General features: G+C 42.6%; 2 protein-coding genes across 2 annotated transcripts; both read left to right on the forward strand.

The window, feature by feature from the left end:
* Positions 1–3,146: 3,146 nt before the first annotated feature.
* On the forward strand, positions 3,147–43,899 carry LOC111974608 (histone-lysine N-methyltransferase NSD3-like). The gene is given in 25 exon segments (XM_070447065.1): positions 3,147–3,475; positions 5,662–6,743; positions 6,977–7,136; positions 7,245–7,399; positions 7,711–8,334; positions 8,442–8,589; positions 8,701–8,801; positions 8,947–8,992; positions 9,127–9,257; positions 9,428–9,553; positions 10,942–11,068; positions 11,546–11,749; positions 11,882–12,061; positions 14,655–14,678; positions 16,657–16,813; positions 17,214–17,416; positions 17,577–17,689; positions 18,118–18,264; positions 18,358–18,480; positions 20,536–20,652; positions 22,297–22,359; positions 22,361–22,439; positions 22,543–22,649; positions 34,101–34,305; positions 34,468–43,899. Coding segments are annotated over 24 exon segments (4,659 nt in total). The 5' UTR covers positions 3,147–3,475; positions 5,662–5,705; the 3' UTR covers positions 34,749–43,899.
* Positions 43,900–44,295: 396 nt separating this feature from the next.
* On the forward strand, positions 44,296–47,252 carry LOC111973731 (phospholipid phosphatase 5). The gene is made up of 8 exons (XM_024001118.2): positions 44,296–44,468; positions 44,930–45,063; positions 45,173–45,281; positions 45,519–45,609; positions 45,726–45,789; positions 45,904–46,028; positions 46,299–46,469; positions 46,614–47,252. Exons 2-8 carry the CDS (start codon positions 44,993–44,995, stop codon positions 46,781–46,783), a joined length of 801 nt encoding a protein of 266 aa, XP_023856886.1. The 5' UTR covers positions 44,296–44,468; positions 44,930–44,992; the 3' UTR covers positions 46,784–47,252.
* The last annotated feature ends 24,837 nt before the right edge of the window (positions 47,253–72,089 follow it).

The raw sequence follows: 72,089 nt of genomic DNA on the forward strand, positions 1-72,089 counted from the left end.
ACCAACTTGAAATATATGTTGAATTTAGGTCTGTGCCCAGTGGAAAGCTACTATAGTTATACAGTATAGCTACCAGAGGCGCAACTTTCACTGGGGACGGGACATGCCTCCCCCTCATTCTGAAATTGCATTTTTGTCCCCACTAGTTTAATCATTGGAATGTGATACAAAATGAGGCAATTATGTGCTTTAGGACCATGCGGACGCCTCCGAGTGGTCGGGTCAGCTGTTTGGAGTGTTTATCCGACTGGATAAAAAAAWATATATATATCCTCCCTACTTCTGAAACTGAAGGTGCGCCACTGATAGTTACTATACTATGCTCTCACATTTCCAAGTGTTCAATGTTTGCCTATTGAGGTACTGTAACTAAAGATGGTTCAGTATGAAAAGTATGAAGATGGTTTAGAAACTCTGCCGTAGCCTATGTTTTGTTAGGTTTAGTCATAGAGTTAGTTGTACAACGATGAGACAGCCTATAGGGAGGAGGTCAGGTGCCAGGGAAACAACCTCTCCCTCAATGTGAGCAAGTGAAAGGAGCTAATCGTGGACTACAGGAAAAGGCAGGCCAAACTGGCCCCCATTGAAATCGACGGGGCTGTAGTGGAACGGGTCGAGAGTTTCAAGTTCCTTGGTGTTCACATCACCAACGAACTATCATGGTCCAAACACACCAAGACAGCCGTAAAGAGGACACGACAACACCTTTTCCCCCCTAGGAGACTGAAAGATTTGGCATGGGTCTCCAGATCCTCAAAAAGTTCTACAACTGCATCATCGAGAGCATCGTGACCGGTTGCATCACTGCCTGGTATGGCAACTGCTCGGCATCTGACCGTAAGGCACTACAGAGGATAGTGCGTACGGCCCAGTACCTCACTGGAGCCAAGCTTCCTACCATCCAGGACCTATATACCAGGTGGTGTCAGAGGAAGGCCCAAAAAATTGTCAGAGACTCCAGTCACCTAAGTTATAGACTGTTCTCTCTGCTACTGCACGGCAAGCGGTACAGGAGTGCCAAGTCTAGGACCAAAAGGCTCCTTAACAGCTTCTACCCCCAAGCCATAAGACTGCTTAACAATTAATCAAATGGCCACCGGACTATTACATTGACCCCCCCCCTCCAATTTTTTTGTACACTGCTGCTACTCGCTGTTTATTATCTATGCATAGTAACTTTACCCCTACCTACATGTACAAAATAACTCAACTAACCTGTACCCCGCACATTGACTCAGTACCGGTACCCTCTGTATATAGCCTCATTATTGTTATTTTTATTGTGTTACTTTTTATTTGACTATTTTTACTTTAGTTTACTTAGTAAATATTTTCTTATCTCTTTCTTGAACTGCATTGTTGTTTAAGAGCTTGTAAGTAAGGTCTACATCTGTTGTATTCAGAGCATGTGACAAATAACATTTTATTTTATTCCCACGGGGACTAGTACGAAAAAGTATGAAAATGAATGCACTCGTAAGTCGTTCTGGATAAGAGCGTCTGCTAAATTAGTCAAATGTAAACGTAATCCAGATCATCATAAGGGATCCACCAATTAATTATACTTGTGAGTAAACGTTCCATAACTGCAGGTGCCAGTACATCACCAGCATTGGCTTTATACCTGTTCAAACAACACACTCTAGGGGGCAGTATCCATCCTTTCAGTTTGTTTACCAACTCATTGAAGTAGTGATGGGCATTCCGGCTCTTTTCAGTGAGCCGGCTCGTTCGGCTCAGCTCACCAAATAGAGAAGGCTCTTTTGGCAAAATTAAACATTTGCATTTAATGTATAACTTTTTCATGTGCATATAAATCTAAACATTCAAAACGAATACAATCTGAACAGAATATTGCACCATATCAAAGAAAAATAAATAACAATTTGCAAAACTGCAGCATCCCACAAATTGAAATAAATGTAAAAAAGAAGGATGCTATTACACATGTGCATTTAAAATATTTTTAAATATAACTTTTTTAATGTATATAAACAAAGTGCATATAAATGTAACAATTCAAAACGAATACAATCTGAACAACATAATAATAGAATATACACCAGAAAAATAAATAACAATGTGCAAAACTCCAACATCCCACTTAAAACATTAAACTGGTCCCTATTTTCTCTCTCTTCTTTATTGCCATGATATAACCAGCAGCACACAACAATGCTGACCATATTTTGCTTTTATGAGAGAATTGCATTCAGAAATGCAAGCTGCATCACTTTCGAGGGGCTGATGCGGTTTCTTCTCTCAGTAATTATTTGTCCCGTTTTCGAGAAGACCCTCTCAGAGGGAACGGATGTGGCCACTATGCAGAGTCTCCCTGTCATGACTTAAGTAAGCCGTGGGTTGACAGAGGCCTTGTTCTTCCACCAGGATCTACAGATCTTTCAGAACGAATGTGTGTGCGCTTGAGCATTTAGGCCTATATTATTTTATTTATTTTTTTGTTCTTTGAATTAGTTAATTCTATTCATTTAAATCTTTTGATTATTCATATCTTAATTTTTGTAAATTTTTATAAATAGATTCGGCTCTTCTGATATGCGAGCTGGCTCCCAACGTTCATCTACAAGAGCCGGATCCATTTAGAGCCTACTCGTTCGCGAACGACCCATCACTACATAGAAGTTGTAGAAGAAGAAAATTGACTACTTCAAAATAGAGATGGCCTCAATAGAGCTGCCCGCGCGCTCACAGACACCATCATGGGACAGATACAATATTGCAATCTCTATACAACTCTATTGGTTTAGTAAACCACAGAGCTTCCTGTGCCCTTATAAGACCAATTATCCATTCACGCAATAATTGATAGGGGCTACCTGCCGCTACCATCTTATCATCAACCGACATCGGTTGTTAAATAAACATTTGTAGTCTCTTATAATTTATGTATTTTCACAATGAATTTTCACCAATAATTTGACATTATATGAATTGGCCTAATTAACCTAACCTAGGCTAGATTATAAAAATATTTGCTTATATTTCACAGCATTAAATTTTTTATTGTTTCTTTGTAGGCCTACATATATTTTTATGCTGCTGCTTTTCTCCATGGAATGGAACTACACATCCCGATGTGCGCCTGGTTGTGTGACCCCCCGCCAATCGAGAGCGTGTGATTTGGCGCTGAGCGAGACAGACAAGGCCCAAAGCAGGGTGATTTTGTTACAGCTAGAGGAAGAGGGAGCAAGTGAAATTAAAATACAGAAGGGGCGAGATTTATACATAATTCCCACCAAGGTTCCGCAAAAATACTAGGCCCCTTTAGGTTCTACAGCCAATAGACAAGACTTGGGGACCGAGCAGTGGCTGTACATTGCCCCTATTAATGAATTGCGTTAGAAACGGGAAGGCCTGCACTCTGTCCGAATATTTTTTATTTGATCTCTTTTTGTAAATTGCTCAAAGAAGCGCAGATATCTGGTGTATGTGTTTAGAATGGGACACGCTGAAGGTATTGGCATTTTTATTTTACTATATCTCGCGATTCAGCATTTCGTTCTACGTTCTCTCTTGTTGATAATCAGCTTGCTGTCATTATCGTAGCGGTACATTTAGTCGTGTAGATTTAGGGTATTGTTATATCCTCGGTTTCTTCACACGAATGATTGATGTGTTTAATCACGGTAGACAATTTTGTTTATAGGTGCAATGGCAGCCATATTGGTAACAATGTATAGCTTCGTTTGCCATCGTGTTTCTAGTCGTCTGCATTGTATTGAAATGGCAACAAATCAATGTGTTAACATTGCGGCCGTGTCAGAATACAAGAACATCATCTCGGCTTTTGATACGTGTTTTTATATTGACAAGCAACATTATATTTGATTTGCCAGTGTTCATGCAAGCTAGCCACGCTAGCTAACTTAACACATAGCATCAGAACGATGCACAGCACGGCTGATAATGATGCAGTTCAATCACTCAGTGAAACAATGTAACGATAATTCAGTCTTGTCTGTGCATCGTTTTCCTCAATAAAATGACCCCAGTGGTACGGTGTCTCAATTCATGTATGCAAAGCTGGACTGTGTGATCTACATAACTTTTAATATTTTCATCCAGCAGCTGTGATACATATTAATAAGTTGTTTTCCCGTATATCACCTTGTGAATGGCAGTAAAGGCTGCTTAATCTGAATCAAATCAAGGTTTAGTCTACACCAAAAAGGACATATCGATTCAAGGTTATTTTGTGCATATAACAAAGTTCTGACACTTTCTATTTCAATATGACACTGTTCAATTTCGGAATCCATATATTAATGCATTATCACTGTACTTCTTTCTGTCTTAGCCAGGGCATGGTCATCTTGGTCCTTAGGCTACCCTGTCACCCCTTTACACCCAGAGTAGTTTGACTTCTGGGTGAAATGCTTTAGTGCTTGCCTATACCGTAATAGTACATTGCATTGATTGGTGATGTTTAAGATCCAACAATAGGATTTCTTTAAAAGTGAATTGAAGGATTTTCCCTATTTTGGCAGAGGCAAAAACAAATGCATTTATTAGTCCACGCAGTCTATTTATACTGTGTGAACGGACCAGGGAAAAACTCTGACACTGTAGGCTGTCACTGTAGTGTACCCATATAGGCGATCATGAACTGGTTTTTCCTGATCGGGTCAGAATAACTACAACAGAGGTCAATTTTTTCATAGCCACAGCATTGCCTATTACCTAGCAATCCATTCCTTATGAGTTGTGCAGAGCTGCTAATTGTCTGCTGTTTGAGTAATGAGTTGAACTCTTTGGCTGTGTTTACACAGGCAGCCTATAATTTGGATTTTTTTCCCCCACAAATTGGTCTTTTGACCAATCAGATCAGCTCCTTTGCCAATAATTGGGCAAAAGATCAGAATTGGGCTACTTGTGTAAACACAGCCATTGGCACACTTGAGGTTGGCTCTACACCACTGGCAGGGATCTATACCATTATACAGACATTACACAGAGATACAGTGGCCCCAGAGATGTCCATGGCAGCCTAGCTCACTCAGTCAGTGTTTCCCAAAACTGGTCTCCCCGAGGGGTAGACAAGCTAGCTCAACAGGGGTTTTGAGACATGAATCTGTAATGACAGATGTTGTAGGCCTGTATGTCTTTAAGACATTTTTATCTCATAGCTAGCATGATGATCAACATTTTGGTCATCTGTACATGAACATTTACCAGTTGAGTATAAGCGCACGAATAACAACTATTAAATTAATGTGAATGAGAGATGACCAGCCTTAAAAAAAACATGGGCAATAGCGAAGCATTCAGCAGACCTGCTTTTAAATTCAGTGCACACTGTGCAGGGAACACTTAGGTCTTATTATGGGAAAGACTGGAGATTTCTAGTATGTAAAACTGGAGATCAGTTTCATTATTTAATGTAGGAAGGGGATATAGCACAAGCTCTCCTCAGAACAGTCTCTTCCTTACCAGTAGGATTAGATTAGAATAGACAGTTCAGTTATCATACTGTATGTCACTTTATTTCTCTGACTGTGATGATTGATTAAATGTTCTTACCTTATCAAAAAAGAGAGATGCACAGTTGTAGATCTGATTATGTTGTCTTTCAGTCACCATCCTCTCCATTTCCCCTTAACATCATATCAACCCCTGTCCTATATCTTGATCCTCCTCCAGGTCCAGCCAGAGAAAAGGACAGTTAAGGATGCAGGAGCACAACAATGGATTTCTCCTTCTCTTTCATGCAAGGGATCATGGGAAATACAATTCAGCAACCCCCTCAGCTCATTGACTCAGCCAACATCCGGCAGGAGGGCGCCTACGACACCGGCAGCGATGCGGGCGAGGACGGAGCCCCCTCCTACGACGCTGCCCTGGAGGCAGAGTTCTCCTACCCGCCCTCGGCCTCCGAAGACATGCCACCGGTCTCCAATGGTTACCCCCCTGGGCTGGGCCTGTACGAGCCCCAGGCCAAGTTCTCTATGTACCCCCAGTTCCCCAACGGCTCGGCCAATGGCTACGGGGCCACCCGGGGCTATGGCGAACACTGCCTCATGCCTGGGGAGGGAACGGTCCTGAGGGCTCCTGTCCTCCAGGAGAGATCCCCCTCCCCTATATCTCCTCCACCTTCACACCACCCCCACCTCCATCACCCTCACCACCACCATCCTCATCACTACCACCCTCAACTTCACCCACACCCCCACCCTCACCCACACAGCCCTCCACCCCTGCCCTCCCAACACCACCTCAGCCCGCCACCTCACCGCATGTCCCATGTGCTCCCTCCTCCCCCGTTACTCCTGCCCTCCACCAGCCCTCCCCCGTCCCTGCTGGACAGCACCCCCTCCTCCCACCCTTCTCACACACCCCCTGCTCCCTCCATCGGGGTCCTGAAGAAAACCAGCTCTCCAGAGATCAAGCTAAAGATCATAAAGACGTACCAGAACGGGAGGGAGCTGTTTGAGTCTGCGCTGTGTGGAGACCTGCTGCAGGAGTCCCAGGCCAGCGAGGCCTCCCAGAGCCACCGCAGACACGAGAGGAAGAAGGAGAAGAGGAAAAAGACCGTCAGGGAGCAAGAAGAAGGGCAGGACCAGGAGCAGCTACAGGAGGGCACTGTAGGGCTGGCCAGGGACATCCAGACCCAGCTACAGCTCCAAACCCACACCCCGGCCCAGACCCAACCACAGGAGCTGCCTGTGGGGCAGACAGAGAAGCCACAGAAGACCCCCATCAAAGCAGAGCCCGAGACACCTAAGGTATGTGTTGGTTTGCTGCTTGTTTGTCGGTTGAGGTCATCCAGTTAAATTGAGTCACTATTCAGTACTAAAAGAGTAACTGTTTCAACAGTTTCAGACATCAGACAAAGAAATGAATCAACCTATTGTTGCTTATGCCCATCTGATTCTTTTAGATCTACAGAAAGTGTCTTGGGGGTAGGGCATGACTCCTGTCACCTACTGAGTGTGCTTTTTCTCCCCCTGTACTGTAGGTCCAGAAGCAGTACCCTACAGTGATAACCGGTACAGGCTGCTGTAAGGACCACGAGGTGGGGGACCTGGTGTGGGCCAAGGTGGGAACCTACCCTTGGTGGCCCTGCATGGTCTCCTGTGACCCCCAGATGAACGTCCACACACGCATCAACACCCGGGGTAAAAAATCATTCGACTCATGTCTTCTTCCAGGTGTCCAGAACCTGTAAACATAACTGTTTAAAAGCCTCTAACTGCTGTCTGTCTGTGTTCTTCCTGGCCCTCCAGGTCACAGGGAGTACCATGTGCAGTTCTTTGGCAGCGTGGCCGAGCGGGCCTGGGTCCATGAGAAGAGGGTGGTCATGTACCAGGGAGAGCACCAGTTTGATGAGCTGCAGGCTGAGACGCTACGCAAGACCACCAACACCGCAGAGAGACACAAGGTAGAGACACAGCACTGCCTAGCCTGACAGTATACCCTCCTCACACTCTTGACACCGGTTTAATAGGCGAAGGGCTGGCCTGTTTTGAAGCTCACACCATGACTTTTCTCCAAACATGAGATTTATGTAGTTGTGTACATATGTACGGTATATGGGATTGTAGGTGACGTAATGGGTATGTATGGGATTAAGCTGGTGTAGTGATTATGTTTTGCTGTTTTCGGCTATCGAAGAAAGGGCCTACTAAACTTAGTTGAGTGCGCTGACTTGATAAGAGTGTCTTCAAAATGTTAATAAAATGTTTGTGTCAGCTGATGAAGCCCTTCCCCCAGAGAGAGCGTGCTCAGTGGGAGGTGGGCGTCGGCCATGCGGAGGACGCCTTCCTGATGACACAGCAGGAACGTATCGACAACTACACCTTCATCTACGTCGACCCCGACCCCAATGCTCCCCCCCCCGTCAAGAAGACCCCCACAAGGGCGGCCGGTCGCACCCACCGCTCTTCTATCGCAACAAGTAAGAAAGAAGAAGTAGCGGTGACATCACCGGACCGGGCGGAGCCGTCCAGAAGACAGCCTCGTAGGCAGTGTAGTGTTCCTAATGCAGACGACCCAGCCGACCCCCAGACCTCAGAGAAAGACCAGAGCCGGGACCCTGGCCAGCCCAGCCCCTCAGCCCGGGAGGCCCTGTCTAAGGCAGGGGGAACCCAGGAGTCCCCTGCCCCTGTACGGGCCTGGAAGACAGCCGCTGCCAGGAAGCTGCTGCCTCTCTCCATTACCATGAAGAAACTAAATGTGGAGATCACCAAGTGTGACCAAGTATGGCCTCTTCTGCAGAGGAAAGCCCTGCCCTCACCACGGCGAGAGAGGGAGAGAGAGGCGGAGAGGGAGGAGGGAGAAGGCCGACAGGCTGACCTGGGATACTGCTCACCAGAGGTGGGTGCTCTCTATTGGTCTAGACGCCCTAGTTGACAATGGTGGTGAATGTTGTTGCTCTAAACTGAATTGAAACATTATTTCTAAGTGGAGTTTTTTTTCTCCAGCAGGGCTGTGGAGTTAAACCAGAACCCAGTCCAGACGAGGAAGAGAAGAGGGATGAGGGAGAGGAGAAAGAGGACAGGGAAGAGAGAAGTGACCAGGAAGCAGCACAGCACACCTCCTGTCCTGGGTCTCAGCACAGCACCCCGCCAGGTATGTACGCACGTTTTCTGGGTCTTCTGGTGATAACTGGTGAATATTCTGTTGGTGGGAATGTGTTCCCCACAGAGCAGAGTTGTTTAACCAGGTGTCTCCTTCCGGTAGGTTCTCAGGAGCGTAAGCAGCAGCGCAGGTCAGTGAGGAGCAGATCAGAGTCAGAGAAAGGCTGTGAGCCCGTCCCCAAAAAGAAGACCAAAAAGGAACAGGTACCAACCTGCTACTACCACTTACTGTTCCCCTCTGTAATGTTTACCAAACTGGTGGTTCTGTCACTTGCTTCTCTAGAGTGGGAGCACAATACAACGGAGTGATCTGAAACATCCATCTCTCGCTTCCTCTCTCTCCCTGCAGGGTGAGATGGCTCCTGAGACCACTCTGAGAACAGGCTCACAGAAAGGTAGCGACTCCAGCTCTGTCCTATGACTCCCTCTTTCCCATCCTGCTCTAAGCATGGTAGCTTTGTTGAACGTGTTGGGTCATAAAAAGGGAAGCAGTGTGGAGGTGTGTGTTAACCTGTGGTGTGGTGTGTAGGAGCCAGTGAGATCTCAGATGCCTGTAAGCCTCTGAAGAAACGCAGTAGAGCCTCCACAGACGTAGAGATGGCCTCCTCTCAGTACAGAGACACATCCGACTCTGACTCTAGAGGCCTGAACGACCCGCAGGTAAACACACCTCAAACCCTGACTTTAGAAGGCTAAATGACCGCAAGGCACACACACACACACACACACNCACACACACACACACACACACACACACACACACACACACACACACACACACACACACACACACACACAAAGCCCACCCACTCATGCTCTCTCTTGTGTAGAGTCTGTTTGGGAAGAGTTTGGACAGTCCAGCGGCTGCAGATGCGGACGAGTCAGACAGCCAGTCAGTGGACTCCAGTCTTTCCAGACAAGGAAGCAGTACAGCCAAGACAGACACTGTCTGCCAGGTACACCACTGCACGCCTCCTCTCCTATCCCCTCATCTTTTCTCCTCTTCTGTCTTTTCACCTAATTTTCTCTCTGCTCTCTGTGATCATTTTAGAAGACAGCCGAATAAATATACACTGAACTAAAATTGAAATGCAACATGCAACAATTTCAAACATTTTACTGAGTTACAGTTCATATAAGGAAATCAGTCAATTGAAATAAATAAATTAGGCCCTAATGTAATCTATGGATTTCACATGACTGGGAATACAGATATGCATCTGTTGGTCACAGATTCCTTTAAAAATAAAAAGGTGGGGAAGTGGATCAGAAAACCGGTCAGTATCTGGTGTGACCACCATTTGCTTCATGCAGCGCAACTCATTTAGTTCTGATGGAGTTGATCAGGCTGTTGATTGTGGCCTGTGGAATGTTGTCCCAAAGTCCTCTTCAATGGCTGTGCGAAGATGCTGGGTATTGGCGGGAACTGGATCACACTGTCAATCAAGAGCATCCCAAACATGCTCATAGGGTGATGTCTGGTGAGTATGCAGGCCAGAAGAAGAACTGGGACATTTTCAGCTTTCTAGAATTGTGCACAGATCCTTGCGACATGGGGCCATTATTATGAGGCCACGCATTATCATACTGAAACATGGTGATGACGGCGGATGAATGGCACAAGAATGGGCCTCAGGATCTCATTACGGTATCTCTGCATTCAAATTGCCATCGATAAGATGCAGTTGTGTGTGTTGTCCGTAGCTTGTGCCTGCCCATACCTTAACCCCACCGCCACCATGGGGCACTCTGTTCACAACGTTGGCATCAGCAAACCGCTCTCCCACACAACGCCATACACGCTGTCTGCCATCTGCCCGATACAGTTCAAACCGGGATTCATCTGTGAAGAGCACATTTCTCCAGCGTGCCAGTGGCCATCGAAGGTGAGAATTTGCCCACTGAAATTGGTTACGACGCCGAACTGCAGTCAGGTCAAGACCCTGTTGAGGATGACAAGCATGCAGGAGAGCTTCCCTGAGACGGTTTCTGACAGTTTGTGCAGAAATTCTTCAGTTGTGCAAACCCACAGTTTCATCAACTGTCTGGGTGGCTGGTCCCAGACGATCCCGCAGGTGAAGAAGCCGGATGTGGAGGTCCTGGACTGGCATGGTTACATGTAGTCTGCGGTTTTGAGGCCGGTTGGACGTACTGCCAAATTCTCTGAAACAAAGTTGTAGGCGGCTTATGGTAGAGAAATTAACATGATGAATCCCTCAACACTTTACATGTTGCGTTCATATTTTTGTTCAGGGTATGTTATACTCCACTCTTCCTCTGTATAGAACTGTAAGGTGTATGTATGGAGAGGGTTGCGTGTTTCTATATCTTCCTTTATGTGTAGATCTGTGAGGTGTATGGAGAGGGTCTGGTGTCGTGTGAGGGAGACTGCTGTCGGCTGTTCCATCTGGAGTGCCTGGGTCTCGCCTCCGTACCTGAGGGCAAGTTTACCTGTCTGGAATGTAGAAACGGTGAGACATGGCATGATGTCGCAACACATACACGATGCATTTACATCCTAATCATTACTAGACCTACACTACCATTAGACAAGTTCTCTTTGATTGCTCCTTTCATCTTTACAGTATCATGTTGGCTGAAATGGTTGAAAGGATTATTTAAGTTATTCCAGGGCACGTCCTTCTACTTTGTGAATTCTGATGACGCTACGGGTGTGAACAGAGAAGACGGCTTAAACCCTGATTATGCAAATGACCCTACAGACAAATCTCTGATTTCAACCCGGCAGACATGAGAGATTTATCTGATGGAGGAATGAAGAGTAGACTGGCATTTGCCAATTTCTCACCCCTCTGTACACACACTCTCTCTCTCTGTCTGCCCCCTCCCGCTTTCTCGCTATGCCCCCTCCCGCTTTCTCGCTCTGCCCCCTCCCGCTTTCTCTCTCTGCCCCCTCCCGCTCGCTCTCTCGCTCTCTCTCTCTCTAGGCTCTCACTTGTGTTTCAGCTGTAAGGCAGGGGGAGGGGAGGTGTTGCGCTGCTCAGTGGTTGGCTGCGGGCGGTATTACCATGACGACTGCGTGCGTAAACTCCCTGGCACAGTGGGGGGTGGTGCGGGCGGGGGGTTCTGCTGCCCCCAGCATACCTGCGCCACCTGCTGTCTGGAGAGAGACCTGCACCAAGCCACCCAAGGTAGGGAGTCAGAACACTGGTCCAGATGAGGAATGGAAGCTACTTCTGGCTTTTGACATGGTCCCTCACATACTGTAGGTGTTAGTCTCTCTTTGTCTAACATTCATCTCTCTTTCCTCTCCCCATCCCCAGGACGTATGATGCGTTGTCTGCGCTGCCCTGTTGCGTACCACACAGGGGACAGCTGCGTGGCAGCGGGTAGCATGGTCCTCACCCACCACATCATGATCTGCAGCAGCCATGGCATTGCCAAGAGGAACGGCCTCCTCTCCTCACCCGTCAATGTGAACTGGTGTTTCCTCTGTGCCCGAGGTAAGCTCTATCTCCCACCTTAGACCTCCTGTAGGGACCCACCCTGACTCACTCACCCTTTCTGTGTCCCAAATAGCACCCTATTCCCTATATAGTGCACTACTTTTGACCAGGGCCCCTGAGCCACTGTCTCCTGAAGGGGAGCTTCCAGCTTCAGCCCCGTGGCTTCACAATGTTTGACTGGAGGACAGAAGGAGAAGCAGTAGAGAGGGATGTGGCTTTGTGTTGCCCCTGAGACTTCTGGACACAGTGTTTGAGTGAATAGAGCCCTAGCTCCAACTCCTTCTGTTCCCCTCAGGTGTAAGGGTTAGCCAGAGCCCCCCCCCTCTCGCTCTCTGAATCTGATCCCTTCTAATCCAGTCTTCTCTTATCATTCAAACTTTGTTTATCCCCCTAGTGGTAATTGATGTGTGTGGAGGCTTAGCTGAGGAGACTACTGGTGCTGGCTGATCTTTCTCAACTCGGTGCTCCTCAGTAGTCCTCAAAACCGCAGTCTCCTATCCCAGGGAAAGGCGGCTGTTAGCCCTGGGCTAAGTGTAGCGTGAACGTGGCTATGCGAAGAACTGGATGTCTAACTTTGTCTAGTTGTGTGATGGAGATTTATTCAACCTGCATGATAGTTACGATGCATTCTCCTGTTTGTACATGTATTTGTGACATTTGACCATTACTGTTGTCCCTGTTGTACCTGATATGGCAGTGCCTTTAGAAAGTATTCATACCCCTTGACTTATTCCACGTTGTGTTACAGCCTGAATTCAAAATGGATTAATTAGTTTTCTTCTTAACCCATCTACATACAATACCCCATAATGACAAAGTAAAAACATGTTTTCAGACATGTTTGCAAATGTACTGAAAATTAAATACAGAAATATCTAATTTACATAAGTATTCACACCCCGTCAACTTTGTCAAGTTGGTTGTTGATCATTGCTAGACAGCCATTTTCAAGTCTTGCCATAGATTTTCAAGTAGATTTAAGTCAAAACTAACTAGGCCACTCAGGAACATTCAATATCGTCTTGGTAAGCAACTTCAGAGTATATTTGTCCTTGTGTATTAGGTTATTGTTGAAAGGTGAAAAGTGAATTTGTTTCCCAGTGTCTGTTGGAAAGTAGACTGAACTAGGTTTTCCTCTCAGATGTTGCCTGCGCTTAGCTTTATTCCATGTATTTTTATCCTAAAAAACTCTGTAGTCCTTGCCAATGACAAGCATACCCATATCATGATGCAGCCATCATTACGCTTGAAAATATTGAGTGGTACTCCGTGATGTGTTGTGTTGGATTTTCCCCAAACATAACGCTTTGTATTCAGGACAAGTTTATTTCTTTGCCTATTTTTTTTCCAGTTTTATGTAAGTGCCTTTATTGCAAACAGGATGCATGTTTTGGAATATTTGTATTCTTTACAGGCTTCCTTATTTTCCCTCTGTCATTTAAGTTAGTATTGTGGAGTAACTACTATTTTGTTGATCCATCCTCAGTTTTCTCCTTTCACAGCCATCAAACTCTGTAACTGTTTTAAAGTCACCATTGGCCTCATGGTGAAATCCATGAGCGGTTCCCTTCCTCTCCATAAACTGAGTTAGGAAGGACAGCTGTGTCTTTGTAGTGCCTGGGTGTATTGATACACTATCCAAAGTGTAATTAATAACTTCATCATGCTCAAAGGGATATTCAATGTCAGATTTTTTTAAATCTACCAATAGGTGCCCTTCTTTGAGAAGCACTGGAAAACGTCCCTGTTCTTTGTGGTTGAATCTGTGTTTGAAATGATCCTTACAGATAATTGTATGTGTTGGGTACAGAGATCAAGTAGTCATTGAAAAATTTGTGTTAAACACTATTATTGCACACAGAGTGAGTCCATGCAACTTATTCTCTGACTTGTTAAGCAAATGTTTACTCCTGAGCTTATTTAGGCTTGCCATAACAAAGGGGTTGAATACTTAATGATTTAAGACATTTCAGCTTTTCATTTTGAACAAATTTGTAAAAATTTCTGAAAACATTATTCTACTTTGATATTATAGGGTATTGTGTCTAAGCCAGTGACACACAATTTCAACTTCATCCATTTTAATTTCAGGCTGTAATACAACAAAATGTGGAAAAAGTCAAGGGGGTTTCTGAAGACACTTTATATGTACTGATCTGTGCTTTTACAGTGCACTCCTCTTACAAGAAATACATCTGTTTTGGATGATTAGACTTTTCTAACTAATTTGATTGCAGAGTACATTGTAAGTGTAGAAATATGGTCCATGGTCTCCATGGTTACTAAAAGCAGTTGATTCTTATAACCGGAGTGTTTCTGTTGGACGACTCTTTAGTTTACTTTTACTCCTCTGTTTCTCTCTCGTTTATGTGTTCTAACAGTGTATGTGTTCTTTTTCTCCTGTGGAATCATGGGTACTGTAGTCTGATTACGGCTCACCCAGTCTCTTCCTGTGTGTCTTGTGTAGGACTGTTAGTGCAGGACCTTACTGACACCATATTAAGTTCATATGCCTATAAGTCCCACTACCTTCTGACTGAGTCAAATCGTGCTGAGTTGAAATTACCTATGATTCCCTCTTCTTCGTCAGCTACCAAAAAGAATATTGGGAAAGGTAACAGAACTGTTTTACTCTCTCTCCCTTTTCCCACTGGTGCGTGTGTATGTGTTTGAATGTGTCTAGACTCCCCACAGTTGATTTGATGTTCCTCCTTATTGCTTTGTTCTGCCTCTAGCGTGTCAACATACAATCTGCTGCCATTAACGCTACAGCAGGGCTTAAAATAAACTTTCAGGGACCCTAACATGCACTGGTTCAGCCGGGAACCACGTTGACAAAGTGTTAACGGCATTAAAAGTGAGCAAAGCTCATCTCTGAAGCTGTGGAATGTGACTCTCCTCTCCAATACAAACACAAAAGGGGATCTGTATACGTGGACCTCAGCACACTGTAACATAACACATCATTTGGTTTCGTCATCAGAATTGTGAAAGAGGGATGAAAAGAGTTTCACAGGGTTATTTTACGCCCTGTCTGTATGAGGGGGGGGGGGGGGGGGGTCTTGTTGCTGCTGGAGGAACACAGCTTCTCTGCTTCAGCACTTTGAGCTTGTCCGTAATCTGAAAAACAAAGTTACTTTTTCTAACTGCTCACTTCTGTTTTTGAATGAAAATAATTGTCCCTCGCTTCTCTGCTGCTCTCACTGTACCGCGATCAGCCTTTACCGTGATCCGATGTTTGCGGCGGTCCTGTTTTGCTGTGTTAAGGAGTTAATTGTTCCAAGAAATATTGATTCTGCGTTGAAATGCAGTTCATTCAAATAGGTTATTGTCCATGACCGGTATAATATTCCTCACAAGATCATCAATTTGATCAATAAGTCAAAACTGTCAATGTTTGAATAAGATGCTGACAATCGTCCTTCTAGTTGACATGCAATGGGAATTATTACTCATCAATGATGTTATTCATTTGACATTTAAAACATTTCCACAAACACATGTTTAAGTGAGATTCCATGAAGACTGTCTGGGGTATGTATAGTGTTGCAGAGAAGTGGAACAACCCCCTTTACAAGAAGGAGTGCATGTCAGCTTTGTGCCGTTCCTCTTATATATTATATATATATCTTTTTTGTGACTTATGGTTTATTTGCTGATTTGTATTATCATCGGTGCTATTGCATGTGTGGTGATTGTACAAGGGGCCTTGTACTCTAAACCTGCCTGTCAGACATTCCATTACACCATTGTTGACCGACTGCTAAGGAAAAAGCAGAGGACAGCAGTAATGTGAAGACTACTCTCTTTTATCAAAATGGTGTCCACAACAGCATAGTTTTCAATAGATAAAGGAAACGTTATTATGTTGTGGGAGTTACAAGTTATTCCACCTTTGTGAAACCTTTGGAAAAGGGTAACTTCAGGCCCATTTGATGGTCCAGTTCAAAATAAATATATATACTTAGACATATACCATACATATGAAAGGAGCTTATGAGTGTAAGCAATGTCACAATGGCTCCCTCCAACTCTCTGGAAGACAATATTACTTACTTGGCCCAAATAATTTCTATTGTATAGACGAGATGGTCGAGTGACCGCTCTAACAAAGCAAAGACATGTCCTCAAAGATGGAAGGCAGTCAGGAGGAGATGAGATCAGGTGGGACCATTCTAYCTGATGAGAGGGCAGATATGCGAGTGAACAACAGGCACAACTCCAATAGTCGTTTTTTGTTTGTTTGCCGAAATGCCACGTGTCCACTTATATCAGTGCATTCRTAGCGACCTAATCATTACGAAACTTGATCAAATAAGCCTCACGTAGAAAATGAGCAATTACATATTTTGTCGATCAAATTCGACACTCATTGGCCTCCATACAGTAAACCCTCTCGCTTCGCTTCTTCCTCTCTGCTTGGGCAAAGCATTACTCACAGTGTATAGTGAAGGGGTTGAATGACTGGCATGCCTAAGGATAAGGTTTAGAGTGTGGTGGCCCCTAGTGTCCAGGTGTGGAAGTATGTTCTCTAACCCTGTGCTGCTCTTTTCTCTATACACACACACACACACACACCCACCCCCATGCAGGAGAGAAGCTGCTGTGCTGTGCGTTGTGCCCGGCGTCGTTCCACCCAGAGTGTTTGGAGATGGCGATGCCAGAGGGGGCGTGGTCCTGCAGGGAGTGCAGATCAGGAAGGAAACCCCACTACAAACAGATCGTCTGGGTCAAACTGGGAAACTACAGGTGAGCTGATGCACACCCAAAAGCTGTCGGAGAGGTGCTGGCTAATGGTATAGTAAACATATGTAAAACAATAATGATAGTCGCACACTCCAAATATTCTCCCATTAATTGAATGGATCAACATCAATGGTGTTTACCCTTTATATTACTGAGAGCATATTTAATGTGAAGCTACAGACGAGGAACAACACAACTCGGGAATATGTGGAAACAACATTATTGTTGCCGGATGCAGAAACGGGATGAGAGTGGCACGTTACTGTACACTACGAAGGGTTCATGTATTTCAGAAACTTGTTTTAGAATCAGAGGTTTGGCTTTATTGTTAGGAAAACGGCAACACCTATAGCTGTACCGTATGGACTGATCAGCGCTCTTTCTTTCCTCACGTCCCCATCAGGTGGTGGCCAGCGGAGATCTGTAACCCTCGCCTGGTGCCCCCCAACATCCAGACGCTCCGCCACGACATCGGAGCCTTCCCAGTCTTCTTCTTTGGTTCCCATGACTATTACTGGATCAACCAGGGCCGTGTGTTCCCCTACGTGGAGAACGACAAGACCCCTGTCACTGGCCAAATCAACATCAACAAGACCTTCAAGAAAGGTGAGGCCACCTTGGGCTCTGTACTCTGTGCTACAATAGATTGGGAATCGTCAAGGGAAACTATGAAATGGACTATTGGTTCTTGAGTGAAATGATAGTGCCTTGACCCTGAGTGTGTGAGACAGGCACAGTGTAATTCCATCCCTTCTGTGTGTGTCAGCTCTGGAGGAGGCTGCTCGRAGGTTCCAGGAGCTCAAGGCACAGAGGGAGAGCAGGGAGGCCCTAGAGCAGGAACGCAACTCACGCAAACCACCGCCTTACAAGTTCATCAAGGTAATACATCCAGTCATACTGTATACAGCCCTACCCTGCAAACACATACCTTCCCTACAAATCTTCTGGGACTGTGAAGAGACACACGCGTGCACACACAGGAAAAGACACGCATATGCACACACATGATAACATACGCACTATACACACACGTATACATGTATTTTGRGTTATAGAGTAATGGCCTGAGGGCGCCCACTTAATCTGTTGTGAAGTGCATTATAATGTTTTWAAAATTGTATATAACTGCKTTAATTTAGCTGGACCCCAGGAAGAGTAGCTGCTACATTGGCAGCAGCTAACGGGAATCCATAATAAATACAAAGTCTTGCTTTGCCAAGCAAACTGAGATCTCATATGTGACCTTGTATGTTAGTCTTGAGTCTTGGTGTGTCCTCGCTGACACATTGTTGTCATGTCTCTTTCAGTCCAACAAGCCGGTGGGGAAGGTGCAGGTGCACATAGCCGACCTGTCTGAAATCCCACGATGCAACTGTAAGCCCACGGACGAACACCCCTGCAGCCTGGACTCCCAGTGTCTCAACCGCATGCTGCAGTACGAGTGTCACCCGCAGGTTGGTGTGTGTGTGTGTGTGTGTGTGTGTGCGTGTGCGTGCGTGCGTGCGCGTGCGTGCGGAGGTTAAATCAGCCCTGTTCTCCTGTCCTAGGTGTGTCCGACAGGTGATAGCTGTGAGAACCAATGCTTCTCGAAGCGTCTGTACTCTGAGACAGAAGTCATTAAGACAGAGGGTTGCGGCTGGGGCCTCAAGACCAACCAGGCCCTCAGGAAGGTGAGTGAGGGGTGCTGGGGTGGACGTAGTGTGTGGCCCAGCTCTATTTCTATCGTTAGCCCCTAATCTTTAGGTGTTAACTGATATTAGCAACACTGTGAAGGCTCCACTTAGCCTGGATAGGTATTGTTTGTCCCTATCCAGACCTTTCATATAGGAACAGGGTGAGYGCTGGAGACCAAAATGGAAGCGAGCCTGTGTTGTGTATAGATCAGWGATCATTGTTAATAACCGCCGCTGAAGAGGACTGTGAGCTCTCGTCCTTCGAGGCTGATGTGAGTAAGACATTCAAGCGTGTTAACCCTCGCAAGGCTGCCGGCCCAGACGGCATCCCAAGCCGTGTCCTCAGAGCATGTGCAGACCAGCTGGCTGGAGTGTTTACGGACATATTYAATCTCTCCGTATCCCAGACGGTTGTCCCCACTTGCTTCAAGATATCCGCCATTGTTCCTGTACCTAAGAAAGCGAAGGTCACCGAACTAAATGACCTTCGCCCGCCCCGTAGCACTCACCTCTGTCTTCGTGAAGTGCTTTGAGAGGCTAGTTAAGGAACATATCACCTCCAGCTTTCCTGACACCCTAGACACACTACAATTTGCATAGAACAGGTCCATTGATGACGCAATCGCCATCGCACTGCACTATCCCACCTGGACAAGAGGACTCCCTATGTAAGAATGCTGTTCATCAACTACAGCTCAGCCTTCGACGCCATAGGATCCTGGGTCTGAACCCCGCCCTGTGCAACTGGGTCCTGGACTTCCTGATGGACCGACCCCAGGTGGTGAAGGTAGGCAACAACACCTCCTCCATGCTGATCCTTAACACGGTAGCGCTCCTGTACTGCCTGTTCACACATGACTGCGTGACCGCTCACGTTTTCAACTCAATCATCAAGTTTTCAGACGACACAACCGTGGTAGGCCTGATTACCAACAACGACGACACAGCCTACAGGGAGGAGGTGAGGCCCTGGCGGAGTGGTGCCAGGAAAGTAACCTCTCCCGCAACGTCAACAAAACGAAGTAGCTAATCGTGGACTTCAGGAAACATCATAGAGATCATGCCRCAATCCACATCGACMGGGCCGCAGTGGAGAGGGTGAAAAGCTRCAAGTTCCTTGGCATGCACATCACTGACAACCTGAAACGGTCCATCCACACAGACAGTGTGGTGAAGGCGGCGCAGCAGCGCCTCTTGAAACTCAGGAGGATGAAGAAATTTGTCTTGGCCCGTAAAACCCTCACAAACTTCTACAGATGCAGCATTAAGGACGTCTTGTCAGGCTGTATCACCGCTTGGTATGGCAATTGCACCATCTGCAACCGCAGGGCCAACACATCACCAGGGACACACTCCCTGCCCTCCAGGACATCGATAGCACCCGGTGTCACAGGAAGGCCAAGAAGATCATCAAGGACCTCAGCCACCCGAGCCACGGCCTGTTCACCCCGCTACCATATAGAAGGCAGAGACGGTACAGGTGCATCATTTCTGGGACAAAAAGACTGAAAAACAGCTTCTATCTCCAGGCCATCAGACTGTTAAATAGACACCGCTGACCGGCCTCCGCCCAGTACCCTGCCCTGAACTTAGTCACTGTTACTAGCCAGCTACCACCCGGTACTCTACCCTGCACCTTAGAGACTGCTGCCCTATGTACATAGTCATTGAACACTGGTCACTTTAATAATGTTTACATACTGTTTTACCCACTTCATATGTATACACTGTATTCTAGTCAAGTCTCATCCTGTACAACTACAACTGTACACACCTTTTCTATACTGTCCATGTCTATACATACCATCATATATATTTATATTCCGGACTCTGACATTTCTCATTCTGATATTTCTTAATTCCTTTCTTTTTATTTTGGGGATTTGTGTGTATTGTTTTGTATTGTTAGGTATAACTGCTCTGTTGATGCTAGAAACATAAGCATTTCGCTGCACTAGCGATAACATCTCCAAAATATGTATTTAAAAAAATATATACCACATGTATGCTTTGTTGTAAGTAATATATCTTATGTCTGTGTCTCTTCCGCAGGGAGATTTTGTGACGGAGTACGTGGGAGAGGTGATAGATTCAGAAGAGTGCCAGCAGCGAATCAAACGCGCTCATGAGAACCGTGTGACTGACTTCTACATGCTCACCCTCACCAAGGTAACGACGTACAGGCTGTGTCCCAACAGTCTGGAATGGTCTCCTTTACTTGACCTCTCCACCTCATGACCAGTAATACATACAGTGCATTCTGAATGTATTCAGCCCCCTTTGTTAAATTACAGCCTTATTCTAAAATGTATTAAATTAAAACAATTCCTCATCAATCTACACATTACCCCATAATGACAAAGTGAAAACTGTTTTTTAGAAATGTTTGCAAATGTATTCCAAATAAAAACAGAAATACCTTATTTACATAAGTATTCAGACCCTTTGCTATGAGACTCTAAATTGAGCTATGCATCCTGTTCCATTGATCATCATTGAGATGTTTCTACAACTTGATTGGAGTCCACCTGGGGTAAGTTACATTGATTGGACATGATTTGGAAAGGCACAAACCTGTCTATAAGGTCCCACAGTTGACAGTGCATGTCAGAGCAAAAACCAAACCATGAGGTCAAAGGAATTGCTCCGAGAACAGGATTGTGTTGAGGCACAGATCGGGGTAGGGTACCAAAACATTTCTGCATTGAAGGTCCCCAAGAACACAGTGGCCTCCATCATTCTTAAATAGAAGACGTTTGGAACCACCAATATTCTTTCTAGAGCTAGCAGCCTGGCTAAACTGCGCAATCGGGGGAGAAGGGCCTTGGTCGGGGAGGTGACCAAGAACCCGATGGTCACTCTGACAGAGCTCCAGAGTTTCTCTGTGGAGATGGGAGAACCTTCCAGAAAGTCAATCTTCTTCTCTGCAGCACTCCACCAAAAASGCACCTAAAGGACTCTCAGACCATGAGAAACAAGATTCACTGGTCTGATGAAACCAAGATTGAACTCTTTGGCCTGAATGCCAAGCGTCACGTCTGGAGAAAACCAGGCACAGCTCATCACCTGGCCAATACCATCCCTACGGTGAAGCATGGTGATGTCAGCATCATGCTGTGGGAATGTTTTTCAGCAGCAGGGACTGGGAGACTAGTCAGGATCGAGGGAAAGATGAGCGGAGCAAAGTACAGAGAGATCCTTGATGAAAACCTCCAGAGTGCTCAGGACCTCAGACTGGGGCAAAGGTTCACCTTCCAACAGGACAACGACCCTAAGAGAGGATCTGCAGAGAAGAATGGGAGAAACTCCCCAAATACAGGTATGCCAAGCTTGTAGCATCATACACAAGAAGACTCAAGGCTGTAATCGCTGCCAAAGGTGTTTCAACAAAGTCTTGAGTAGAGGGTCTGAATACTTATGTAAATTATATTTATATTTTTTCATTTTTAATACATTTGCAAAAATGTATAATCTGTTTTTGCTTTGTCATTATGGGGTATCGTGTGTAGATTGAGGGGGGGGAAACTATTTAATCAATTTTAGAATAAGGCTGTAAAGTAACAATGTGGAGAATGTCAAGGGGTCTGAATACTTTCCGAATGCACTATAGTATGTGTAATGAATCGCTCTCTTTTCAGTAGTGTTCATATATTGGCTGTTGTGTGTGTGTGTGTGTGTGTGTGTGTGTGGTGTGTGTGTGTGTGTGTTGTGGTGTGTGTGTGTGTGTGTGTGTGTGTGTGTGTGTGTGTGTGTTGTGTGTGTGTGTGTGTGTGTGTGTGTTGTGTGTGTGTGTGTGTGTGTGTGGTTCCTCAGGACCGGGTGATAGACGCCGGGCCCAAAGGAAACTCCTCTCGCTTCATTAACCACAGTTGCAGCCCCAAACTGTAGACGGCCAGAATGGACCGTCAACGGAGATGTACGGATAGGGCTCTTCACCCTGTGTGACATAGAGGCTGGTGAGGAGAGGGACACGTACATGTTCTGTAATTTTGGTGATTGATCTCATCTGTCCTGTAGACACAGAGCTGACATTTAACTATAATTGTGTGTGTTCTGCAGGCACTGAGTTGACGTTTAACTATAACCTGGACTTGGTGGGGAATAGAAGGTCGTCGTGTCACTGTGGAGCTGAGAACTGCTCTGGGTTCCTGGGGGTGCGGCCTACGGTACGGGACACACCCACATTCTTTTTCTCCTTATCATGACTGCATCATGTAGGAATTAAGTAACATGTTTCTGGTGTCCCACCTTAGCAGAACCCTTCTGTCCATGGTTTGTCTGCAATGTTGTATAGAACTATAGAAGCTGGCCTAACAAGGCTTGTAACTTAAGGGGCGGCAAGTACCCTAGTGGTTAGAGCGTTGGACTAGTAACCGAAAGGTTGCAAGATCAAATCCCTGAGCTGACAAGGTAAAAATATGTCGTTCTGCCCCTGAACAAGGCAGTTAACCCACTGTTCCTAGGCCGTCATTGAAAATAAGAACTTGTTCTTAACTGACTTGCCTAGTTAAATAAAGGTTAAAAAAAATAAAAATAAAAATAAAAAACTCTTCTCTCTCTATTTTAACAAGGTAAATTGTCAGAATGTCTCCTCTCAGAAGGTCATATAAACCATATTGCTAATAATAAACTATGACAATGGATTAAGGGCTATTGTTCCTACACCTACAGTATCCTACTTGACTGTTTAGGCTTAGGTATCTGTAATATTTTTTCAGTTTTTCTCAATTCATCAAGTCTGCTAACTGAACTGTAACATTTGTACTTATTTTGTTTCACTTTATTATWATTTTTTATAATACCTCAAGTCCTAAAAAAATATGCGGCTGAAGAGACTCCATGTGTAAGGCTGCCACTCGCTGTTATGCTGCAACCCTGTAACGATAGTGCAGGGCGGGGGAGCCAGGGACGGGGAGTCTGGGGGSYGGGYTGCGGGGGCGGGTGGGTATTTTTACGGGGGGGGGGGGGGGGGGGACGTCCGATGGGTGAGTTTCCCTGTGGGTCCTGCTTTTTGTTACACATCCATGGGCTTATCAACWSTAAAGKTAACAATTATATCATTAATATAACATTCCTGTCTGAAAAACAATGGCAACACTAGCTATTCTCTCTTTGAATTTGAAAGGCCTAAATTGTCCTATTAAACGTTCCAGCTGTCTTGATATCCCAGCAAGAAACCAAATTGATAAAGCAATGCTCCAAGAAACACAGCTGCTCCATAAGGACGCACAACCATGTGTACAAACTGGCTGCTTTTTCATCAGCCCCAAACAAAAGTTGTAATCATAATGATAGATAAGAAATTCAACCACCATCTTATTTATTTATTTATTTATTTAACCCTTATTTTACTAGGTAAGTTGACTAAGAACACATTCTCATTTACATCAACAACCTGGGGAATAGTTACAGGGGAGAGGAGGGGGGATGAATGAGCCAAATGGAAGCTAGGGATGATTAGGTGGCCATGATGGTATGAGGGCCAGATTGGGAATTTAGCCAGGACACTGGGGTTAACACCCCTACTCCTACGATAAGTGCCATGGGAACTTTAGTGACCACAGAGAGTCAGGACACCCTTTTAATGTCTCATCCGAAAGATGTCACCCTATACAGGGAAATGTCCCCAATCACTGCCCTGGGGCATTGGGATATTTTATTTTAGACCAGAGGAAAGAGTGCCTCCTACTGGCCCTCCAACACCGCTTCCAGCAGCATCTTGTCTCCCATCCAGGGACCGACCAGGAACAACCCTGCTTAGCTTCAGAAGCACGCCAGTAGTGGGATGTAGCTCCAGATGGGCCAATTGGGTAAAGGCGAAGACCAAAAAGGCAGAATCACTTTCCTTAAATGTATCCATAATGGCAATAAAATTGCCTTTATTAATGTGTATGCTACAAATTCATATGATCTACGTTTTTTGATTCTCTGAACAGCGTAGTGTTAGAATTAACTGAATTCCATCTGGTTATTGGGACTGACATGAATGCCATTTTGGACATGTGGGACAAATCGAGTAAGACCAACTACAATTCACACGCAACCAAGGCTCTCCAACATACAGTATACCCTGATTACAACCTCATGTTGGAAGCACATAATCCAAAAGCAAACGAGTAAATTTTCTACTCAATATAACATTCTCCCCAATCGATTTTATATTATCTACACATCTATTTTCCACAATTATGAAACTAGAAATTCGACATGAGCTTGACCGATCACCACACCTACTACTGCCAATTAAACATTTCTGAATCTCCTAAAAGAGCAACAAGATGACGTATCAAAGTTTCATCACTAGAAAATCCTACATTCTGTGATCAATTTGAAATTGAACAAAATGTATTCTTAATGATCAATAAAAATTAAGTCCATGAACCCCGGATTCTATGTGATGCAACCAAAGGTTTTATTCAAAATAATACAACTGCATTTCCATCTATGGATTGGTAAGACAGAGAGCAGAATTTGCCATCCATGGAGTTAGACTCAACCATTACTTCCATGGTAATTGTCCTAGTCATTTACTGGCCAACAAGCTACACAGTAATGATCAATTAGGTGATACAGCAACAATTCAATCCGAAACCGGGGAATTGCTATCAGAACCAAAATTAATCAAAGATTATCTCACTTCTATAAAGAACTGTATACCTCTGATTTGTTCATCCTAAACATAGGAAGCCACCTCCCTGGGAGCCCAAATCTTTCTCAATGAACTCAAATGAGCATTGGATAGCATGAATAAAGGCAAATCACCTGGATGGGAGGGTATTCCCCCTGAGGTGTAATTACAATGTTGGAATCAATTAGGTCCACTAATGCTCAATGATTAACACAGSCGTTCACAAAGGTTCATTTGGGAGAGATGTGAATACAACGCTAATTTCGCATATTTAATAAACCGATATTAAACTATTTTCCAAAATGTTGTCGTCCCGTCTCGAGACTTACTTACCCAAATTGGTCCACACAGACCAAAGTGGGTTTGTTAGAAAACGTTTATCCTCCGTTGACTATTTACATATCTTATAGCTCAGATACACGGGTAGGATTGTCAAACGTTTGCCTGCCGACGGTTCTTCTTAGCATTTCTGAGTGTCAGAAATGTCAGTCAATCTCTTTTGTGTTCACACACCAAAGACCTTGGAAGTCGTCAGCCACTCAGCCTTGTTAAAATAATCAAACCAGAAGGTGGCAGTAGCGTTGTTTGGCCATGTATATTCATGCACAGTTTATAGTCTGATGTCAAGCCATCTGCGCTAATGTTGCTATTTTGTAGAAATCCCTTCTTGATACTAGCCAGATGGCCACAGCTAGATGACTACCTAGCAAGATGATGAAGAAACTATTTAATTCACTCTCCATAATCCCATACTGCCAGTGCCAGCCCCCATAGCCAAATATTTAGCTAGCTAACGTTAACATTTGTACTCGGTCTTGACTCGGTCTCGGACAGTGAGGACTTGTCATTTCTTCCCGAGACCAGCGGAGTAAAAAAACGAATAATTATCAGCTTCCATTCAGTCAGTACATAAAAACTCTAAGCCAAGCCAAATATTCTTGAATCATTATTACAGTAGCTTAACAGTCTTCATATCTATTATAGACATGTTTGCGCAGTGGCGAACCTATAGGCCTTCAGTGTGTGACAGGTTTGTGATTCTGCAAGGACTGCAACCGTCATACTAGGGCTGTGGCAGTAACAACATTTCGTCAGCCAGTGATTGTCAAGCAAATAACTGTCGGTCTCACGGTAATTGACCATTATTTAACATAAACACATTAAGCATCTCCTGGCTTCCACGCACAGCCTACAAGCCACTGATCCAGACCTTTGGAACATCTACATTTTAAAAAGTATAATAAATCCATGTAATATAGCCTACACCATCACAATAAATCCACTATTTATTTTAGACAGGTCTAAAGAAACATGATATGAAGAAAACGTAGTCTATTTCAGGAGAACAGAATAGCCTKCTCTGAGTTGTCTTTAAGTTAGGTCCTGATCTGGCTATGCCATATGGCTGTTGGCTAAACTAGTTCATTTAGCAGACAAGATTTGTTTAGAATTCCGTGGCATTATTTTATAGTATGAAGAATACAATTGAACAAAGCTGAATAAAATATTAATATCGATTTGAGGGAGTGCGCACATGCGGCTATTCTGTGTTGAGCGTTAACAAAGAAATAGYTACTCCTATATGCTTAATTTAGAGTTATTAATGTAACTTTAGTTCTACAAACGTTGGGCTATATGTTTTGATTTTTAATACATTGTAAGACTGCATGATGTGACTAATGATGATTTGAAAAAGTTTGCTTGAAAGGCATGAGCTCTGCTTTGTTTTTTGCGCAGGCTGTACACACGTCATCAGTCTCTCATTCACAATTTGACAAGCACTTGATAATACCTTGAATTTCACAGCGGCCTCCCCTTTGTGTGGCCATAATGCACCTTTAAAAAATCCATGCCTTTTGCAGCCAGTGGCCGTTGTGCCTTTGGCCCAGAGTGCTGCATGTTCCAAAGCACCTCTCACTCACATGGCTCTCCATCACGTGATTGGGTCTTTCTCACAGGCTACAAGTGAAGACAGACACATCGTGGARGCAACTGCGCGCGTCCTTATCCAATTCTGAGGTGCATTTTGAAGATATTGGAAGAACTGTCCATATTTACTTTTCGTCAGCCAACAAGATGAGTAGGCCTAACGAACAGCAAAAGCACTAGCCTATGTCAATCTACTCATAGTACAAACGTTGACCTATTCTGTGCAAGAAATAAATATTCCAAACATAGTCTGGGACGGTTGTGGGATGTGAGATCCCAAATGAATTCATCCACTAGCATTAAAAAAAACTTTCTTACGCAATGTAGCTGATGTAACAGATAAGAACGTTTAGCTTAAAATGTTGATAAACTAGGCTATTTCTACACAGTTATAAGCACAGCAATGCGCACACGGCAGTAGACTATAAGTGCTAATGGGAAAATATCATCATTAAAAGTGACCGCAAATGCGATTATGCATGTAATGCTTTTATTATAAAAGTGCATTTTTTTGATAAATTATCTTCCCCAAACTTGAAATTCACACTCTGCTTATTTATGCCAGTTAGGCTCTACACCTCTTGTAAAGCGGATTAATGTGCTTAATTTTAAGAAGTTATTTGGCCACTTTAGTTGTGATACAAACCTTTAAAAAACATATAGGCCTATGGGCTAGGCTATCCTGGACAGCAGGAAGCCTAGTTGTTAGAGCGTTGGACTAGTAACCGAAAGGTTGCAAGATCAAATCCCCGAGCTGACAAGGTAAAAATCTGTCGTTCTGCCCCTGAACAAGGCAGTTAACCCACTGTTCCTAGGCCATCATTGAAAATAAGAATTTGTTCTTAACTGACTTGCCAAGTTAAATAAAGGTAATTATTTTTTTAAATATGATTTGGGGGGGGGGGAGGCGTTGTTTCATGCCTTACGCTGGGCATCATTCACAAGTGATAATATATCATTCACAAGTGATAGGCTAATATTGTCACCCATCAGACTCTTCTTGATTTAATCATGTCTTTACATGTACTAAATAATATGTGTGTGAAATTAGTTTTGATTTAAAATGGACCATTATCATGCACCTGTCTCGAAAAAATACATGTCATCTATGCACTTAAATAGTGAATGGAGGACGCTGTTCCCGTGACTCATTTTCATGCCAGCCAGGTAGGCTATACTCCTGTTGTAAAGATAAGCAAATTGCTTAATATTAGGAAAGTTGAGAAATAAATATAATAGGCCTAGCCTATAGAAAGCTGATCGGATCCTCCTCTTTTTAATAGAGCCTATTAATCTGTTTTCTCACACAATTGCATAGTTAGCACGTTTGGTAGGCTACTAATGATCATCAGCAGCATCAGAGCTTGCAGAAGCCTAATTACCATGACTAAAGMTCACATGGAATTTGACTGCCATCATGACTCGTGACCGCCTGTGTGGCGGTAACACGGTCACTGCAACAGCCCTAGGTAATACCAGCGCACTCATGTAGGAGAGTGCACTTTTTGTTAAACACAAATGGCCAGTGGTATTGTGGAGGCTATATGCAGGAATAAACCGTATAAGCACTTTTTTCAGTGGGCATTGCGTATACTCACCTCTTGATCCCTACTGATGCGTATCAAAGTAGTGCAGTGGAGGTATACGACTTATCAATTATGTAGTACAATAGAGAAATCATGCACAGAGTAGCRTACACAATCGCAAAGGCTGCACACATCCTAGTTTCAGCAGAATATCATCTGCAGGCAGCAAGAGTGTGCAGCTCTCAGCTGGTTTTGGCATGGAGCAGCTCACGGAACAATGACATCGGTAGCCAGTAGGGTAGGAAAGACGTTTCAACTTATATCTACCAGTAAATGCTAACCAAGGCAACAATGGGTATGCAAACCAGGTATTGAAAAGGTTTAGTCCAAATTGTTGGTTAATAGGCTATTTGTGATGCGCAATTGTCARCATGCCCTGTTTGCATCAGGGGCGTAGAAACGGGTGGGCCTGGGTGGACTGAGGGCAACCCACTGGGAAACCAGGTCCTGACAGGCCCACCCAATCAGATTGATGTGGTTTAAGCATGGTTGTGGACGTACAGTGAGGGAAAAAAGTATTTGATCCCCTGCTGATTTTGTACGTTTGCCCACTGACAAAGAAATGATCAGTCTATAATTTTAATGGTAGGTTTATTTGAACAGTGAGAGACAGAATATCAACAAAAYAATCCAGAAAAACGCATGTCAAAAATGTTATGAATTGATTTGCATTTTAATGAGGGAAATAAGTATTTGACCCCTCTGCAAAACATGACTTAGTACTTGGTGGCAAAACCCTTGTTGGCAATCACAGAGGTCAGACGTTTCTTGTAGTTGGCCACCAGGTTTGCACACATCTCAGGAGGGATTTTGTCCCACTCCTCTTTGCAGATCTTCTTCAAGTCATTAAGGTTTCGAGGCTGACGTTTGGCAACTCGAACCTTCAGCTCCCTCCACAGATTTTCTATGGGATTAAGGTCTGGAGACTGGCTAGGCCACTCCAGGACCTTAATGTGCTTCTTCTTGAGCCACTCCTTTGTTGCCTTGGCCGTGTGTTTTGGGTCATTGTCATGCTGGAATACCCATCCACGACCCATTTTCAATACCCTGGCTGAGGGAAGGAGGTTTTCACCCAAGATTTGACGGTACATGGCCCGTCCATCGTCCCTTTGATGCGGTGAAGTTGTCCTGTCCCTTTAGCAGAAAAACACCCCCAAAGCATAATGTTTCCACCTCCATGTTTGACGGTGGGGATGGTTTCTTGGGGTCATAGGCAGCATTCCTCCTCCTCCAAACACGGCAAGTTGGGTTGATGCCAAAGAACTCCATTTTGGTCTCATCTGACCACAACACGTTCACCCAGTTGTCCTCTGAATCATTCAGATGTTCATTGGCAAACTTCAGACGGGCATGTATATGTGCTTTCTTGAGCAGGGGGACCTTGCGGGCGCTGCAGGATTTCAGTCCTTCACGGCATAGTGTGTTACCAATTGTTTTCTTGHTGACTATGGTCCCAGCTGCCTTGAGATCATTGACAAGATTCTCCTGTGTAGTTCTGGGCTGATTCCTCACCGTTCTCATGATCATTGRAACTCCACGAGGTGAGATCTTGCATGGAGCCCCAGGCTGAGGGAGATTGACAGTTCTTTTGTGTTTCTTCCATTTGCGAATAATCACAGAAACTGTTGTCACCTTCTCACCAAGCTGCTTGGCGATGGTCTTGTAGCCCATTCCAGCCTTGTGTAGGTCTACAATCTTGTCCCTGACATCCTTGGAGAGCTCTTTGGTCTTGGCCATGGTGGAGAGTTTGGAATCTGATTGATTGATTGCTTCTGTGGACAGGTATCTTTTATACAGGTAAGAAACTGAGATTAGGAGCACTCCCTTTAAGAGTGTGCTCTTAATCTCCGTTTGTTACCTGTATAAAAGACACCTAGGAGCCAGAAATCTTTTTGATTGAGAAGGGGTCAAATACTTATTTCCCTCATTAAAATGCAAATCAATTTATAACATTTTTGACATGCATTTTTCTGGATATTTTTGTTGTTATTCTGTCTCTCACTGTTCAAATAAACCTACAATTAAAATTATAGACTGATAATTTCTTTGTCAGTGGGCAAACGTACAAAATCAGCAGGGGATCAAATACTTTTTTCCCTCACTGTAGATTATCATTATTTCTTTCTATTCAAAAAATTGTGATTTTTGAGAGTGAAAATCAATAGGAAAACTCTTTWTTTWATTTTTTTAAACAGGATTTTTCACACAGGGTGCCTTTCCTTTGCTGGGCGGGCCATTTGGAAACTTTTGAGCAACATTTTTGTACACCCACTTCTCCAGGCCACACTACATCGCTGCATAGGGCCGATGAAAAGACAGCAGTCACACACAGCATAATGTTAAAGGATAAGCAGTCCATAAACTCGGACATAATAAGCCAGTATGTCRCAATCATAAGAATACAAAAACACAACCATTAACCATTTCCCAATCAAAATGTAGAACTATTACTTTCCGTTGCAAAGAATATTTCACCTTTAGCACACAAAGTAACCTGTGACCTAAAGTTGAAAGTGGAACTGACATCATTTTAGCTACTTTGTCTGTTTGGTTCATATCTGCAATCATAATATCAGTCAAAAATATCAAATTACCAGTAAATGCTACAATGCCAACTTTATAAGAGCTTTTAAAAATAGGTTATCTTTGACTCAACATTCCATGTTGGCAGAATAGATGGATGCAGTTTCAATGACTCAATATTATGGACAAAAACCTACGAATGTACCTAAGGCTAGAACTGTCAATACAATCAAACTATTAAGGGCAATGATCACAAGTCAGTCATAACGTGGCTAATAGGCTAGCGTATCTATTTATGTAGCAAGCTAAAAACACGGAGCCTAACGTTAGCTAAATAACTAGCTAGCTGCTAGGAGGATGTCATATTTTGCCATTGGAGGAGTGGGTGAGTGACTGACTTTTTCCCCTCATATAGTTTTTCCGTGTCTATAGCTAGAGATGTCATTTGGTTAGTTAGCAAGAACTTGAACGTCTGTTATCCAGTTAGCATATCTCTTGCGTTCGCAAATTCACTCAGGCTATCTACTCCAATTTCAGAACACCTGATTTAATTTACTAACATGCAACATCCGCTGAATATGGTTTCAATAAACGTAGGCAAAAAAAGTTATGGCCAAGAAGGCTCTAGATAACATGTAAACAGCCTAACCAGCTCTGCTACGGCGAGTAAAATAATCAGTGAGGTGTTCTGTTCGACATTTGTGTCTGGAAGTAGCTAGCTAGCTAACTTTAGCCAGTTAGCTTAGGGGCTTGGTTGGGACAAGCATGCATTGGCAGGCAAGCTGCTGAAAGACGAGGAGGCTACCATTCCCCTTCGTTTCAGTGCAATTTTGACGGCCAACTAGATATAAAAGTTTATCATATTTTCCTTCATTAGATTTTATATCATCTTGCTCTGGCAAGCATTAGTTGTTGACCATGTTATTTATGTGCATAACTGCGGGAGAGAACCTACCTTTTTCATGGTTGCTTGATCCATAGGACTGTAAAGTTCAGAAATGTAAGAGGACTCCTGTGATTGGTGGAGTGCTGCAGAGATGGTTGTCCTTCTGGAAGGTTCTATCTCCACAGAGGAACTCTGGAGCTCTGTCAGAGTGYCCATCGGGTTCTTTMTCACCTCCCTGACCAAGGCCCTTCTCTCCTGATTGCTCAGTTTGGCTGGGCAGCSAGCTCTAGTAAGAGTCTTGGTGGTTCCAAACTTCTTCCATTTAATAATGATGGAGGTCACTGTGTTCTTGAGACCTTCAAATACTGCAGAAATGTTTTGGTACCCTTCCCCAGATCTGTGCCTCGACACAATCCTGTCTCGGAGCTCTACGGACAATTCCTTCGACCTCATGGCWTGGTTTTTGCTCTGACATGCACTGTCAACTGTGTGCCTTTCCAAATCACGTCCAATCAATTGAATTTACCAAAGTAGCTCTCACTTCATGAGCAGCGCATATCCAGCATGCATTTGTCGTCTACTTGTGTGCTGTTATAGCCTGTTGCTGTAGCTACTGTCATGGAGTTTTTCATAAATAATCTGATAAAACACACAGGTGAAAAATCAAGGTGACTTACAAAGATGAGGAGGAGCAAGAGAGGGAGGTCTGTAATGTAGTGTCCACAACTAAATAGTAATTGTGGTATCTGAAAAGACCGGTATCCCAAAAGCATGATGGTGTACTTACTATGTGCACATGCTAACAGAAAGGAATGAGGTCGGTATCTAGCTAAGTGTGTCATTATAGAAAAGTATTTAAAACAAAAAAATCTGATCTCTTAAAAGTTCAGCTAATTTCCGTTCTATTAACTATACAATAGGCCATCATTGATTTAAAAAAAATATTACCTCTTTCAAGGAGCTTTCCGTTTTGCTATGGTTATTTTACCAAAAATCCTTAGGCCTACCTACAGAAAAATACAAAAACTATTACGCATCCCTGCCCAGCCTGGCATGAGTGGCCCCGAAGGGTGTTTAGCATCCCCAGTGGCTCTTCAAGCGAGGAGAGGATATTTTCCGCTGCTGGTCTGCTCTCCAGTCACCATCGCATGACCCTGAAGCCACAGATTCTTGCCAAACTCATGTTTCTAAAAATGAATTCAAAGGCACTGTAGACAGAGCCTAATAAGGCATGTTTCCTTTCGTTTGTATTTAGTTCTAAGTAAGTTACAGCCTATATGTGCAGTTTTAATGATTTAATGCAACATTTTGTTTAAATGCTGAGCTCTTAATGTCCCTGCCAGCCTAGTGTGTCGCACTCGCAAATGCTTCCCAATGTATTTCTTTGTAGGCTATAGCATTTAAATAATATATCTTAAATAATACATTTTCGTTCCTTCTRAGGCTAGCTGTGTGGCTCCTGCCCTATTTACTGTTTATGTTGTTTACTACGACATGTAGCCTATTTGAAATGATGAGCGCTTCTTACATTCACCTTTTCCTGTTTATTAAAATACTTTTCATTCAAATCATATGGTTTGGTTTCAATAGGCTACTTCAAAACCAAATGGTAGGTCCACCTGGATCACAAAAATAGATGGTGTTGGTTAAATTGTCATTTTAATGAATGGAGCGAATTTGGAGCTGCAGTGTTTTCGTACTTTGATTGAGGAAAGGTTTTTAGCGGATTGGTTGGAAAGGATGTTGAGCGCCGGAAAGCACCGCTCAATGAGGGATAAACGGGATTGGGATGAGAGACTCACTTTTAGTTTATTTTCCTTTACATASTAAATGTGTGAGTTTAACTCTGAAATATGATCATAATGATCACAACTTTGTATTTACGTACCTTAAAAAAGATGGCAGCCCACAGGTGAATACAAACAAAATKTGAAATTATATTAATTTCTATATTGTACCTTTTTAACCCCCCGCCCCCATTATAACAAAACAAATAATAATAGTCACACAATAAAAAATTYTCATCTGAGCCGATTGTTTATGACGTTGTTTTTCCGTCTGTCAGAGTGCAGTGGTGATGGAGAAGGAGGAGAAGGCGAGGAACGCTAAGCTGAAACCCAAGAAGCGTAAGCTGCGACCGGAYGGGAAACYCACACATGAGTACWTCTGTTTCTGCTGRGGAGAGGGAGGYGAGCTGGTCATYTGTGACAAGAAGGACTGTCCTAAAGCTTATCACCTGCTCTGTCTCAACCTCACCAAACCCCCATATGGTACGCTGTGGGTGTGTGTGGAGGTGGGTGTGTGTGGGGGGGGTGTGTGTCTATACGTTAATAATCTCTCTCTGTGTGTGTGTGTGTGTGTGTGTGTGTGTGTGTGTGTGTGTGTGCTGTCTCTTATACACATCTAGATGTGTATAAGAGACAGGTGTGTAGGTCGTTGGGAGTGCCCATGGCATGACTGCAGTGTGTGTGGTGTCCCAGCCTCATCGCTCTGTGACTTCTGCCCTCGCTCCTTCTGCCGGCAACATGAGGGGGGAGCTCTCACCCCCTCTACCCTGGAGGGTCGCCCCTGCTGCTCCAACCACGACCCCCTCAGCCCCCTGGGCCCCAACGCCAACCCCACACATACTGACACACACCACCCTGGTACGGTCAGTATCAAAGAAGAGCCAGAGGACCCCGAGGAGGAGCCCAGCCAGCAGGACCGAGAGTAAAGCTGTCTCAAATCGCACCCTTTTCCCTAAAATAGTGCACTAGAAATGGAGCGCTATACCTATGGGGAATAGGGTGTGATTAGAGATGTACCATAAAGTGAAAGAGACCAGAACTGCAGCCAACAGTTACACCTGATATTCCCATTGGCTGGACCGAAGGACTGACAGGCGCAGACTTGGTGTGAGTAGTCAGTGGTTCTATGTCAGAGAGCGGAGCAGAGCTCCTCTATCTAAGGATATTGGGAGTGGAGGAGAGAGCAAGGGGAGATTGAGAGGTGTGCCGCACATCACCCCAAATAACCAGTGTTTGTTTCACCACTTCAGTGTGATTCTGTCATTTCTACAAGTGTGGATTCTCAGTGTTATGTCATTGGTTACCGGCACTTTGAAGAACTCCGTGAGGGGGCTGGAGAGGGGGTTTAAACCTTTTTCCAACATGCTGCTTTTCTCTTTGTTTACTTCCTGTGTACTGGGGTTGCTAGTGGCCCGTTGCCAGGGGCTGCTTCACGTTCCCAGAAGGCTTTGCTGTGTGTTGGTGAGCCAGCAGAGTCAGGCCCAACACTCCTACCAACCTCATCACTCCAGACATGATCCATCAATCCCTATCTGGCTCTCCTTTCACAACGAGAAGAAAATAGATTTGTGCAATTTTCAGGATCACACTATATTCCGACATTCCTTATACCTGTTTTTGATACACTTATGAATATATATATATATATATAGTACCAGTCAAAAGTTTGGAAACACCTACTCATGTAGTAAGTCATAATGTTGAAACAAATCAAAATATATTTTATATTTTATTCTTCAAAGTAGCCACCCTTTGCCTTGATGACAACTTTGCACACTTTTGGCATTCTCTCAACCAGCTTCACGAGGAATGCTTTTCCAACAGTCTTGAAGTAGTTCCCACATATGCTGAGCACTTGTTGGCTGCTTTTCCTTCACTCTGCGGGTCCATTAATCCGAAACCATCTCAATTGGGTTGAGGTTGGGTGATTGTGGAGGCAAGGTCATCTGATGCAGCACTCCACCACTCTCCTTATTGGTCAAATTACCCTTACACAGCCTGGAGATGTGTTGGGTCATTGTCCTGTTGAAAAACAAATAGTCCCACTAAGCACAAACCAGATGGAATTGCGTATATTGCTGCAGAAGCACCATCACACCACCTCCTCCATGCTTCACGGTGGTAACCACACATGCGGAGATAATCCGTTAACCTACTCTGCGTCTCACAAAGACGCACCGGTTGGAACCAAAAATCTCACATTTGGACTCATTAGACCAAAGGATAGATTTCCACCGGTCTAATGTCCATTGCTCATGTTTCTTGGCCCAAGCAAGCCTCTTCTTCTTATTGATGTCCTTTAGTAGTGATTTCTTTGCAGCAATTTGACCATGAATGCTTGATTCACACAGTCTTCTCTGAACAGTTGATGTTGAGATGTCTGTTACTTGAACTTTGTGAAGCATTTATTAGGGCTGCAATCTCTGAGGCTGGTAACTCTGGGTCTTCCTTTCCTGTGGCGGTCCTCATGAGAGCCAGTTTCATCGCTTGAGGGTTTTTGCGACTGCACTTGAAGAAACGTTCAAAGTTCTTGACATTTTCCGTATTGACTGACCTTCATGTCTTAAAGTAACGATGGACTGTCGTTTCTCTTTGCTTATTTGAGTTGTTCTTGACATAATATGGACTTGGTCTTTCACAAGATAGGGCTATCTTCTGTATACTACCCCGACCATGTCACAACACAGCTGATTGTCTCAAAGACATTAAGAAGGAAAGAAATCCCTCAAATTAACTTTTAACAAGGCATACCTGTTAATTGAAATGCATTCCAGGTGACTGCCTCATGAAGCTGGTTGAGAGAATGCCAAGGATGTGCAAAGTTGTCATCAAGGCAAAGGGTGGCTACTTTGTAGAATCTTAAATATAAAATATATTTTGATTTGTTTAACACTTTTTTGGATACTACATGAATCCATATGTGTTGTTTCATTGATTTGATGTCTTCACTATCATTCTACAATGTAGAAAATAGTACAAATAAAGAAAAAACATTGATTGAGTAGGTGTGTCCAAACTTTTGACTGGTACTGGTGCCTTCAGAAAGTATTCATACCCCTTGAATTATTCCACATTTTGTTGTTACTGTCCGAATTCAAAATTGATTAAATATTTTTTCTTCTCACCTTACACACAATAATCCATAATGACAAAGGGTAAACATGTTTTAGAAATTTCTGCACCTTTGTTGAAAATGAAATATTAAATTAATATAATTATTCACACCCCTGAGTCAATACATGTTAGAATCACCTTTGGCTGCGATTACAGCTGTGAGTCTTTCTGTGTAAGTCTCTAAGAGCTTTGCACACCTAGATTGTGCTGTTTTTTCCCCCATTTATTATTTTCAGAATTCTTCAAGCTCTGTCAAATTTGGTTGATCATTGCTAAACAACCAAATTCATGTCTTGCAATAGATTTTCAAGCAGATTTTAAGTAAAAACTAACTCGGCCACTCAGGAACATTCACTGTCTTGGTTAGGAACTCCAGTGTAGATTTGGCCTTGTTTTTTAAGTTATTGTCCTGCTGAAAGGTGAATTAATCTCCCAGTGTCTGGTGGAAAGCAGACTGAAACAGTTTTACTCTGGGATTGTGCCTGTGCTTACCTCCATTCCGAAAAAAAAATATTCTGAAAAACTCACCGGACCTTAATGATGACAAGCATACACATTACATGATACAGCCACCACTATGCTTGAAAATATTGAGTAGTACTCCGTAATGTGTTGTGTTGGATTTGCCCCAAACATAACTTTTTATTCAGGCCAAAAATATATATTGCTTTTGCCACATTTTTTGTAGTTTTACTTTAGTGCCTTATTGTAAACATGATTTTTATTCTGTACAGGCTTACTTCTTTTCACTCTGTCAATTATGTTAGTATTGTGGAGCAACTACAATGTTGTTGATCCATCCTCAGTTTTCTCCTATTACAGCCATTTAACTCTGTAACTGTTTTAAAGTCATCCCGGAGCGGTCCGGACACCTGTATCTTTGTAGTGACTGGGTGTATTGATACATCATCCAAAGAGTAATTAATAACTTCACCATGCTCAAATGTTTACCCATCTACCAATAGGTGCCCTTCTTTGCGAGGCATTGGAAAACCGCCCTGGTCTTTGTGGTTGAATCTGTGTTTGAAATTCACAGCTCGACTGTTGGACCTTACAGATAATTGTATGTGTGGGGTACAGAGATGAGGTTAACACTATTATTGCACACAGAGTGAGTCCATGCAACTTATCGTGACTTGTTAAGCAAATGTTTATTCCTTAACTTATCTAGGCTTGCCATAAGAAAGGTTTTGAATACTTATTGACTCAAGGCATTTCAGCTTTTCATTTGAATTAATTAGTAAAACGTTTGAAAAACATGATTCCACTTTGACATTATGGGGTATTGTGTGTAAGCCAGTGACAAAAAAATCTACATTTTATCAATTTTAAATTCAGGATGTAACATAACAAAATGTGGAAAAAGTCAACGGGTGTGAATACTTTCTGAAGGCAGTTTGTGTGTGTGTGTATATATATACACTTTTTTATTGTATATATATTATATGTATATTATGATATATATATATATATATATATATATATATATATATATATATATATATATATGCTGAACAAAAATATGAACCCAACAGTTTCAAAGATTTTTCTAAGTTAAAGTTCATATAAGGAATAAATGAATTAGGCCCTAATCCATGGATTTCACTAGGAATACAGATATGCATCTGTTGTTCATAGATAGCTTTAAAAAATTAAGATAGGGGCGTGGATCAGAAAACCAGTCAGTGTCTGGTGTGACCTCATTTGCCTCATGCAACGCGACATCTCCTTCGCATAGTTGATCAGGTTGTTGATTATGGCCTGTGGAATGTTGTCCCACTCCTCTTCAGTGGCTGTGCTAAGTTTCTGGATATTGCTGGAACTGGAACATGCTGTCATACACATCGATGAAGAGCCTCCCAAACATGCTCAATGGGTGACATGTCTGGTGAGTATGCAGACCATTGAAGAACTGGGACATTTTCAGCTTCCAGAAATTGTGTACAGATTCTTGTCACATGGGGCCATGCATTATCATGCAGAAACATGAGGTGATGACAGCGGATGAATGGCACGACATGGGCCTCCAGGATTTCGGCACCGTATCTCTGTGCATTCACATTGCTATTGATTTAAAATGCAATTGTGTTCGTTGTCCGTAGTTTATGCCTGCTCATACCATAACCCCACCGCCACCATAGGGCACTCTGTTCACAACGTTGACATCAGCAAACCACTCTCCCACACCACGCTGTCTGCCATCTGCCTGGTACAGTTGAAACCGGGATTCATCCGTTTAGAGCACACTTCTCCAGCATGCCAGTGGCCCTCGAAGGTGAGCATTTGCCAACTGAAGTCGGTTACGACACCAAACTGCAGTCAGGTCAAGACCCTAGTGAGGATGACAGCACGCAGATGAGCCGACGGTTTCTGACAGTTTGTGCAGCAATGTTTTGGTTGTGCAAACCCACAGTTTCACCAGCTGTCCGGGTGGCTGGTTCCAGATGAATCCGCAGGTGAAGAAGCCAGATGTGGAGGTCCTGGACTGGCGTGGTTACACATCGGTTGTGGTTATGAGGCCGGTTGGACGTACTGCCAAATTCTCCAAAACAAAGTTGGAGGTGGCTAATGGTAGAGGAATGAACATTAAATTATCTGGCAACAGCTCTGTTGGACATTCCTGCAGTCAGCATGCCSATTGCACGCTCCCTCAACTTGAGACATTTGTGGCATTGTTGTGACAAAACTGCACATTTGTGGCCTTTTATTGTCCCCAGCACAAGGTTTACCTGTGTAATGATCATGCTGTTTAATCAGCTTCTTGATATGCCACCCCTGTCATGTGGATGGATTATCTTGGCAAAGATTACATTTGTATTTTTGTTCAGTGTGTGTATGTAATAAATATATATATATACACACACACACATTCATTAAGTGGCCATTTTATTAGGTACACTACCCCGTTCACAAAAATGGTTCACTCCTACAGACAGTGAGTCCCATAACCATGGTTTGCTATATAAAGCAGGCAGACAGGCATTGAGACATTCAGTTACTGTTTGATTTAATGTTAAATGGGAAAAACGAGTGACCTAAGTGACTTTGAACGTGGTATGATTGTCGGTACCAGGCAAGCCCGGTTCCAGTATCTCAGAAACGGCCGGCCTGGGCTTTTCACGGATGAGTGTCTAGGGTTTACCAAGAATGGTCCGACAAACAGAAAACATCCAGTCAGCGGTAGTTCTCCGGATGATAAAACAGCTCGTTGATGAGAAGTCGCAGGAGAATGGCAAGAATCGTGCAAGCTAACAGGCGGGTCTCAAACAGMGAAATAATGCAGTACAACAGTGGTGTGCAGAACGGCATCTCGGAACACACAACTCGTTAATCCGGATGGGCTATTGCAGCAGACGAACACACCGGGTTCCACTCCTATCAACTAAAAACAAGAATAAGTGGCTCCAGTGTGCACGCAATCACCAACACTGGACAATTTGAGGAGTGGAAAAACATTGCCTGGTCCGACGTGTCCCGGTTACTGTTGCATCATGCTGAGTCAGGATTTTGCATAAGCAGCATGAGTCCATGGCCCCATCCAGCCTGGTGTCAATGGTACAGGCTGGTGGTGTAATGGTGTGGGGAATGTTTTCCTGGAACATGTTAGGTCCCTTGATACCAATTGAGCAACGTTTCCATGCCTCAAAGAATTCAGGCTGGTCTGGAGGTAAAGCGGGGTCCGATACGCTAGATGGGTGTACCTAATAAACTGGGGGTCCGATACGCTAGATGGTTGTACCTAATAAACTGGGGGTCCGATACGCTAGATGGTTGTACCTAATAAACTGGGGGTCCGATACGCTAGATGGGTGTACCTAATAAACTGGCCACTGAGTGTGTGTATATATACATACTGAGTGTGTGTATATATACATACTCAGTGGCCAGTTTATATATATTTGTTAATGTTTACAAACAGATTCTCACTTCATCTCGGTGAATGGTGTATTGTTTGTTTAGGTGTTTAGAATTGTGCAGATCTCCTTGTGAATATAGTCCTTCTAATAAGGTGAATTATAAGGGCATATAGTGTAATGTATGACATTACATTTAAGTTCCATTTGTCAGTTCCCCAGTCTCTCTCCATTGTGGACATAATTGATTCATATTGTAAACCACAAGTGTTTAAGAGAAGGAGAAGGGAGGCATTTTCACTCTTCTATGACTGTCCCCCTTCACTGTCTATGGAAACAGACAGGAATGCATTTTTGGAGAGGAAGTTACATTTCATTCAAATTGAGAGGTTGAGCAGCATACTTTCTGGTGATTATTTCCTCCTAGGATTTAGTGTTACACTTCATTAGATTAGTGAAGTGTTATATTATACAGATATGGTCCCAGTCTGTTTGTACACGGTAATGCAGCCAGCCTTGAGGGACTCATTTCCAATATGCTGACCTGAGAGAGAGGTGGCTGTTCATTGGCTATGTGTGCAGTAATTTAAGTGATCCTGTGTGTACTGTACTGTACATGCAAATGTTATGTTTTAAATTGTTCTGCTAAACCTTTAAAGCACTTTCACAGTTTATTGCTACATACTTTTGGTAGGTCATAACATACATGTATGTAACACATGACATTGTACATGCTTGAAATGGATACCTCTTTTCTGTAGTAATGTAGGAATTTTCAACTGTTTTGTAACTTCTGCTATAGGTCCAACGACATGATCCAAATATCTTTGAGACTGAAAACGTTTTCTCACACAAGTTCCTGCCGATCACATTTTCTGTTTTCTTATCATAGTAGAACGACTAACGCCCTCATCTTAATTCAAGGTATTTAGTACATTCTGTATTTTGCCCRGGTGGGTATTTATTTTCACCTTTTGTATGACTGTGTACATCTCCACAAATTGGTTTTGTACCAACATTAAGTTATAGAGTACTTCGGTATCAGATAAGTAAAGAAAATGTACAGTGTTTTTAATCTCGTCCTCCTATGACAGATTTTTGAAATGATCTCACACCCTTTATACTAGTTGATTTATGTATCAAAAACACCTATTGGAAAACCGCACCCACCCAAAGTATTAAGTAACAGACTATAAAACAATAGGGAGCTTTAAAATGGATGATTCTGTATGTAGTTGTCGTTTACATTTCATATATTTTCTATTAGTGTAATGGTACCACTGTTTGATAACAGCTGCTCCTCATAGGCCAAGCTCTCTGTATTGTGACTCACTGTACTCATGTTAATGCAGTTAAAAGCAATTGAACATTGTGATGTGAAGTAAACGAGCACTTAATTCAGCCTAAACTCACATTATCATGTTGAACCTAGAACAGTAGTCTGCTCATCTTGTCTGAGCCTGTGCTTTCTCTTCTCTGGAACATTACTGATTTATGTATCCATGCCTTTAAAACGATAGCTCACAGAAAAATACACGTTTGTCAAATGTTTCCATACCTCTTGTTGTCTTGTGTCAAACTGTGTCCACATTCATGTCTTAACGAAATAGAATTAGATTGTGCCAATATCTTACATTCATTTGGGATTGAAGCCTGCTGATTTCTCCTAATGCATATAGCAGGGTAAACACAATTGAATGGAATATGGACTCAGTGGCTCTCAAACCTGCCAAATGATAGTATTTTCTTTCGATAGGTGTAGATAGGTGTTAGATTTCGATCATTTCAGTAATAGGCTGTGGTCCACGCAGCGCACGACCATATAGGTGCATCAAGGCACTGTCATATTTTTAACAACCTTTTAAAACTTGAATTATATTTTGTTCTTTAATTTCATTATTTTTGTATTGTTTTGTACTACAGATCAATATGTTCACAAACATGAGTATTTTACAGATAACTGATTTGACATGGTAGATATCTATGATGGATATTAGGCGTATTCATTCTGAGCCACATCTCAGGTCCTCTGGCTGTCTTGTCATGGTTTGTAAAGGAGTACCTAGTCTTTAAGCCTTCTCTAGCCTTCAATTAGTGACCATTGTAAATTGGACCATTGTATGCTTACCCCAACATAAAAGCAATTTGTGCAGAACTATATCATTTTCACCCAAGACTTGATGCACCCCTTCCATTCTGAAAGGAAGGTAAATCTGAATCTGTTTTATCAGTTGGGGACATATTTTGTATCCATTTTTAATGCTCATTTGTTGTTATGTTAAAAACAACCACGTGTGGATTCTCTTATAGGTCATTGTATTCTGTTTTGATCCTCTATTGGTATTGCACAAAGATTATCCAGGCCAACCCAATAGCCTTTTTTTTTTTTTGCACCTGTTTTGAAACTTACTCACTTTATGCCAGTTGGACTTGAGCACAACATTCAGCCTGTACAATGACCATATAGTCGTCATTCTGTTTGCCACAGATATTACAGATTTTAACCATGTTTTTACATGATCCTCGCTGAAGAGGATGTCAAACAGTAGGGTTACGAAGACTGAGTTATCAAAGTATTATCTTCCAACACAGACTTTGGAAGGGGCCCTTTCTGAATCATATGTTTCTGTTCCACACCTTCCAGGGTATTTTTTATTTTGTGCAATACTATTTGTTATTTCTGTCATTACAGGTGATTGACATGCTCTCCCAGACATTAGGAAAAAGTATTTTCAGAGGAACTAATTTCTCCAGTCATATAGTGGAACTGCTTTGGGGATTACGCCGGGGTCGTATCTATCTCTTAATGTTGCTTCAATTAAAAAGTGGATGAACACAAAGTTACCATATTGTTTTACTGTTCAGCAGTCATTATTGCATAATGTTAAGACTTGTACATAAATTGCATTGAACTTGCATAGGATAATGTTACTGTGGCGTGCTATTGCCTGTGAAATTCTGCTTCTAAATGTGTGTGTGACTGTGAGGATGCCGCTCTTTTGTACATGACTGTCTTTTTATTTTTTTTCATTCTAAAGGAGGTTGAGTTGGAGCTGAGGAGTTCAGACATGCCTGAAGTTTGACTTAAATAAAGCTGTACTGTGTCTCAGTGGAAGTAATTTGTCAATCTCTTCATGGAAAATATAATATCACTTTAAATTGCCAGATTAAAATAATCGATAGTAATTGCATTTTTATTTAATTTTTTGTCAATGAGCCCAAAGACACTCTTGGGTCATAATAATCACATTTGTTATTTTACCATTTGCCCACTAGAGGTCGTCCCGTTAACGTGACGTGGCATTGCACTTCATGCTGCGTTAAAGACAACTGGAAACTCGTGAAAAACGGGCGCCGACTGGGAAAAATAGTTTTAAATGTTCACCCAACTCGGAATTCCAAGTTGAAAACTCGGGCTTCTTTGTAGATCTCCAACTTTCCGTTCTGAAGATCACTAAAGTCATGATTTGACCTAGTTTTTTCCCCGAGTTCCCAGTTGTCTTGAAAGCGCCATTATACTTCGACACGACCGACAAAGCTTTCTCCTACTCCAGGCATCTCTCGCTATACCGGTTTAGCGGATGGGTGAAGGATGATGATGATGATGGAGAGGCCCACGTCACGGTAGCTAGCAGTGCGAGTATGCGGAGAAAGACTTAGTTAAACACCGAGTTTAAGGTTGGTCCTCCTGGTTTAGACCGCTGGAAATGCGGAAATGCCCCCAAATGTTATTCACAGATGTGTGGCTAGAGACAGATGATGTAGCTAGGCTAACGTTACTAGCAATAATATAAGATGTAGCCAGCTTATCTATACAAGAGCAGGACACTGTTTAAAATGAATAAATTATGAATAATTTGTTTAGGATATGCATTATCCGATTTAGTTGGTCATTTTAAAGAGCACCACGAGGAAAGTGTATCCTATCAATTTATCATGATGCTTGGTTCGATACGGAACAAGAAAGACTAGCATGCCTTCTCTCCTGTACCTGTTCTTAACCAATCGATTTATTTTATTTGGTTCACACTGCCATATGTCAACAAAGTCAGACTTAAACATTTGTTATAAATTGTGTTTATACGTGTGTTAAATGTATCATTTTGAACCCATGTTCTTTCTTCCCCCCTTCCTCCCAGGTTTGGAGAGGATTCTAGTGGATTTGCCAAGTGATCTGTCTGGAAACTAACCTGATAAACAAGATGAAGAGGGGTTTGCTGCGTGGCTTACTGCCAGAGGTGTCTATCCGACTGCTGCTTCTGGTTGTCTTCCTGTGAGTAAATAAAATTGAAACATCGCAATAACATTGACAAATGTGTTCCGTATGGACTTGTCTGGTGCAACTCAAATGAACTAAACTGTGTGTGTGTTATCTCCCTCAGTGTGACAGAGCAGCTTCCACCCTTTATTCGTGAGATCCAGGCAGAGGAGATGTGGCTGTATAGATTTCACAGAGTGGAAAATGACCATGTCCCCACCTCTCTCATGTTTGTGAGTACTGGTGTGTGTCAGGGGGAGGCACTGACTGAATTCACTGGAATCATGGAACAATTAATGTGAATATTTGTTCTGCCGGTAGTACTTTAGATTACAGCACAGGATAAACTGGAGAGCAACAATAACTTGTTGCCATGTTATTACCAGGTAATCTTGTGCTTTAATGTAAAGTGCTACCATTCTGTCTTACTAATTCTATTGCTATGGTACTGACCATGTCCCTCGTATCAGAGCGTGGCGTGTTTCACTCCATTCCTGGTGATCCTGCTTTTCACCTTTCTGAAGAGAGTTGAGAGAGGAGACGTGAGAGAGGCCTCGCTAGGTAAGGCCTGACTGTAGAACTACACATGCTGTTTGGCATCAGAGCAGCTGCACAGAGATTGTGTGTGTGTGTGTGAGAGAATAATACTGACCCAGTTTTTTGCCTCTGTTCCTCAGCGGTGACTCTGGCTCTGGTACTGAATGGAGTTTTCACCAACGCCATCAAGCTGGTCGTGGGCCGGTGAGTACTAGTCTGGAGTACTAGTCTGGAGATGTACAGTTAGGGTTACATTGCTACAAGCTCAGCATTATGTTGGCTGGATGTGATGTAGTGTGTGTTCTGTGTGTGCTTCAGGCCGCGGCCAGACTTCTTCTACCGCTGTTTCCCAGACGGACAGATGAACCTGGAGATGCACTGCAGCGGCGACCTGGAAGTGGTCATGGAGGGCAGGAAGAGCTTTCCCAGTGGACACTCCTCCTGTAAGGCCCAATCTGATTGGCTAGTCCTCTTGCGAGAGCAGATCTGATTGGCTGTGAGACTACAGTGGGCTCATTCAGATTAAAAGCTAGTTAGACTGGACCTGTGTGTGTGTGCAGTATATGTGTGTGGTAACTTTGATAAACAATGTTGTGTTTATTCAGACAATGGCCTAAGCCTTCTCATGTCATTATGAATAAAACTGTTGATCCTACTTTGATACATGTGCCTGCCCCATCTCTGATCCCCTCTCTCCTCTCGTCTTGTCCAAGTTGCATTCACTGGACTGGGCTTCACAGCGCTGTATGTGGGGGGTAAGCTGCGGTGCTTTAGTCTGGGGGGTCGGGGCAGGGCCTGGAGACTGTGTCTCTTCCTCGCTCCCCTCCTCCTAGCCTTCATGATCGCTCTCTCCAGGACCTGCGACTACAAACACCACTGGCAAGGTGAGCGGGCTAGCCATTAACCATGTTCACTTTGAAAAGCGCTATGAACATATAAGAAAATATTATTCTAATCCACTATTGAGAGACGTGCTAAGATCTTTGTGTCACTTCTGTATATGTGTGCATTGTCCCCTCTGTGTTTAGATGTGTTGGTGGGTTCTGGTCTTGGCCTGGTGTTCTCTTGGCTCTGCTACAGACAGCACTACCCCTCCCTCCAGGACCCTGACTGTCACCGGTCACTACGCCACAGAGAGACTGTTCCTGCTGTGCAGGAACGCAAGCTGGCCAACTCCAACTACATATTACCTCTATAGCGCTACTCCAACTAAATATTGGAATCAAAATCAAATCAAATTGTATTTGACACATGCGCCGAATAAAACAGGTGTAGACTTTACAGTGAAATGCTTACTTACAAGCCCTTAACCAACAATGCAGTTTTAAGAAAAAATAAGTGTTAAAAGTATTTACTAAATAAACTGAAGTAAACAATACATTAATAAAAATGAAAAAAATAAGGAAATAGAAATACCAAATAATTAAAGAGCAACAATAAAATAACAGTTACGAGGCTATATACAGGAGTAACCGGTACAGAGTCAATGTGCTGGGGCACAGGTTAGTCGAGTTAATTGAGGTAATATGTACATGTAGGTAGAGGTGGGGTGGGGGGGGCAGCGCACAATTAGCCCACTATTGTCTGGGTTTGGCKGGTGTAGGCTGTCATTGTAAATAAGAATCTGTTCTTAACTTACTTGCCTAGTTAAATAAAGTTTAAATACATGTTGTTGTTTTTTATTAAGGAGTCTTATGGCTTGGGTGTAAAAGCTGTTAAGAACCCTTTTTTTACCTAGACTTGGCGCTCCTGTACCGCTTGCCGTAAGGTAACAGAGAGAACAGTCTATGCCTATGGTGGCTGGAGACTTTGGCAATTTGTAGGGCCTTCTTCTGACACCGCCTGGTATAGAGATCCTGGATGGCAGGAAACTTGGCCCCGGTGATGTACTGGGCCGTACACACTCTGTAGTACCTTACGGTCGGAGGCCGAGCAGTTGCCATACCAGGTGGTGATGCAACCAGTCAGGATACTCTCGATGGTGCAGCTGTATAACTTTTTGAGGATCTGAGGATCCATGCCAAATCTTTTCAGTCTCCTGAGGGAGAATAGGCATTGTCGTGCCCTCTTCACGACTGTCTTGGTGTGTTTGGACCATGACAGTTCGTTGGTGATGTAGCCACCAAGGAACTTGAAGCTCTCAACCTGCTCCACTACAGCCCCGTCGATGAGAATGGGGTTGTGCTTGGCCCTCCTTTTCCTGTAGTCCACGATCATCTACTTTGTCTTGATCACGTTGAGGGCGAGGTTGTTATCCTGGCACCACGCCGTCTCATCGTTGTCGGTGATCAGGCCTACCGCTGTTGTGTCGTCGGCAAACTTAATGATGGTGTAGGAGTCATGCTTGGCCATGCAGTCATGGGTGAACAGGGAGTACAGGAGGGGACTGAAAACACACCCCTGAGGGCCCCCGTGTTGAGGATCAGCATGGGAGATGTATTGTTACCTACCCTTACCACCTGGGGGCGGCCTGTCAGGAAGTCCAGGATCCAGTTACAGAGGGAGGTGTTTAGTCCCAGGGTCCTTCAGTTGGACAACTGAATAGGTATCGCCCTATCCTCTTAACTTAGTAATGAGCTTTGAGGGCACTGTGGTGTTGAACGCTGAGCTGTTGTCAATGAATAGCATTCTCACGTAGGTGTTCCTTTTGTCCAGGTGGGAAAGGGCTCCCGGGCTCCTGAGTAGAGCAGCGGTCTAAGGCACTGCATCTCAGTGCTAGAGGCGTCACTACAGACCCTGGTTCGATTCCAGGCTGTATCACAACCGGCCGTGATTGGAATCCCATGGGGTGCACAATTGGCCCAGCGTCGTCCGGGTTAGGGTTTATCCGGGGTAGGCCATCATTGTAAATAAGAATGACTTTTTAACTGACTTGCCTAGTTAAATAAAGGTTCAATAAAAAAAGGGCAGTGTGGAGTGCAATAGAGATTGCGTCGTCTGTGGATCTGTTGGGGCGGTATGCAAATTGGAGTGGGTCTAGGGTTTCTTGGATAATGGTATTGATGTGAGCCGTGACCAGCCTTTCAAAGCACTTTATGACTACAGACGTGAATGCTACGGGTCGGTAGTCATTTAGGCAGGTTACCTTTGTGTTCTTTGGGACAGGGACTATGGTGGTCTGCTTGAAACATGTTGGTGTTACAGCTCAAATCCAACTACATACTACCCCTATAGTGCAAATCCAACTACATACTACCCCTATAGTGCAAATCCAACTACATACTACCCCTATAGTGCAAATCCAACTACATACTACCCCTCTAGTGAAATACCATTTACGTACTACACCTTCGTCCCGGGTTCTTTATATCTGGGCAACTGATCTCCAACTACATACTACCCCGATGGCTCTACTCAATGAGTGGTTGAGTAACTAGTGGTAGAAATGGAACCAGGCCCAAATGTTAACCCTGAGTGGGGAGGAGAGGGACCGGAATTTTTCAGCCCACCAGGTACCAGGTGCTAAGCTGTCAATGCTACTGAAATAATCTGTATTCCCTGGAAGTAGGAAAGTCCTCTCAACGCACACACTGGATTAACCACAGCAGTTAATCATTTMTTCCTCATATTAAGATATCCTATTTGTTTTGTCTGATTTATAGTGCACTACTTTTGACCATAGCCCTATATGCCCTGATCAAAAGTAGTGCACTGTATATGGAATAGGGTGCCATTTGGGAGGCAGACCCGTCTGTGGAGGTGAGGGTGCACTTTTCTGTAGAGTTCAGTGTCAACACTAGGATTGCAGTGGCCTAGAATCACATTACAGTTTGTACATTTAGAGTTCATCCTTTACATCAGTGGTCACCAACTGGTCGATCGTGATCAGATTTCCAAGCCATTCCTAGTCGATCACCAAACATTTCTGTAAAAAACGCAACAATAAAGCCTTGCAATCCTAGTTTTTTTTAAATTCGTTTCGTGCTTTTCGCGGTAGGTGCACTTGGTTCAGCAGACCAAGCACCGGGAAGTGTTCCCATTTTGAACCAATTCATATGTCTGAATGTAGAACACCGCCTACCCGGCAGGCCCAGAGAGCAAATCAAGTGCACCTATAGGCCTACCGCTGGCCAATCGGATAGCTCAGATTATCGTGTCTGCACAGTTTCCTTGCGCCATAGACTGTAAAAAGAAGCCTCGAACGCACAGKAAAGTTGATGATGTGAGATTTCAAAACGTTTAAAACCATAACTATAGAGACTCAACGAATACAGCAAAGAGCTGCTGTTTTTACGAGTAAGTTCATGTTTCAATTGTTATTCAGCACTGTCAACATTTTGTTCAACAGTTTTATAATCCATAAAATGTGTGTTCTTGCTATTTCCACTCACGCTACAACCAGCACTGCAGCTGCAATGAATGAGTATCGCAAAGCTTGCGTTGTTATTATTTGCGGCTTGTTTTTTTATATCAAGGAATATTTCACTTTCTCAAAGGAGTAACAACATGAATTGGTGCATGAGGCAGAAATAATGCAGTGTGACGTATGTTTCGCAATTAGTTGTAAGACTGTGTCCCCTTTTCTTAGTGGATGGAGGGAGAGAGGAGGGATGGTGAGTCGGGAGAGAGGCAGCCTCACCGCTGCTCCCTGCCTCCCCTCAGACTGAACATCAGATACTGACCATTAGTCAAAAAAAAATGTTTTGCCAATTATGCTCACTAAGGTGTGTCTCACAAGTAATACAACAAATGATCTATTACCAGTGTGATCATATACCAACATTTTTAAAATATAATTTCAAAATGATCTGAGWAGAACAACATTGGCAGGGCAATTCAAGAGTAGCCAATATGCAGTGATAATGTATTGGGCCTATAGCCTACTGCACAAATCTCATTGCTACAAAACTGCTTTCAATTGGTTAATGTTGCATAGGCTTACGTTTAAGTAATGTGTATTTATTCCCGTTCAGTACAGTTGTTTCTGCAGATAAGTTACTTAGTTGTACTGTGATGCTGGTAAAACTGATACCAGTATGCAAACTGCTGTATGGCTGACACCATTGAAATGTTTGGACTTTGGAGGCAGTTCTGTGATGTCAGTAACCCCAGTAAAGGCAATCGYATGGAGATGGTTTGGGATGTGAGGAAGAAACAGATTCCAGCAGAAACAGCTGACTGACTGATGTGTGCCTTTGTTCAATATTTTATTTATTTTTTACATTCCTCTTTAAACCAATAAGCTATTCACTCATTGCATGTACTGCACATACAGTTGAAGTCGGAAGTTTACATACAKCTTAGCCAGATACATTTAAACTCAGTTTTCACAATTCTTGACATTTAATCCTAATTGTGATGGCCACTCCAATACCTTGACTTTGTTGTCCTTAAGCCATTTTGCCACAACTTTGGAAGTATGCTTGAGGTCATTGTCCATTTGGAAAACCCATTTGCGACCAAGCTTTAACTTCCTGACTGATGTCTTGAGATGTTGCTTCAATATATCCACATAATTTTCTTCACTCATGATGCCATCTATTTTGTGAAGTGCAACATGATGCTGCCACCCCCGTGCTTCATGGTTGGGATGGTGTTCTTCGGCTTGCAAGCTTCCCCCTTTTTCCTCCAAACATAATGATGGTCATTATGGCCAAACAGTTTAATTTTTGTTTCATCAGACCAGAGGACATTTCTCCAAAAATATGATCTTTGTCCCCATGTGCAGTTGCAAACCGTAGTCTGGCTTTTTTTATGGCGGTTTTGGAGCATTAGCTTCATCCTTGCTGAGTGGTCTTTCAGGTTATGTCAATATAGGACTCGTTTTACTGTGGATATAGATACTTTTGTACCTGTTTCCTCCAGCATCTTCACAAGGGCCTTTGCTGTTGTTCTGGGATTGATTTGCACTTTTCGCACCAAAGTACGTTCATCTCTAGGAGACAGAATGCGTCTCCTTCCTGAGAGGTATGARGGCTGCGTGGTCCCATGGTGTTTATACTTGCGTACTATTGTTTGTGCATATGAGTGGTACCTTCAGGTGTTTGGAAATTGCTCCCAAGGATGAACCAGACTTGTGGAGGTCTACATTTTTTTCTGAGGTCTTGGCTGATTTCTTTTMATTTTCCCATGATGTCAAGCAGAGGCACTGAGTTTGAAGTTAGGTCTTGAAATATATCCACAGGTACACCTCCAATTGACTCAAATGATGTGAATTAGCCTATCAGAAGCTTCTAAAGCCATGACATAATTTTCTGGTATTTTCCAAACTGTTTAAAGGCACAGTCAACTTAGTGTATGTAAACTTCTGACCCACTGGATTTGTAATACAGTGAAATAATCTGTCTGTAAACAGTTGTTGGGAAAATTACTTGTCATGCACAAAGTAGATGTCCTAACCGACTTGCCAAAACTATAGTTTGTCAACAAGAAATGTGTGGAGTGGTTGAAAAAACGAGTTTTAATGACTCCAACCTAAGTGMATGTAAACTTCCGACTTCAATTGTATATACTTTAGTGTATGCTTCCTTTTTATACTTAAGTATTGTCTCTAGAAAACCACTTGGTCYTAGCGCAACTTGAACCTTCACCCAACTCTCATTGACATCAAGGAATGGTTTTCAGGAAACTTCGACTCGCATGCATTTTTCAAGTTTTGCCATTACTGTGTACGCTTACATTGATTGTTTTACATCAATGTGATCAGACAGAATTGAACTTAACAATGTGTATAGATTTGATTCCAACTTGTTGTATTGACTTTTTACTTCATCCAACGTATTGTTGGTTAAATGTTTGTAGACATGGTGGCGTTTTGTGGATTGTGTAAGGATACACAGGGTGTGTTTAGAATGGAATCGGGCCAACATACTGTTCTAGAATGAAGTGGCAGAGTGAGTCAGTATAAATGAATCTGAATTTAATTTTGAATCAGAATCTGAAGTTATAGAAATTGTCAAGGGGTGTAAAAGTTTTATTGTTATAACTATAATTATAACTGGTCCTTTTACTGAWAAAACTGTACATGTTTTTTCTTTGTAGCTCATATTTATGTGGTAATGTCAGTTTGCAATGAAGATAAWTCATTTTAGGGCTAAATTAAAATGTTATTTAGTTGCTAGGTTCCTGCTCCATAGACTACTGATTGTACCCAATTGTTTTAATTTACACGCAACACACTATCTATTTTGGTGAAGATAATTTAGGCACACTAATAAATGTGGTGTCAACTTGCATGTTCCGCTGCTGAAGAGTCTCTACTTCATCAGGGTATAGGGGTTGTTTTAATATTAGGCTACTGCTTGTGTCCTTCCAGCTTCCACTCCATCTGCCTTTGCGTGTAGAGGAGACAACTACAAGCTGCTTCTGTTAACACTGTAGGCGGATTGTATTTGTTGTGATGAACTTATTGGTGACACTTTTACTATTATGTTTCTTAATAAACCACTCAAATCTACACATCGTCTGCTGCCTATTCTTCAACTGAACCATCAATAATGAAATATTTGTTGCAGTAGAACAAATGAATGGCCACATCATCAAAGATCAACAGATTCAATCTGCTAAAACAGATTGAATAGTGCCCTTACAAGGCGGGATAATGATTTAAATGGTTTCACTGTCCAGACCCATCTACACTTGTGAGATATCCAGACACAATGCGTGCCTGACTACCTCCGCAGGAAGGAAAGGAGAAGGAAGATCACAACCAGATCGCTTCTTTTGATCGTCTACAAATGTGGACACAATCAGGACAAAGGGTGCATGTCAGCAGGTAGCCTAGCGATTAAGCGCGTTGGGCCAGAAACTGAAAGGTCACTGGTTTGAAWCGCTGAGCCGGCAAGGTTGGAAAATCTGCCGTTCTRCTCTTGAGCAAGGCATTTAACCCRGAACAACTGGACGTCGATTAAAAAACTTAAGGATCCGCCCTTTTTTTCAATTTTCACCTAAAATGACATACCTAAATCTAACTGCCTGTAGCTCAGGACCTGAAGCAAGGATATGAATATTCTTGATACCATTTGAAAGGAAACACTTTGAAGCTTGTGGAAATGTGAAATGAATATAGGAGAATATAACACATTAGATCTGGTAAAAGATAATACAAAGGAAAAGCCAACCGTTGTGTTGAATGTTTTTTGTARCATCTTTGAAATGCATGAGAAAGGCCATAATGTATTATTCTAGCCCAGTTGCAATTTTGAGTTTGGCTACTAGATGGCAGCAGTGTATGTGCAAAGTTTTAGACTGAACCAATGAACCATTGTATTTCTGTTGAACATTTTGAATCAAGACTGCCCAAATGAGACTAATTGGTTTATTAAAAACTTTTCAAGTTCATTACTGTGCACTCTCCTCAAACAATAGCATGATATTATTTCACTGTAATAGCTACTGTAAATTGGACAGTACTGTTAGATTAACAATAATTTAAGCTTTCTGCAAATATCAGATATGTCTATGTCCTGGGAAATGTTCTTGTTACTACCAACCTCATGCTAATCGCATTACCCTATGTTAACGCAACCGTCCCGCAGGGGACCCACCGATCCTGTAGAGGTTTTAAGGCAGCCCCCCCGCACCTCTCTGATTCAGAGGGGTTGGGTTAAATGCGGAAGACACATTTCAGTTGAATCCATTCAGTTGTACAACTGACTAGGTATCCCKCTTTCCCTTTCAATAGGAAATGACCTTAACATTTCTAGCACGATATCACAGATGATCCATTATATTGGATAATCGAGTGGTCGCTCTAACAATGAAGAGAAACGTCTTCAAAAATGAAATGCAGTCGGGACTACTCTAGCCAATGAGAGTGCAGATACACGTGTGAACAACAGGCACAACTCCTAATTATATCAGTACAATGCATTATAAAACATTTTCTCACATAGCAAAAAAGCCATTACATTTTTGGTAACTCATTGACCTCATTGCCTAAATCGACATCGTCGGTGCCCAGTTGTTGGGCAGTTAACTACCTTGCTCAAGGGAAGAACGGCAGATTTTTCAACCTTGCCAGCTCGGGGATTCGAACCAGGGACCTTTCAGTTACTGGCCCAATGCGATTTGGTGACCACTTGACCTTCCCTCTAGCGCCACCATCAGGCCTTTCCATTTCCATTTTGTTTTCCATTTTCCATTTCCACTTTTACAGCTGCTTATTTTCTAGTCGGTATGTATACTTAGTTCAACAATCTGCTGCTGATTTTATTATTTTGTTTGTTATATCATTCTATAGATGATAATGTTCATTTATTTTAATTGAATAGGTTAATGTATATTTAAGTTATATTTTAAGTTATTCATCAATGTTAAGAGAATTTTCCATTCAAGAATTGTACCATTAAAATTACATTTAGACTGTAAAAGATGGCCTTTAGCACATTTCTTATAGAGGGTGTCAGTCTTGCATCAAATAGTGAWTTCCACTGTATGCAGAATGTTGCATGCATGTCTGCACAGTGTTATATTTTCACAACTCACTGTCAGTAAATATTGTACAGTAAATATTGAACTATTATAAGCTTTGAACGGGTCGATTGGGTCCTGGAGGTGTGTGGTTACAGCAATTGCGAAGGGTTGGTGTGGCCTGTGGTGGTGGGGCCCAATGTGATATATTTTCATGGGGCCCAAAATCCCTAGTGGCGCCCATTCCTGTTGTTCACACGTGTATCTGCCCTCTCATTGGCTAGAGTCTTCCCGATAGCATTCCATTTTTGAATACATTTCTCTTCATTGTTAGAGCGGCCGCTTGAGTATCTGGTCAATATAATGGATAATCTGTGATATCGTGCTAGACTTTTTAGGTAATTTCTTATTGAAAGGGAAAGGAGGATACCTAGTCAGTTGTACAACAAATTGATTCAACTGAAATGTGTCTTTCTGTATTTAACTCAACCCCTCTGAATCAGAGATGTGCGGGGGGCTGCCTTGCTCAGGGACAGAGCTGACATTGCAGTGTTTACCGTGAATGCAGTCTCCGCTATAACGTGGGAACAATACCTTTACATTTCAATAATGCCGTAACTCTGAATTTCCAGGAAATCTGGTCACAATGTGGACGAATAAGGCTGCTTCTACACAGGCACCCCAATTTGGATCTTTTTTCACTAGGCAAGTCAGTTAAGAACAAATTCTTATTTACAATGACGGCCTACCCCGGCCAAACCCTGCTCTAACCCGGACGACGCTGGGCCAACTGTGTGCCGCCCTATGGGACTCCCAATCACGACCGGTTGTGATACAGCCTGGGATCGAACCAGGGTCTGTAMTGACACCTCTAGCACTGAGATGCAGTGCCGTAGACCGCTGCGCCACTCGGGAGTGTAGGCATGTGAAGAGGCATATCTGAAAATGTGGGCACAATCAGAATGTGGACAAGATTAGGACACAGGACCAATGTTAGCACCAGGTATAAATGAGGCCAGAGATGTCATTCTCTTTCACTGTCTCATACCATTTGAATGAAGGAAACAACTGCTACGAGTAGATGTAGCAGTTGTGGTTTCCTTAACTCAAACGGTTTTCTGACAGACTGTTTTCACAGTATCAGTAAGGCAGAGAGTAACAGCTTCTACACCTGCAATTTTATAAATTTTTCGAACAAATTAATTGGAATATAACCAATCGCCTTTCTTTATTGAATGTGTTTTGGATTCCAATCCTCTCCGCCAGGTCAAAGGCAAGTTTTTGGTCATCCCATGCTGTAAGTCCGAAAAGGTCTCTTTCCATTTTATTGACTCACCAGGTCACATTAGAAATAGACAGTGAAGACTGGTAACTCACCCAAATGGCTGTGGCCTGGGGTTTTGGCCTGCTTGTCTCGGTGGCGCCTCAGGGTTTTGGTGGCACATTAAAAGCACGGGCAGCTGCCTTAATGCCCTACCCATTTTCAATTGCATTCAGGGCACAACGTGGGCACATCTTCGCCATAGCCACCACAATCATATATTTTCTTGTAAACTCTCATCTGAAAATAAAACAATTAAAAGTATCTTAGGAACAGTGGAGTACTGACCCCAAATCTAACCCTAAACCCATCCCCTAGTCTGACCCTAACCCATACCCCTATTCTAATCCTAACCCTGGCCCCTATTCTAAATCTGACCCCTAACCTTAATCCTAACCCTGCTAACTGGGGGTTAGTTAGCTGTGGTAGCACACATTATCTGATGCTAACTAGTTTGCGAGCATTTATTTCACCTCAGACTTTCTGCTAGTGAGGTTTCTAGCTAGCAAACTGGGGGCTAGCTAGCTATGCTAGCAGACATTAGTTATGCTAACTAGCTGCCAAACATTTGTTTCACCTCAGACTTTCTGCTTGTGAGGTTGCTAGTTATCTATCTGGGCTAGCCATTGCCTAAATTACAGCTAGAAACAATTGATCAACCATAAAGGGGCGGGGGCATCTTGCCACCAACATACTAACCTAACATATTACTACTTTACTCAAAATCAAAAGAATTCTCTCTAAACAAGTGGATGATTTATCTTAAGGCTTCCCTACATGTATATTTAAACAAAAATGATCTAACTTCATTGGATTATATATGCAATTTTTTCTAAATTACATTTTTGTTGTTGGTGATGGAATGACTTAAAAAATGTTGATGAAACAGATAACATTTGTAGTTGATCAAGACTAGTAGCAGCCAGAAGAACTGTTTTAACATTTTTTTTTGACAACTTGTGGTTTTGTGAGAACTACAAGGGGGGGGTCTTAACTCAGGGGGCATCTCGCCCCATAGTACCCTACCGCCCAAAACCACTCACTTTTCCCTGGATAAATAACTGCGAGAAACCAGTAAATTAGAATACATTATTTATATGAACAGCATTGTGTGAAATTGAACTGTTAAATTATATGTGATTTCTAATTCTGGCTTCTCTACAGCCTCTGCATGACGAACCAACACTCAGGGTGGGGACAGACCCATCTCAGTATGCAGTGCAGTTCACAATGCATGTAGACCTATCATCTCATCATGGACACTTTTTTTCAGGAAGGCCTGCATTTCCTGCAGCATAGCCTATGCTACAGTAATATAAAGACCAAATGCACGTCTAATTTACCCATTTCCATCTGGCTTTCGGGGTCATCTTGTTTTTAAATTGTTAAGATTTTTATTTTTATTGCAGCTGCAGTTTTAAAACAGCCTATCACTCAACTATCGTTGCTTTAATTAAATTAGTGCACATGCGAGCAGTCTCTCTTGCAGTCTTTCTCTCTCTCCCTCAACTCCATTCAAATTGCATCCAAAATAGATAATCCTGTTCTAGATTGATATATAGCCCTATATATAAATGTCCTAGCCTACCTCTTTCAGGTAACAAATTCAATGCAGTATTAGCCTTAGATTGAACTAATCAATGATGGGTCATGCATAATAAGCTTCTAATTTATAGCCTCTGTCTCTTGTGCAATATGCAAGCACCTGTGTTTCCGCTGGCCTCTCCTTAAAAAATMTTCCTTAGCTCTTGGAGTCCCATGCAGGAAAAGCTAGACTCGAATAGCTTGCTGGACATAATTTTTTTTTTTGCATTTCTTATACCAATAGACTTTTCGAAGAGGGACGCGAGCGTTTTTTTGCTGAATGTTTCATGTAACTGTTGAAAGCGAGGAAGAGGAGGTAAGCTACTAACAAAGGGAAATATTATGAAAGGTATATATGGGTCAGCCTACTATTTCAAAATTAAAATCATATTCACTAGCCTACACTTATAACTTTGTAGGCTGCCTGTGCAGCACCAGAATTGCTTGTTCTCTTTAAGTGATAATGCCAGAGAAGCCGGTGTTTTGAGGATATATTGGCACGGGTGTTGTTAGGCCCGAGAAGAAGTCGAAGAGGAAAACCGTACCACTATATCCCCCAAACACTGGCTTCTAGGGTATTATAATTTTATACGACGGGTTACCAACATATTCAAATAATGATTGACATATTTCCATTAAACATTTTTATTTTGATGAATTTATTCATACTATCACAAGATATAGACCCGACACAAATCTACGGTTGCTGTCTAAGCTGACTGGTTGTTCGTTCTATTAGTTCGGTTGCCAGAAACACGACCCAGTCGTTCATTCTTTTTGTTGTGGATCTATGGACGCAACCRAGTCGTTCGTTCTAAATGTTCCATTGCCATACTGGCTGGCGACGTTCTTATCCCTTGCTTGCTAGCTAGCCAACTACAGCTAACTTACAGTCACGTCAAAAAAATGCAGCCAGAATAACAGCAAAGTAGCTGCATTTGCATTTGTTTAAGCTTTTTGTGGATACACCCGTAACAATTGCCTGGCATAGAAAATGTGCTCACTCGTCAGTACAAAGTTGTTCAGAGGAGCTAGCCAACAACACAGCTAACACAATCACTTCAAACTGAAGCTGGYAAGACTGCAAACTACAGTAGCTGCACTTCGTTTCGTTTTATAGATTTTTTCAATTGACATTTGTATATATCCACAACAATGATGCCTGCTGATTCATGATTTCGATTGGCTGAGAAACGCTGCCTGCCTGTCTGTCTCGTCCCGACGCGTTCATTACTATAGGACAGCTGTAGATCGAAAAGAAGGCTTGAATATTGAAACAATGTTGCAAATGTTGGAGAGACAGACAGCAAGGTTTATACAAATCTCCGCTGTTGAAAATGAAATGTTAGTCTAAAATAAATGTGAAATAATGTCTAGATGTTTTTTATAGTGGAGATCAAGTTTATAAATTGCTTGGCCGGGCTGATGAGATAGTGGATTGCGTAGTCAAATGGAACAGAGTAAATAGAAATTTTACCGTAGCCGGTGGTAACTTGTGGAATAGACACCGGCTGGAATGCGGTTTTAACCAATCAMCATTCAGAATTAGACCCACCCGTTTTATAATCTGTCGTGTGTAATGTGCAGTAGCCTACATCATACAGTATATGTATTGGATAATGGCACAATCATTTGGGCATTTTTGGGCTTGGGCTCATTAAATGTCGTTAATGTGAGGCTTATAAAATCTATTTAATAGGTTCATCAGGTTAGAATTTTCATGCTGATCGAAGCTCTAATCAAATCCAGACATTTATATGCTTTATAATGCTTTCCAATGGCACTTACGGTTTTGGGAAATACCAGGTTACCCGGGATGAGTGATTTATTCTCGGGATGGAACAACCCTACAGTACATGGATTAGCCTACCAACTGGGGTCATTTTGAAATTAAAGATTAAAKTGTTTAAAAAAAGAAATATCATAGCGATTTTTGGGGAATAATAATTMATTTGAAATAGTTATTACACTGTTCTTCATTATTTACCTCTTCCTCGTCTAGTGATATAACATGGCAGAAAAMATGTTTGACGCTGTGGAGGAGCTTGCGGAGGACATAATCAAGGTGATTCAGTGGAAAGTGTGATGAGCATGAACCTTCTATCCCAGAAGAATGGATGAAGGTATTTACAAATGAAGAAGCAGCAACGCAGAAGGTTGCTGAGATAACTCTGGGGACGGCCCTGAGCATATCTCTGGATATACTGAAAGAGGCCAGGCAACAACAAAAAAAGGTAACACAATAACTTYGGTAGGCCAACAGTCATGATGCAGAGAGCTGCACAGTTCACCTTAATTAAAAGGATAGTTCYGGATTTTGGCAATGAGATTWAAAAAAATTGTATCCAGGAGTTCATCTGACTGAAGTAGATAATTACCCAACTATCCCTTTAAGTAAAACGTTTTAAATGGACTGTGTGCAGTAGCAAGCTATCTGTTTTAGTTTTCGAGATGATTGATCTCTTTCAAGGGAGTAGCTGTGTATATTTATTTCTTCTGAACACATTTCTGTTTGTTGGCAATGTCAATTCTTGCAATTTTTTTCTGAATACATACAGTGCCTTAAAGTATTCATACCCCTTGACTTATTCCACATTTTGTTGTGTTACAACCTAAATTCAAAATGGATTAAATATATTATTTACACCCATTTACACACAATTCCCCATAATGACAAAGTGAAAACATGTTTTTAGATATTTTTTGCAAATGTATTGAAAATGAAATACAGAAATATCAATTTACATATTCACATATACATATTCTGGGTAAGCCTCAAAGAGCTTTCCATACCTGGATTTTGCAACATTTGCCCATTACTATTTTCTTAATTCTTCAAGCTCTCTCTAATTGGTTGTGGATAATTGCTAGACAGCCGTTTACAGGTCTAGCCATAGATTTTAAAGTAGATTTAAGTCAAAACTGTAACTTGGCCACTCTGAAACATTCACTGCCTTCTTGGTATGCAACTCCAGTGTAGATTTGGCCTTGTGTTTTCGGTTATTGTTCTGCTGAAAGGTGAAATAATCTCCCAGTGTCTAGTGGAAAGCCAACTGAACCAGGTTTTCCTCCAGAATTTTGCCTGTGCTTAGCGCCATTCCAAGCATTTTCCATTTTCTATCCTGAAACTCCCCAGTCCTTAACAATTGCAAGCATACACATATCATGATGCAGTCACCACTATACTTGAAAATATGGAGGGGGGTACTCAGTAATGTGTTGTGTTGCAATAAAACCTCCCTGGTCTTTGTGGTTAAATCTGTGTTAGAAATTCACTGCTCGACTGAGGGGCCTTACATATAATTGTATGTGTGGGGTACAGAGATGAGGTAGTCATTCAAAAATCATGTTAAACACTATTATTGCACAGAGTGAGTCCATGCAACTTATTACGTGACTTGTTAAGAACATTTTTACTCCTGAACTTATTTAGGCTTACCATAACAAAGGAGTTGAATACGTATTGACTCAAGACATTTCAGATTTCCAATGTGTATTGATTTGTAAACATTTCGAAAAACATAATTCCACTTTGACATTATGGGGTATTGTGTGTAGGCCAYTGACAAAAAAATATATACAATTAATCCATTTTAAATTCAGGKWGTAACACAACCAAATGTGAAAAAGTAAATGGGTGTGAATACATTCTGTAGGCACTGTGTACTATCCATGGTACTATTTCTACTGATCAACCCTAACCCCTACCCTAACTCTAACCTTAACCCTTACCTAAACCTTACCATAACCATTTAAAATGTCAACATCAATCAGGTAGGGATGTCCCAAGGATTCCAGATAGCAAGGACCAAAGAGATCTCTGTCCGACAAAATGCTATCCTGGTAAAGTATGTTTTATTTATTTGTAATCTAACTATTTATACCATCAATGCAAGCTGTAAAATCACTCCCAATTTAGAACACAGCCACCTTAGTTATGTAGCTTACTAGTCAGTGGATCTTTGACATTATGGGGCTATTTTGCTTCCACTGGTCCTGGGGCCCTTGTTAAGGTCAACCTTTACCCAGTACCAGGACATTTTAGCCAAAAACCTGGTTGGCACTGCCAGGAGGCTGAAACTTGGCCGCAAGTGGATCTTCCAGCAAGATAACCCCCCAAATCCAAAAAGATTTCAAGTCAGTATCTGGACTTGAACCCCTATTGAAAACCTGTGGTTTGAATTGAAGATGGCAAWCCATAAGCGTAGACAAAGGATATCTGCAAAGATTATGTACAAAGGAATGGTCTAAGATCCCTCCCATTGTGTTGTTTTCCTCGCAAGGTGAGGTATTGAAAGGTATTGACAACAGGGTTGGCAATAATTTTGACCTCTATCTCTTGCTCTAGTATAAAAATATATAATTTCCCTTTTTTACAGTATTTGTAACTATTTTATACAGTGTTTTTTGATCGTCTTTATCAAGGGTGCAAATAAGTCTGGATACAAATTGTCTTCTATATGAAAATATAGAAGACAACATAACTTAGAAAACATCCATGATGCAGAAAGCTGAGTACTGGACTTTTAATTTGTCTCGGTCTACTCTGTTTCTTTCTCTCTTACCTCTCTGTCACGAGCAGTGTCACATCACAGCCCCATGGCTGCTCCTCCTCCTAGCCATTTTAGTTTCCTGCTGAAACACCGGAGGGAGCTGGAGAAAAGAATAAACCTCCTACGTCCTATCCTCAGCACCCTCCGTGATATTGGGGTTTTGAATGAAGAGGAGATCGAGGAGGTGAACAGCAAAGCCACGGAGGTCCGGTAGAATGAGGCTCTACTGACCATGATCATCAGGAAGGGGGATGAAGCACAGAAGTACTTCTACCAAAGCCTGAAGAATGAAGACCTTACCCTGGTGCAATATCTGGAGAAGCAGTCCTGAAAGATGCACAGCAAAATCTGTCAATCTGTTTTTAATATAAATATATTCACACAAAAAAAAGCTTTTTTCAAATGTGTGTCAGGCTTCATCTTCAAAAAGAGATCCACATCGATTTTTCTTCTGTTCAACATTCTAATCACCAGGATTTAGACGAGCACGGTCAGTCTTAAAAATCCATCAAAGTACAACCAGAGAAGGACACATGGTCCAAGTAAAAGACTTGCCCTTCCCCTGAACCCTTCTTTACAGAACAGCCAAAATATCGTTTGTTGTGGCAGGCTGAGTTATGTGTATCTGGTATAGGTAATGGGGTTGGGTTGTGGGCACTGTAGTAGTATGGCTGGTTTGGTTGTGGGTGCTTGGCATGCAACAGTGTCAGTATCAGTGTCCTCAGTCTTAGATGTGAGGCCAGGTCTTGGCCACATCCTGGTGCTTAGCTTTATGGATCTACATTTACATTTACATTTTAGTCATTTAGCAGACGCTCTTACCCAGAGCGACTTACAGTAGAGTGCATACATTTTATTACATTTTTTTATTATAATTTTTTTTTTTACATACTGAGACAAGGATATCCCTACCGGCCAAACCCTCCCTAACCCGGACGACGCTATGCCAATTGTGCGTCGCCCCACGGACCTCCCGGTTGCGGCCGGCTGCGACAGAGCCTGGGCGCGAACCCAGCCCAGCCTGGGCGCGAACCCAGAGACTCTGGTGGCGCAGCTAGCACTGCGATGCAGTGCCCTAGACCACCGCGCCACCCGGGAGGTGGCAGTACGCAGACAAGAGGACTGAGATGAGAGAAATAGGGAGAAAATGAAGAAGAATAATGGACAGATTGCAATTTAATGAGGGGGGTCCAAAATATGGGAGGGTTGTCAAAAAAAATGTTTTGCTTTGGAGAGGGTGTCGTTTTTTTTATTGGGCACAGGGGAGGGTAGTGCGTTTGTTCCCTGGTTTACATTCACTCTTTTGCAAGTTTTACTATATCATTTCTTCCATCCTAGCCAAATTTCCTCTTCTGCTTACATGCGCCTCCCCTATATCAAGGTGTTTTGGTACTTCCATTATGCACTACGCTTTTCCAAGTGCTAACTTTTACTATACCACAGGTCAGTATAGTCTACCAGTCTAACGGTCTATCCAACATTCAACGTGACAATAGTGGTAGGTGGATCATTTGTCCAGATCTGCAATAGACTAACTAGCAATCATACCACACATAAAAGCGTTCAAAGTTGCATAAATGTTTAACATGAATCGACAAGTAAGAACAGCTGAGGCCAGCTGCATCACTGAGCATGAAAGAACAGTGAAGACATGAGACACACAGCTAAAAAATCTCCTCTATTGATCTTGTTTAGGGACAGTACGAGTATCCTAACTAGACTAACCGACAACACCACAATGCATTGAATAATTGCATTATTGTTTTCAAGTGAGAACAACATTCTACTCTAGGCTGCAGTGAAAATGTCATTTGAATAACAGCTCAAAAGTCATGCGATTTTAATGTTTCATTCGATTTAGAGCAGTTGTGGGTCTACTCTCGACAGTTTATAAGGTCTAGAAAGGCACAGTAACAGGCCAGTCTGGCTGTATTTTTACTTCTGATACTGAATGCGCAGTCTGTTTCAGATTATCTGATCTCCACGTATGCCACTCGCTCTGCCTCCTCTCAAATCCGATCGGCCATTCCTCGCACACCTATTACCTAACGCTTCAATACAGCCTAAATATTTATCTTTTAACTTTTTAAATGTATTACCATTTATATGTGGCATAAAGACAACCAGTCACAATGTTTTCATCTGATTAGGCTACTTCAAAAGTCTTCCGTAGGCATGCTCACATTCATCCAAATATAATTCCAAGATGGAGGCCTTTTTCATTGAAGTAAAACAGAAGAGAGGAAAAAAAGTATGTCTGTAGTGAAACGCCTACAAGGGGAATTTAATATACGTTTTAATATTGTAGTGGACTAAGATGAGAAGAATGCAGGTTACCGTGGAACTCCCTATTTAGGTGATGCAATTTTGGAACTTACATTTATTTATAATCATTTGTTTTATAATTATTATTAGTTTAAGATAGGTTATAAGTAGGTCTGTTGTAAAATAAATTACATTAGCCTATTTCTTTCATTTGTTGGGTATGATTGGCACTTGCCTTTGTTGGTAATTGCTGCAATATGGCCTGTTCAAAACGTTTGTGAAAGTTTAAACCAGTTCGTAAGTGTTTTGTTTCTGTTGAGCCAGTTTCTTTGGCAAAATTAAGTTCCAACTGTAATGCTCTGTTTTCCGCAATATAATAGCCTGCTCGTATTTTCCCTATAAACAATGGCTTGACTTACTTTTGATATTACCCTAATACATTTTAGAACGTTTTGTGAAGGTTTGGTGTGTTCTGGCTTTTATTAAGCTTTAGCTACGGCAAGCCTATAATATGAAGGCAGTGTGCACTGGTGCTCAAACTGACTCCAACAGTTGAACTTGAGGTGAGGAAGAATGTTTCAGACCTACCAGAGTTACTCCTATAATCTAACAATATAATGCCTATCTTTGTACAAAATATTCTGATAGTCAATTTACGAATTAGCCTCCTGTACATCTACAGTATATCTGAATAGCAGACGCAGTAGACATCTGACATAAAGAAGTGCGTGTCGGTGTCGTAGCATGCCGCCGGCATATCTCTATTTCTCTGGAGCTAGGCCTAAGTTTCTCTTCTTGGATATAGGTTACACATTTTTTTAAATATCATACTGAGCAAAAATATAAACACAACATGCAACAATTTCAAAGATTTTACTGAGTCACAGTTCATATGAAGAAATCAGTCAATTGAAATAAATTCATTAGGCCCTCATCTATGGATTTCACATGACTGGGAATACAGAAATGCATCTTTTGGTCACAGATACCTTAAAAAAAAAAGTAGGGGCGTGGATCAGAAAACCAGTCAGTAACTGGTGTGAACAACATTTGCCCTCTCCTTTGCATAGAGTTGATCAGGCTGTTGATTGTGGCCTGTGGAATGTTGTCCCACTTCTCTTCAATGGCTGTGTGAAGTTTCTGGATATTGGCAGGAACTGGAACACGCTGGCGTACACGTCGATCCAGAGCATGCCAAACATGCTCAATGGGTGACATGTCTGGTGAGTATGCAGGCCAATGAAGAACTGGGACATTTTCACCCTCCAGGAATTGTGTACAGATCCTTGAAACATGGGGCCGTACATTATCATGATGATGGGGGATGAATGGCACCACAAAGGGCCTCAGGATTGCGTCATGGTATCTGCAATTGTGTTTGTTGTCCATAGCTTATGCCTACCCATACCATAACCCCACCATGGGGCACTCTGTTCACAACGTTGACATCAGCAAACCGCTCGCCCACACAACGCCATACACATGGTCTGCGGCTGTGAGGCTGGTTAGACGTACTGCCAAATTCTCTAAAATGACGTTGGAGGCAGCTTATGGTGGAGAAATTAACATTAAAGTCTCTGGCAACAGCTTGGGTGGACATTCGTGCAGTCAGCATGCCTATTGCACATCTGTAGCATTGTGTTGTGACAAAACTGCACATTTTAGAGTGGCCTTTTATTATCCCCAGCACAAGGTGCACCTGTGTAATGATCATGTTGTTTAATCAGCTTCTTGATATGCCACACCTGTCAGGTGGATGGATTATCTTGGCAGAGGAGATATGCTCACTAACAAATTTGTGCACGAAATTTGAGATTAATTATATTTTTGTGTTGGGTTTGCGCCAGACATAGCGTTTTCCTTGATGGCCAAAAAGCTCAATTTTAGTCTCATCTGACCAGAGTACCTTCTTCCATATGCCTGGTCCATGAGTTTTGGTGGGCGGCCCTCTCTTGGCAGGTTTGTTGTGGTGCCATATTCTTTCCATTTTTTAATAATGGATTTAATGGTGCTCTGTGGGATGTTCAAAGTTTCGGATATTTTTTTATAACCCAACCCTGATCTATACTTCTCCACAACTTTGTCCCTGACCTGTTTGGAGAGCTCCTTGGTCTTCATGGTGCCGCTTGCTTGGTGGTGCCCCTTGCTCAGTGGTGTTGCAGACTCTGGGGCCTTTCAGAACAGGTGTATATATACATATATACTGAGATCATGTGACAGATCATATGACACTTAGATTGCACACAGTTGGACTTTATTTAACAAATTATGTGACTTCTGAAGGTAATTGTTTGCACCAGATCTTATTTAGGGGCTTCATAGCAAAGGAGGTGAATACACATGCACACACCACTTTTCAGTTTTATTTATAAAATATATTTTTTAAACAAGTTTTATTAATTTTTTTTCACTTCACCAATTTGGATTATTTTGTGTATGTCCATTACATGAAATCTATTTAATTTACAGGTTGTAATGCAACAAAATGGGAGAAACGCCAAGGGGGATGAATACTTTTGCAAGGCACTGTACCTCTACTGGTGTACAATCAAGCCCTGGTGTTTTTCCAGACTGAAAAATGTTAATTGCCTCAAAATATTCCTCTTCTGTAAGTTGGCTTCACACAGGTTTTTCTTTTACATTATTAGTATTATTATTGTTATTAGGAAAGAAATCATTCAGTGTAAACGGAGGAGACAGAAAAGACAACATATGATTAAATATTTTGCTTCCTCTTTCAAAATATAATATAATATGACTCCATCATATTTGAAACACCTGCATTTTGGAGCTGCCTTTCTCAAGAAAACAAAAAAGAGACCATGTTTGAGACCCTGCCCTGAATGACGGGTCGCCACTGGAGTCCACGGTAGTTTTCAATATCTTACTTTCCGCTTGTATTTCTTCCATCATTTTATTACTGTAATTCATTCCTGTTTTTAAGGCCTCATCCTCCACCAGTAGCCCAGGCTAAAGATCCTGTTTTTTTAACTGCTCACCCAAGCTTGAAAGCAATGCTCTATCTTCTGGAGACAGTTATAAAAACCTCCCCCTCCAAAGTTACATTTAGAATTTTAGAAGGCGGCTTCCCTTCAGTTTCGCTCGCAGAGCCCGAAGAGAGGTCTTCTCTTGTTCGCTTCGATGTATCTGATTCTTTTTCGAGCATATCAAAATGCTGTTCAATAAATAGTTTGGTTCTCTCTGTTATCCAGGATGTTTGTTTTGCAAATTATCAGCTATTTTTTGTATTAATTCATGGCACAAGCTGAGCCTGCCTGCCGTCCTGTACCTGCCTGACTCTGAACTGATGAAACCTCTGCTGTCCTCGACCTCCCTTTGCCTGCCCCCTGTTATAATAAATTATCTGAGAACTGTACTATCCGCCTCCTGTGTCTGCATCTGGTCATATCCTGAGGCGTGATAGCCTGGGCTGGGCCTGACTCTTCTCTCCTCTCCTCCTTTTTACTGGGGGATGGGCCTGACTCCTCTCTCCTCTCCTCCTTTTACTTTGGGCCTGCCTCACTTTTTACTGGAGGGCCTGACTCTTCTCTCTCCTCCTTTTACATGGGATGGGCCTGACTCCTCTCTCCTCTCCTCCTTTACTGGGGGGCCTGACTTCTCTCTTCTTCTCCTTTTTACTGGGGGGCTGGGCCTGACTCCTCTCTCCTCTCATCCTTTTTACTGGGGCTGGGCCTGACTCCTCTCTCCTCTCTTCCTTTTTACTCGGGGCCTGACTCCTCTCTCCTCTCTTCCTTTTTACTGGGGGCCTGACTCCTCTCTCCTCTCTTCCTTTTTACTGGAGGGCTGGCCTGACTCCTCTCTCCTCTCCTCCTTTTTACTGGGATGGGCCTGACCCTCTCTCCTCTCCTTTTACTGGGGATGGGCCTGACTCCTCTCTCCTCTCCTACTTTTTACTGGGGGCCTGACTTCTCTCTCTCTTCTCCTTTTTTACTGGGGGGCTGGGCCTGACTCCTCTCTCCTCTCATCCTTTTACTGGGGCTGGGCCTGACTCCTCTCTCCTCTCTTTCCTTTTTACTCGGGGCCTGACTCCTCTCTCCTCTCTTCCTTCTTTACTGGGCCTGACTCCTCTCTCCTCTCTTCCTTTTTACTGGAGGGCGGGCCTGACTCCTCTCTCCTCTCCTCCTTTTTACTGGGAGATGGCCTGACTCCTCTCTCTCTCTACTTTTTACTCGGGGATGGCCTGCCCTCTCCTCCTCTCCTACTTTTTACTGGGGAAAGGCCACTACACTCTCCTCCCCTACTTTTTACTAGGGGGCCTGACTCCTCTCTCCTCCCCTACTTTTTACTGGGGAGAAGGGCCTGACTCCTCTCTCCTCCCCTACTTTTTACTAGGGGGCCTGACTTCTCTCCTCCTTTTTCTCTTKTTTCTTTTCCTTTTCACCTCCTCCACCTCAATCTCCTGACAGGAGGCGGCCGGCTCTTTAGATTCAGGGACATCAGTGGCCTCAACCTCCATTCTCCATCATCCACCTCTTCATCAGATTAGTCCAACCACTACTCTTCTCCTTTTCCTCCTACTCTTCCTGTGCTCTTTGTTTCCTCTTCCTGTTGAATCCACGCAGACTGCTGATCCTGGTCCCTGAGGCTCCGTCAACTACCTCATCAGCAGTCCTGAAAAAGAGAGAACACCACAGAATCCAGATCATAAACAAGCCTACAGTACATCATCACTCCATCTAATCTATTCCCTGTTCATCAGCCCACCTGAGCATATGGAAAGTGTTACTAAACCAAATGCTGCTGCTACAATGGCATGGCACAGTCCCACTGCCTTACAGTTGGGTCTGGTACTGCTCGTCTCCTGTGCCCAGTATTAAGGTGGTGTAAAGCAGCTTTAGTTCAGTCAGGCAGCTGCACCTCACCCAGCTTGGTTAGGATGTCTGCCCTCTGGGGATCAAAGGAGGGAGATGATGATGAATAGAGTACTTTGTGTTTTATGGCCAGAACTATTTCCAGTGACACAGCTCATAATTTTACACCAACGGAAACTGGGCTGGTCTGGCTCGGAGAAGGCAGATGTAACATGTTATCTTGGATTTCTTCTCTTTGACCTCCAGGACTTTCTGCAGATGTTTCCTTTGTTTCTTGGTCAGGGCCGTTTCTTCGGAAACATCCTGCTTCTGTCCCTTCCAGTTGTGCCTCTTCCTCAGTCGCCCCATCTCACAGCACTCAACAGACAGGAATTCTACAGTATGTATCGCACAAAGAGAGCGTAGCATTGACAAAGAAGTGAGTGAAGCAAGTACCCATTTAAATACTGTATGTCGGTACTTGATATTAATGCGTTGCTAACTGGTTTTGAACACACAACTGGTAGGAAGAGCCTAAACAGCTAGATGGGTCATTCCTACAATGTGGTTCCTTTTCTGTCCCCAGGAAATATCAGTTCATATTTAGTGTAAAATGTGGATTCCAAAAGGCTATAAATATAAATTCAGGTGTCCTTTACCTTAAAAAGACCAAGATATGGATCCTGAAAGGGAATTTTCTGCATTTCCAACGCTTTAGTCAGTGGATGTTGCAGTTTTTGCCATGTCCCCAGGTGTTATCAACTTCCACAAGAAATATAAGCGATAAAATAATACAATGTTTAAAATCTTTCTTCATTATTTTATAGTCCTAGTTAAAGTCTCTTTCATCAATAAAGTTTTTTTCATGATTTATTGTATTTATTATTTTAAGATTTTTCTGTATGCCCCTGATATCACTTTCCATCCTGTTAGTTGTAATTCTCCATTTAAGAAAACAACCCCTTCCTACAATGACACCACATTCAGGAAGTGTGATAATTTTGGGGGTGGAAAAACTATGGTGCAAAGCTAAATAAATGTAATCACTCAGTTTGAGCTATTTGACCATGTTTCATGTTGTTAGTCTGTAAAGTATATCCCAGTCATAAATTTCCACCTTGTTTGGCTAAATTATATATATTAAAAAAATATATATATATACAGTACCAGTCAAATGTTTGGACACACCTACTCATTCCAGGGTCTTTCTTTCTTTTTACTATTTTCTACATTGTAGAACAATAGTTACCCTATTCCGTAAAAGACCAAGTCCATATTATGGCAAGAACAGCTCAAATAAGCAAAGAGAAACAACAGTCCATCATTACTTTAAGACATGAAGGTCAGTCAATCCAGAAAATGTCATGAACTTTGAACATTTCTTCAAGTGCAGTCGCAAAAACCATTAAGAGCTATGATGAAACTGGCTCTCATGAGGACCGCCACAGGAATGGAAGACCCAGAGTTACCTCTGCTGCAGAGGATAAGTTCATTAGAGTTAACTGCACATCAGATTGCAGCCCAAATAAATGCTTCACAGAGTTCAAGTAACAGACAGATCTCAACYTCAACTTTTTAGAGTAGAGACTTGCTTGGGCCAAGAAACACGAGCAATGGACATTAGACCGGTGGAAATCTCTCCTTTGGTCTGATGAGTCCAAATTTTAGATTTTTGGTTCCAACTGCCATGTCTTTGTGAGACGCAGAGTAGGTGAACGGATGATCTCCGCATGTGTGGTTCCCACCGTGAAGCATGGAGGAGGAGGTGTGATGGTGTGGCTTTTCTGGTGACACTGTCAGTGATTTATTTAGAATTCAAGGCACACTTAACCAGCATGGATAGCACAGCATTCTGAAGTGATATGCCACCCGATCTGGTTTGCGCTATCATTTGTTTTTCAGCAGGACAATGACCCAAAACACACCTCCAGGCTGTGTAAGGGCTACTTGACCAAGAAGGAGAGTGATGAAGTGCTGCATCAGATGACCTGGCCTCCACAATCACCCGACCTCAACCCAATTGAGATGGTTTCGGATGAGTTGGACGGCAGAGTGAAGGAAAAGCAGCCAACAAGTGCTCAGCATATGTGGGAACTCCTTCAAAACTGTTGGAAAAGCATTCCTCATGAAGCTGGTTGACAAAATGTCAAGAGTTGTTGTCAAGGCAAAGGGTGGCTACTTTGAAGAATCTAAAATCTAAAATATATTTTGTTTAACACTTTTTTGGGTACTACATGATTCCATATGTGTTATTTCATAGTTTTGATGTATTCACTATTATTCTACAATGTAGAAAATAGTAAAAATAAAGAAAAACCCTTGAACGAGTAGGTGTGTCCAAACTTTTGACTGGCACTGTATATGTTCAAATATGTTTGATAGAGAAGTTCAAAAGTGTTCACCATTATGCTAGCTAATTTTCCACTGAAGCTCACGTGTAAACAACATGAATCGTTGTGTTCTGACACAGACAGAGCTATGGAAAGTTCCTTCCTTAAAACTTTATTCCGCAAGCTATTGCTTTATGCATTGCAATATTTTTGAATGATCCCGTGAATATTTATGTTTTATGTGATGAAACTGACAAACAATAGCTATTATGACAAAGCTATACTGTGT

The sequence above is a fragment of the Salvelinus sp. IW2-2015 genome, linkage group LG15, assembly GCF_002910315.2.
Source record: "Salvelinus sp. IW2-2015 linkage group LG15, ASM291031v2, whole genome shotgun sequence".
Classification (NCBI taxonomy): Eukaryota; Metazoa; Chordata; class Actinopteri; order Salmoniformes; family Salmonidae; genus Salvelinus; species Salvelinus sp. IW2-2015.

What these genes read in the sequence shown, in the direction of transcription:
- LOC111973731 (XM_024001118.2), top strand. Translation starts at nt 44,993, where the DNA reads ATGAAGAGGGGTTTGCTGCGTGGCTTACTGCCAGAGGTGTCTATCCGA. An exon ending in CGTGAGAGAGGCCTCGCTAG is followed by an intron (nt 45,610 to 45,725) that starts GTAAGGCCTGAC and finishes TCTGTTCCTCAG; the next exon opens with CGGTGACTCTGGCTCTGGTA. An exon ending in CTACAAACACCACTGGCAAG is followed by an intron (nt 46,470 to 46,613) that starts GTGAGCGGGCTA and finishes CTCTGTGTTTAG; the next exon opens with ATGTGTTGGTGGGTTCTGGT.